Here is a 72,089-nt window from a genome sequence, read left to right as displayed (position 1 = left end):
GATGTAGGTTGCAGTAGGTACTGGGAGATGAAGAAGCTTGCACAGGATAGAGTAGCATGGAGAGCTGCATCAAACCAGTCTCAGGACTGAAGACCACAACAACAACAACAACAACATTATAAGACACTGTAAAGACAATACACGGAATTAATACAAAAATACAACGTTTCTTACGTAGGTTTACATAAATTATTTCCAGAATGAGATTTTCACTCTGCAGCGGAGTGAGCGCTGATATGAAACTCCCTGACTGATTAAAACTGTGTGCCGAACTCGGAACCTTTGCCTTTCGCAGGCAAGTGCTCTACCAACTGAGCTACCCAAGCACGACTCACGCCTGATCCTCACAGCTTTACTTCTGCCAGTACCTCGTCTCCTACCTTCCAAACTTCACAGAAGCTCTCCTGTGAACCTTTCAGAACTAGCACTCCTGAAAGAAAGGATTTTGCGGAGACATGGCTTACCCACAGCTTGGGGGATGTTTCCGGAATGAGATTTCTCTCTGCAGCGGAGTGTGCACTGATATGAAACTCCCTGGCAGATTAAAACTGTGTTCTGGACGGAGACTCGAACTCGGGAAATTTGCCTTTCGCGGGCAAGTGCTCTACCATCTGAGCTACGCAAGCACGACTCACGCCCCGTCCTCACAGCTTCAGGTCCCGTGTTCGAGTCTCGGTCCGGCACACAGTTTTAATCTGCCAGGAAGTTACATAAATTATTTTAGTTTTGGGGCTTACATTTGTTTACACATAAAAAGAAACGTTTCAGCTCCACAGTCCAATCGAGGTTTGTCTTCCTTCTGTTATTTTTAGTTCATTCATTTATTATTGACCTTAACAGAAATTTATAGTTACACCAGTTTGTAATTTCCTCAGATTGTCTGATGATGCCTAGAACAGGTGGATCGCCCCACACGTGAAGATTAAAAAACCTCTTGTGCAGCCAAGGCTATTTTTTCTGTATCTAAAGATCTATCACCAGTGCCACGCGGTAGTTATGGAGTGGAGTGATTTTAATTGTCTGTGAGATATGTTGATTAAAATTCCATCCTTACGCGAGCTTATTTTCAATACAGATTACGCTCTTTCCTGCCAATGAAATATGATCTGATTACATGATGGAGAACAAATTAAAATTTAAAACAGATCTGAACATAAAAAGTTTTTGATGTTGCTGAGTAACAGTCATACACTATGTTGTTAAGGATTCTCGTGTCCGTCGACCGTCGTAATTTAATTTATTATTTACTGGTAATGTTTATTGTTGCCGTCTCACGTGGTGGGCCTTAATCAAAATGATACTTCATGTTGATTTTGATTTACAATTAAACGCTTTTGTGAAGTTCCCCTTTTTTCAACAATATTGAACTTCAGTGGAATTTTCAAATGTCTCTTCCTTATAAATACTGTTTTTTAGGTCTATTCTTATTATTTCGCTGAGGACACTATTGTATCACACCGCCATATGACAGTTTTATTGTTTATTTAAGTACAACTTGGGTTTCGGCCTTTTATGCCATTTCAAGTACTTGTTAAAAGCAAAAACTGCATACGGTAAAACCACGAAAAATTTCAAAATATGTTAAATGTTTTAAATAATGAATGTAAACTGATGTATAATAAAGAATTATGTACTTACATTTTATGTCTTCAGCAGATATTGCAGAACACTTAACATTTTGTCAAGCTCAAAGTTGGCCATAAATTTAAAAATGTTTGGCTCACCATCTCGTAACATCTCGTAACAGAGCAGTAAATAGTTGTGGGAGCAAGGCTTATGTTGGTAAAAAAAAAGGTGAGTACATGTCCTTAAAACGCAATAATAGTGAAATCAAAGTGTTTGAGAAAGTGTTATAAACATATGACTATCAATGTTACGTATCTTCAGAGTATATCTTCGCAATAAACATGTACATCAGATCGCCAACAACTGTAAATGAACTTACATTAAGATGGATGAGGAACTAAAGTCTAAAAGGAACAAAACTAAATAAAACTGATAGTGAATCACATATGAAAACATAGTACGTGTCACTGATAATACAAAATACGAAAGTTAACAATAGGAGTTAAAAACGCGGGGGGCGGGGTAAATGGATGCTGGCTGAAGAGGTATGGCAGAGATACAGGAATATACATCGTTAAATTATGACCTACAAAATTAAGAAAATTAAGCCAGTTAACAGTGTAATTAAGAGACAGAGATGGATTTGAAATCACATAAGGGGGGGGCGAAATGTCAGAAGACAATAGCGAGATGGAAAAGTGGGAAAAGCAATATATGTGGAGGTGAGTATATGTATATGAGTGCATATTCGATTAAATATTGAAGCAGGAAAAATCAAAACAAGAGTGAGGAGGTGGAAGAAAATTAGGGTGGTGGATAGGGGAGTGGGGGGCAAGAAACTTCAACAGCCTACTCATCAGCAAGTGGTTGGAGGCTCAAAGTGGGGAAGGGGTTGGGTGACAAGAAACTATGATAGATAACGACAAACAAAGCACTGTGGAACGGGGAGAGGGCGCGGGTGGGTAGGGGACGGTAGTAATCCATTATGTTACGTTGGTGCAGTAATGCTGGCAGGTCTTACTGCATGTAATTTTGATTTTATCAAATACTTGAAAACGGCATAAAAGGCCGTAATCTGGGTTTACTTAAATAAATAATAAAACAGTGAAAAGGCGGTGTGTTCCTTAAAAAAGATCTAAAAATGGTCATCGCTGACCGAAACCGGTAGTCTACAGACAAAATATTTTTGTTATCGTAAACGGAAATAAACGACACTTATTCTAAATTACTTGAAGGCGGATCGAGACTTCGCATTGCTGCTGACACCTTACCACAGGCAACAGGATCTAAAACCACAGTCAAAGAGAAAAACTGAGTCGTACAGTACGGTTTTCAGTGATGAATATTGTTCTGTCTGTGGCCATCAGAGACGTCAGCGTGTCCGTAGATGACCTGGTGAAAGGTCATAGGAAGTAACCATTCTCTCATACCTCTCCGCAGCTGGAATCAAGGATTGGGATGCTACTGGATATGGCTACAGGGCCGTTCGGAAATTGTTGAAGGTAGGCTGAAATGATCACTAGTATGTGACAAGAATGTTGTTCTCTCCATCAAGATTAGGGTACCAAATTGCATATTCCAGCAAGATAATGTCAGACCTCACATTGCATTCCTCGCCAGAGACGCTTTGAGTAATCTGCAGGTCTTTCGCTGGTGTGCCCGGTCTCCAGATTTTTCAGTCGTAGAGCATGTCTTGAGGGCGATTGGAAGTTAATGTCGTCATAGCAGCCTCCAGTCATAAACCTTCATCAACTGAAAAAAATTTGTGTCTCTGGCACGGCAACAAATTCCTCAAGATAACATTTCGAGGCGGTGGAAAAACAGACGTAAAGACATTCGGCGATGACTACTTCAAGTGTAAAACAAAGATCAGTGGAATCTCTGATATACAATTTCTACTCGTTTCGTTGTACACTACTGGCCATTAAAATTGCTACACCACGATGATGATGTGCTATAGACGCGAAATTTAACTGACAGGAAGAAGATGCTGTGATATGCAAATGATTAGCTTTTCAGAGCATTCACACAAGGTTGGCGCCAGTGGCGACACGTACAACGTGCAGACATGAGGAAAGTTTCCAACCGATTTCTCGTACACAAACAGCAGGTGACCAGCGTTGCTTGGTGAAACGTTGTTGTGATGCCTCGTGTTAGGAGGAGAAATGAGTACCATCACGTTTCCGACTTTGATAAAAGTCGGATTGTAGCCTATCGCGATTGCGGTTTATCGTATCGCGACAGTGCTGCTCGCGTTGGTCGAGATCCAATGACTGTTAGCAGAATATGGAATCGGTGGGTTCAGGAGGGTAATACGGAACGCCGTGCTGGATCCCAACGACCTCGTATCACTAGCAGTCGAGATGACAGGCATCTTATCCGCATGGCTGTAACGGATCGTGCAGCCACGTCTCGATCCCTGAGTCAACAGATGGGGACGTTTGCAAAGCAACAGCCCTCTGCACGGACACTTCGACGACGTTTGCAGCAGCATGGACTATCAGTTCGGAGACCATGGATGCGGTTACCTTTGACGCTCCATCACAGACAGGAGCGCCTGCGATGCTGTACTCAACGACGAACCTGGGTGCACGAATGGCAAAACGTCATTTTTCGGGTGAATCCAGGTCGAATCCGTGTTTGGCGACATCGCGGTGAACGCACATTGGAAACGTGTATTCGTCATCGCCATACTGGCGTATCATCCGGCATGATGGTATGGGGTGCCATTGGTTACACGTCTCGGTCACCTCTTGTTCGCATTGACGGCACTTTGAACAGTGGACGTTACATTTCAGATGTGTTACGACCCGTGGCTCTACCCTTCATTCGATCCATGCGAAACCCTGCATTTCAGCAGGATAATGCCCGACCACATGTTGCAGGTCCTGTACGGGCCTTTCTGGATACAGAAAATGTTCGACTGCTGTCCTGGCCAGCACATTCTCCAGATCTCTCACCAGCTGAAAACGTCTGGTCAATGGTAGCCGAGCAACTGGCTCGTCACAATACGCCAGTCACTACTCTTGATGAACTGTGGTATCGTGTTGAAGCTACATGGGCAGATGTACCTGTACACGCCATCCAAGTTCTGTTTGACACAATGGCCAGGCGTATCAAGGCCGTTATTACGGCCAGAGGTGGTTGCTCTGGGTACTGATTTCTCAGGATATATGCACCCAAACTGCGTGAAAATATAATCACATGTCAGTTATAGTATTATATATTTGTTCATTGAATACCCGTTTATCATCTGTATTTCTTCTTGGTGTAGCAATTTTAATGGACAGTAGTGTAGCTACAATTTTTGAAATGCTATGTAAACGTGCAGTGAATCTGAGAAGATGCGAAATTTAATAACGTATTGTGTTGAGCCAAATTACATTAATTTGATGATGGACGAGAAATTACACGAAATAGTAATTTTTCCGATTAAGTGGATGATCCAACACCCACATTTCTACTTCTTCCAGTCAATAAACAGCTACGTATTACTTTGCGTAATCACCTGGTTCTCACAGAGGCACTGATTTTTGTATATGTTAAATACGGAAGACATAGGGGATCCAGTATTAGAGTCTAACAGGGTTTTAGAAGAATTGAAATCATATAAAGCAGAAGGCTACATAACATTCCTTAGGAAATTCTAAAATCATTGGCACAAGTGGCAGTCAAACAACTGTTTAGATTGGTTTGTACAATCTTTTAGTCTGGAGATATAACACCAGATCTCCAGGAATAATATCATCTATACAATCTAAAAGACAGGAAGGGCAGATAACTTGAAACTATCGCACGACCAGTGTAATTGTTCACGCATCGTACCTGCTGACAAGAAAAATCTACAGAAGAATGGATAAGAAAATTAAGGATACATTAGATGATAATCAGTTTGGCTGTCATCTCGACTGCTAGTGATACGAGGTCGTTGGGATCCAGCACGGCGTTCCGTATTACCCTCCTGAACCCACCGATTCCATATTCTGCTAACAGTCATTGGATCTCGACCAACGCGAGCAGCAATGTCGCGATACGATAAACCGCAATCGCGATAGGCTGAACCAAGGAATGAATAAAAAGTCGCCAGACCAGTTGTTGACCTAGAAAAAATGTTGTGTAAAAAGCAGAAATGAATTAGTGACAAACTAACATCAAAATTGGGGACTACGATGTACAGGAAGTGAAGGAATTCTGCTATCTTGGAAGCACAATAACACATAACGAGCGAAGTAAAGAGAGGATAAAAAACAGAATAATACAAGCAAAGGGGGCACTCCTAGCCAAAAGAAGTCAACTACTATCGAACATAGGACTTAATTCAACGAAAAAAATTCTTAGAATGTAGTCTGGCACTCAGAATTGTATGGTAGTGAATCATGGACAGTGGGAAACAGAAGAGAATCGAAGCGTTTGACATGTGGTGCTGCACAAGGGTGTTGAACATTAAGCGGACTGGTAAGGGATTAGTTTCTCTGCAGAATCGGCGAAGTGAGAAACGTGTGGGAAACATTAACAAGAAGTGACAATTTGGCAGGACATATGTTGAGATATCAAGGATAAACTACCATGGTGCTTCAAAAAGCTCCGAGCGCTTCTAGGCGCTTCAGTCGGGAACCGCGCTGCTGCTACGGTCGCAGGTTCGAATCCTGCCTCGGGCATGGATGTATGTGATGTGGTTAGTTAGTTAGGGGACTGATGACCTCAGATGTTAAGTCCTATAGTGCTTAGAGTCCTTTTTTTTTTTCAAAAATCTGCAGGTGATAAAAACTGTGGTAGAAGACAGAGACTGGAACATAACAACAAAATACTGAGAACGCTGAGGACAAGTGCTGCTCTACGGTGAAGAAGACGGCACAAGAGAGGAATTCGTGACGGGCCGTAAGAAACCAATCAGAGCGGTAATACAATTTTTTGGAACTTTTTCTCAGGAAAACAGCCATCTCTTATACGCTGAAGAGCCAAAGAAACTGGCACACTAGCCTAATATCTTGTAGGGCCCCCGTGAGCACGCAGAAGTGCCGCAACACGACGTAGCGTGGACTCGACTAACATCTGAAGTAGTGGCGGAGGGAACTGACACTATGAATCCTGGAGGGCTGTCCATAAATCCGTAAGAGTACAAATGGGTGGAGATCTCTTCTGAACAGGACGTTGCGAGGCATCCCAGATATGCTCAATAATGTTCATGTCTCGGGAGTTTGGTGGCCAGCGGAAGTGTTTAAACTCAGAGCCACTCTGTAGCATTGTCCTGCTGGAATTGCCCAAATCTGTCGGAATGCACAATGGGCATGAAAGGGGCCAGGTGATCAGACAGGATGTTTACGTACATGTCACCTGTCAGAGTGGTATCTAGACGTATCAGGCGTCCCATATCATTCCAACTGCACATGACCCACACCATTACAGAGCCTCAACAGGGCTTTAACAGTCCCATCCTGAAATGCAGGATCCATGAGGTTGTTTCCATACCCGCAAAAGGTCCATCCGCTCGATACACTTTGAAACGATATTCGTCCTACCAGGCAACATGTTTCCAGTCATCAACAATCCACTGCCAGTGATGACGGGTCGAGGCGAGGCGTAAGCTTTGTGTCATGTAGTCATCAAGGGTACACGAGTGGGCCGGCTCGGAAAGCCCATATCGATGATGTTTCGTTGAATGGTTCGCAAGCTGACACTTTTTGATGGCCCAGCATTGAAATCTGCAGCAATTTGCGGAAGGGTTGCACTTCTGTCGCGTTGAACGATTCTCTTCAGTCGTCATTGGTCCTGTTGTTGCAGGATCTTTTTCCGGCCGCAGCGCTGTTGGAGATCTGATGTTTTACCGGATTCATGATATTCACTGTACACTCGTGAAATGGTCGTACTTGAAAACCGGCATTTCATCGCTACGTCAGAGATGCTGCGTCCCATCGCTCGTGCGCTGGCTATAACACCACGTTGATAACCTGCCATTGTAGCAGCAGTAACCGGTGTAACAAGTGCGCGAGACACTTGTTATCTTATATAGGCGCCGTATTCTGCCTCTTTACGTATCTCTGTATTTGAATATGCATGCCTATACCAGTTTCTTTGACGCTTCAGTGTATTATAACTTATTTAGTAAACTCAGTGGACAAAAAACACGTTAGAAGTTCACTAGTAAGACTTATACGTGTACAATGTTGCGCAATGCTGCAGCTTTAAGAGTAATGGAAGTAGAGTATCTGTTGGTAGTGTGATAACAGAACAGCCGAAGTATTGTAGGGAATCAATTCACTGACGTCAATCCTAATCGCTTTGTGTCTGACATGACACGATTACTCGCATTTTTCAGGAAAATTAGTTTGTGCAGCAACTAGAGGACCATCTGTTCACTACACGGACACTACACGGCTCGTAAAAACGCTACCGAATGATGTGTGACACAGTTCTACATGAAGCGTTTTATTGCACAGAGCGAATTTACAGAGATTTAACGCCGTTACAACGCCAAGAAAGAACTGCTAGTCTCCGCTGTTTATCTCCTAAGATCCTGTCCCTGAGACGTCAGATAGGTTTCGACGTCTTGAAGCTCTCGATGTTCGCACAGAGCCCCCCCACGGGGAGTGTGGGACGTCGACAGCGAGTGATGGGCGAGATCGCCTGATCGCCTGATCGGCTGTGCCGTGGCTGGTGCGTGAGCAAGACGAGGTCCTACCGTTTCGCGTTGGGGCGTGTGTCTGATGGCTGCCGTATTATGGTTCTGAACACGTCTGGGAATCAGCGATCATAAAGCGGTTACAGCAGCGGTAATTTCATCCGTAAATAGAAATATTAAAAAAGGTAGGAAGATTTTTCTGTTTAGCAAAAGTGACAAAAAGCAGATTTCAGAGTACTTGACGGCTCAACACAAAAGTTTTATCTCAAGTACAGATAGTGATGAGGATCAGTGGACAAAGTTCAAAACCATCGTACAACATGCATTAGATGAGTATGTGACAAGCAAGATAGTAAGAGATGGAAAAGAGCCACCTTGGTACAACAACCGAGTTAGAAAACTGCTACGGAAGCAAAGGGAACTTCACAGCAAACATAAACACAGCCAAAGCCTTGCGGACAAACAAAAATTACAAGAAAGGGATAGAGAAACAATTAAAATCGCTCAAAATAGGAAAGGCCGCTGGACCTGATGGGATACTAGTTCGATTTTACACAGAGAACGCGAAATAACTTGCCCCCACCTTCTTGCAGCGGTGTACCGTAGGTCTCTAGCGGAGCGTAGCGTTCCAAAAGATTGGAAAAGGGCACATGTTGTTCCCGTTTTCAAGAAGGGACGTCGAACAGATGTGCAGAACTATAGCCCACATCTCGTGGTCGTGCGGTAGCGTTCTCGCTTCCCACGCCCGGGTTCCCGGGTTCGATTCCCGGCGGGGTCAGGGATTTTCTCTGCCTCGTGATGGCTGGGTGTTGTGTGCTGTCCTTAGGTTAGTTAGGTTTAAGTAGTTCTAAGTTCTAGGGGACTGATGACCATAGATGTTAAGTCCCATAGTGCTCAGAGCCATTTGAACCATTTTTTGCAGAACTATAGACCTAATCTCTAACGTCGATCAGTTGTATAATTTTGCAACACGTATTATGCTCGAGTATAATGACTTTTCTGGAGACTAGAAATCTACTCTGTAGGAATCAGCATGGGTTTCGAAATAGACGATCGTGTGAAACACAGCTCGCGCTATTCGTCCACGAGACTCAGAGGGCCATAGACACGGATTCCCAGGTAGATGCCGTGTTTCTTGACTTCCGCAAGGCGTTCGATACAGTTCCCCACAGTCGTTTAATGAACGAAGTATGAGCATATGGACTATCAGACCAATTGCGTGATTGGATTGAAGACTTCCTAGATAACGCAGCATGTCATTCTCAATGGAGAGAAGTCTTCCGAAGTAAGAGTGATTTCAGGTGTGCCGCAGGGGAGTGTCGTAGGACCGTTGCTAATTCACAATATATATAAATAACCTTGTGGATAGCATCGGAAGTTCACTGAGGCTTTTTGCAGATGATGCTGAGGTTGTAACAATGGAAAATTGTACTGAAATGCAGGAGGATTTGCAACGAATTGACGCATGGTGCAGGGAATGGCAACTGAATCTCAATGTAGGCAAGAGTAATGTACTGCGAATACATAGAAAGAAAGATACTTTATCATTTAGCTACAATATAGCAGGTCAGCAACTGGAAGCAGTTAATTCCACAGGGTAGAGTAGCAGGGAGAGCTGCATCAAACCAGTCTCAGGACTGAAGACAACAACAACAACAAGGCATTAGGAATGATTTAAAATTGAATGACTATATAAAATGAATCGTCGGTACAGCAGATGCCAGACTGAGATTCATTGGAAGAATCGTAAGGAAATGCAGTCCGAAAACAAAGGAAGTAGGTTACAGTACACTTGTTCGCTCACTGCTCGAGTACTGCTCACCGGTGTGGGATCCGTACCAGATAGGGTTAATAGAAGAGATAGAAAAGGTCCAACGGAGAGCAGCGCGCTTCGTCACAGGATCATTTAGTAATCGCGAAAGCGTTACGGAGATGATAGATAAACTCCAGTGGAAGACCCTGCAAGAGAGACGCTCAGTAGCTCGGTACGGTCTTTTGTTGAAGTCTCGAGAACATATTTTCACCGAGGAGTCAAGCAGTATATTGCTTCCTTCTACGTATATCTCGCGAAGAGACCATGAGGATAAAATCAGAGAGATTAGAGCCCACAGAGAGGCATACGGACAGTCTTTCTTTCCACGAACAATACGAGACTGGAATAGAAGGGAGAAACGATAGAGGTACTCAAGGTACCCTTCGCCACACACCGTCTGGCTTGTGAAGTATGGATGTAGATGTAGATGTAGATGAGGGCACCAGCGTACGTCGACATTCGCTGTCCGCCGCGGAAGGACGAGGGGCATATTGGCGAATGGCGTGATATTGCGCCAGTAGCTGAGGCGGTCGTCTGACGCGGTGGTGACGCGATTCAGAGGTAATCTCCGGTGCAGGTGACTGCGACGGTACCTCGGCGTGCGGTTGACAACGTGGTGCCGGCACCAGAGGCGAGGCTCTTGGAATCGGCGTAGTCTCTCCATCTTTGCTGAAATCAGGTGGTCCGATATCCGTGAGGGGCGTAGTGTCGTCGTCCTCCAGAACCCAAACAGGTTTGAGAGTCGCGAGTGGCACTGCTGCTGACATGCTGCACGTTTGTTTACTGTGGGACAGCCCTTTGTGAGTCCCTATGTATTCTGGCTGGAGAACTGGACATATGGTGTCATTACGTATCATTACGAACTCACACTGTTGAAGGTCGTTATGAATTTGGTCTTTTGGTTGCATGTGTCGTGATGGTGACGGCACGTACATGTGCTGGATAAGTGTGTGAACTCGGTCCACTACTGCTGGCAAAGTGAGCTGTGTCGATCGTAGGCAGTGCAACGTCTGTGAGAGCAAGAGTACTTCGCCATATAGGATCTCGGCAAGTGGTACATGGATGCCATCTTTGTGTGCCGACTGAGGAGCACCCATCGCAGTGCCTTGGGCCAGGACACACTGTGGCACGTCAGAGTCGCCTTCATAGTCCTGTGCCACCTCTCGACCAGAAAGTTGACTGTTATAGCCACTATGTATTATTATGCCTCATCCACATAAGGGAAAACCTAGACACCTACAACAAGAGGCATAACATCCATAAACATAATACCTGCAGCAAAGAAGACATAAATCTACCAACCTGCCGACTGTCCAAAACAAGAGTTTTCCAGCTATCACCGTGAGGATGTTCAACAAACTACCTGTTGAATTGCAGACCCTGCCGCTGGACAACTTCAAGAAGCAAATTGCTGAAGGCCTAAAACAATGCCCACTATACTCGGTCCAAGAATTCTTTGTCTGTGAAGAAAGCAAATGGACACAGTGAACATGACATAGTCTACATACATCACCTGTATAAAGTTTAGAAGTTGTTCTGTAATTCATTATATTGTAAATCACTTGACTGTAACTTTGACGCAGTCTGTCCAGCCTTGGCTGGTGAACGACGAAGGCCTGGTATTCATGTCACATCAAGGTCACCAGTGAAGGAAGTCGGATACAGATAGGCACAGAATACACTATACAGAGCCAGTATAAGGAGTAATAACGATTTCACACACGTGTACACAGACCAATTGGACATGACATAGGCACAGTGTGCATTCTACAGTCAGAGTGAGTCCACACAGTCGTTCCCGTTGATGAGCGATGTTGGTGTTCCCAAAGAACTTCTTCCCCCCTCCACCACACCCTCATCCCCCTTCGTGTAGAGCATGGTTGTGAGAGAGACTGCGCTGACGACTCGTCTTTTTCGCACAGATGGGCCCGACCAACCATGCTTCGGTTGGAGTAGAAACTGGACATTGCTAGACCATTTCTCGTAGGTGCGATTCTCTTCTGACCAACAGTGTCTTGCCTGGGACATGAACTGGATGTCGCTGGACTGTTTCTCGCAAGTGTCATTCTCCTCTGACCAACCACGTCATGGCTGGGGTAGGAACCAGGCATGGCTGGACCGTTTCATGTAGGTTTGATTCTTGTAACTTCTGTTGACCATCCACATCGACTATCGTCTTGTGCCCAACTGTGACCACTAAGGAACTTGGCGAACAATTCCATAATGGCAGTTTTCGACAGACATGCTGCCCCAGACACATTCTTCAGTCTCTGATGGATATGTACCAGTGTTTGTCCTTCAGCGGCTAAGAAGAGAATAAAGGCACGTTGGTCTTGTTTGGACGCCCTCAGTAATAAGTCGCCTTAGTCCACGTTCCTGCATTTACTGGACGCATGCCGGAAAGATACGAATGTTGAACTAATCCCTTGCCTACTTGTCGGTGCTTACATTCACACATCGGTGTCGCGCTATATTGCATTATGCAGCAGCAACTGCCTCAAACGGAAATATCTTGATCGCCCCTTATACAGGGTGTTACAAAAAGGTACGGCCAAACTTTCAGGAAACATTCCTCGCACACAAAGAAAGAAAATATGTTATGTGGACATGTATCCGGAAACGCTTACTTTCCATGTTAGAGCTCATTTTATTACTTCTCTTCAAATCACATTAATCATGGAATGGAAACACACAGTAACAGAACGTACCAGCGTGACTTCAAACACTTCGTTACAGGAAATGTTCAAAATGTCCTCCGTTAGCGAGGATACATGCATCCACTCTCCGTCGCATGGAATCCCTTATGCGCTGATGCAGCCCTGGAGAATGGCGTATTGTATCACAGCCGTCCACAATACGAGCACGAAGAGTCTCTACATTTAGTACCGGGGCTGCGTAGACAAGAGCTTTCAAATGCCCCCATAAATGAAAGTCAAGAGGGTTGAGGTCAGGAGAGCGTGGAGGCCATGGAATTGATCCGCCTCTACCAATCCATCGGTCACCGAATCTGTTGTTGAGAAGCGTACGAACACTTCGACTGAAATGTGCAGGAGCTCCATTGTGCATGAACCACATGTTGTGTCGTACTTGTAAAGGCACATATTCTAGCAGCACAGGTAGAGTATCCCGTATGAAATCATGATAACGTGCTCCATTGAGAGTAGGTGGACGAAACTAAAATGAGCTCTAACATGGAAATTAAGCGTTTCCGGACACATGTCCACATAACATCTTTTCTTTATTTGTGTGTGAGAAATGTTTCCTGAAAGTTTGGCCGTACCTTTTTGTAACACCCTGTATATCACAGACGCCATTTTGAATATTATTACGCTATCTGTTGCAGGCAACGGAAATTTTACATATGCATTCGGAAAAGTTCATACAATTCATACCTAATGTTTCATTTTCGTAACATTGTTGTAGGATGACATAAATAAAATGTCAGGCATTACCTTCTGGGCAACCCTCGCGTACTTTACGTTTTTACACATAACCCACTACTCCTTTTTTCGTTACTTGTACTCCATGTCTCTTGGGGTTGACACTTTCAATGTTGCAACGCCATTCAGAACGAACCTGCTTCATTTCAGGGTGCAGTCACATCGTTATCAGGTCGTTCTTTATGATCCTGCTCCATATATTCGGTGGGTGTCCGAGAATTCTTTTGAGAGCTTTTACGCTAAGTGCTGTTCTTGTCATACGGTTTGGTTCACGGCACATGTCACGCCCCTACCAGCGTAAGCGATTCTCTTGCTTTGTGTGCCACCTTAAACGTGTCACTTATGTGATCGTTTCTCACTCTGCCTTTCACGGTCACTTCTCCAGATCAGCGTATAGTCTTTGTCTCTGTAAGCTGTAACTTCTGATTTGGGCATGGCCTAGCTTTCTGAACAGTACATTACAAATGGTCTTACCGCTGGTCTGTGAACCGTAAAATTAATACTGGTTCACCAAAGGCTATAAATCTCAATCAATATACAAAATGTAAAGTGGAAGTAGGTGCCAAGGAATAACTGGTGAAATTCCGCACCATTTTCAATAACACTCTTTATTCAAATTTGGTGCAAGACTTTACGATATTTAAAAAAAAGACCAACAATCATTTAACAAATAAGTCACAATTTACGACAAGAAAGGACTTTTAAATTATTATAAATTAAAATTATTATAAATTATTATAAATTAAATTATTATAAAAAATTTCATGCCAGTAAAAGGCGAGTACAGGCAAGTAATTTAACATACACAAAGCGACGCTGTGTAATATTTCAAGCTCAGCTAAATTACAGGTGAACTTCACTCCGTTCATTAAATGGCGCAGAATCTATCTGCAACATATAAAGACAATCCTGTTTACAAAAGTTCTCAATATAGAAAAACCAAAAAGCTTGAGTCATGCACACGGGGGACACTCACAGTTAATAACATTAACATTTCCAAAATATATAAAATAACAAATTTTACTTATTTCTGCCAGTTAACTTACGGCAAACACACACGTTCGCCAGGTAGGGCTTGCAAACTTTTACAACATTCTCCTTCAAGGCAACAATTTCTACCCGTAAAGAAATAGCAAACTTTTGCATAGCAAGAGAACACATTAATAACCAACTACCGGTATAAAACACATAAGCACGTAGAGTAAAAGCCTAAAAAGGTACTGAATTGGAAAAACACTCAACAGTTTTTGCTGACTACAAACAATATAAAAAAATCCACTGCGGTGTACATTAACAACCTTGCTTGATTATAGCCAAATATACATAAACACAAATTTACGTTAGTTACAGCTTCCAGATGAGCAGGAATTCGTTATGCAATTGACTAGTTCTTACCAAGAGGCAAAATGAATTTTTCTTCTTTCTTAGAGTACCTTTTACGCGTGAGTCTAGTAATACTAATTATTGCAGCGAGAGAATGGATCAGGTGTTAGTGCCTTGCATTGTAAACAGTGCAGTCATTGATGCCTTAGACTTTCACAGACATGGCAGAGGCTAACAGTCGAATAAACCCGTAGGTAAACTGGGAGGGGAAAGAAGCAATACGAACCATAGATTTACTCTGACTGCCCCCCTTTCGTCCTCAAAAGGGGACAAACGGACCACCCTTTCTAATATTACCACCTTCCCGCGGGTGGGCAGACGAGAATGAATGGCGGGAAACCCCCAAAAAATACGGCTGGTATAATTAACAAGAATAATTAAGTTGCATTCAGTTAAACTTCATAAAATCTGTTAACAATCAATACTCAACTTCTGGTGCGTTACGGCTCCCAGCACTGAACCAACGCAGCACCTCCAAATGCTCTGCCGAGCGGCCCGCTGCCAGCCGTTTCAACGGACGCAGGAAGGCGCGCCGATTTTCAGAACCTCCTCGCCGGCCGACAGCATACGGCCGAACTGCAGATTAGGCCCCTTGCGGACCCACGCTCAGGTAGATTCCTTTCGCGACGAGCAGTTAACGCCCCATACCACGGAGCTGCTGCTCGCGTCGCTTACGCTGATACCGCGGCCTGCGTGCTGTCCCTCCAGCACCGGCAGAGAAGTCGCTTCTTGATGCGCCGACTGCCAACTCTTCACGAGAGCCCACACAGCCACTTCTAAAACCCACGCGAACAACCCACTTTTCCCCTTTCCCGCTAGAGGGAGACAAAGGCGCCACCGCCAGAAAACGGAGGGCGACTGCTTCACGTTTACGCGCTGCGGCGCGCTTTTCCAAGCTTACTATGGCTCAACCTCCTCCCCTCAAACTAAAACAGGCGCCCGAACTCGAAGACACTTCAGTAGGACTTAACCTGGCTCAAATGGACTCGGTATTCCCACCCTGTCTGATCATGTCTCGCTAACAGGTTAACCGGCCCCAACACACGGAGCACCGTGCATGGACCTACGTATAAAACGGGGTGTAAACTTCCCTACTCGGCCTCCAACCCTTCCTCGACCCTGAAAATTCTTAATATAGACCTGATCACCCGGTTTTCCTTGATAGGGTCGCCTATTGCGGTTGTATTGCACGGCCTGGCGACCATGAGCAGCCGCTATATTGCGACGTGCCCGATTCCAGTTCCTTCTAATCAACCCCGGGGTTACCCACTCAGGAAGCAAATCTTGGACGTGCCATAAATTAGACAAAGGCGAATAGATAGGATACCAAATAAGAGAGAAGCCGGAGTAGTCTTCAGTGCCTCGTGGACCGCAGTGTTAAACGCAAAATTAATCCAGGGCAAATTAGCATCCCACCTACTCGGTTTAACTTGATGGTACATTATTAGAGCTGATTTTAAATTGCGATTCACGCGTTCAGAAAAGGACCCCTGAGGACAATACGGTGTTGTGTTTATATGCTTAATGCCACTCTCGAAACAAAAAGCTTTAAACTTATTCGACACAAAGGCAGGGGCATTATCACTGACCAAGCTCTTAGGAGGCCCGAAGACAGAAAAGATGTTAGTAAGGTGAGAGATCGTCACGTTGGTAGTAACACTTCTACTGGGAATAAGCCAAGTAAATCGAGAAAAGACATCAATTACCACCAAAATATACATATTTCCTCTACTGGAACGTGGCAACGGACCCACATAATCAATATAAAGACGATCCGTCGCAAAATTTTCACGTTCCGAAGATAATAGACCTTGCTGTAGAGAGCATTGCTAGGTTTCGCGGCCAGACACAAATGACAACCGGCTACTAATTTCTTAATATCACACTCAAGATGAGGCCAGGTCACATACTGCTTAATTTTCTGAATCGTTTTATATGTGCCTAAGTGACTTCCCACCGAAGAGCAATGACAATACTGGAATATTGGCTGGATTAATATTTGTGGCAGACAAATTCGAATGTGGCGCTCTCGACCCACTGCCTTACACAGAATACCTTTCCTCAAGTTGTAACATCCGATTACCTCACCCGACCTAATCCGTTGTTTGATGGAACCCAATTCAACATCCTGTTCCTGGTTTTCTTCAAGATTACTAAATAGTTGCTGGTCGGGTTGGCCGAGCGGTTCTAGGCGCTACAGTCTGGAACCGCGCGACCGCTACGGTCGCAGGTTCGAATCCTGCCTCTGGCATGGATGTGTGTGATGTCCTTAGGTTGATTAGGTTTAAGTAGTTCAAAGTTCTAGGGGACTGATGACCTCAGACGTTAAGTCCCATAATGCTCAGAGCCATTTGAACCATCTGAACTAAACAGTTGGGGTACTTCCCCCAAAACCAAAAGCTGACCCTGAACTGGACCCTGGTGGTGCTACTCCAAACAATCGGATGGTGGGTCAAACATCCGGCTGAGGGCATCAGCGACCACATTCTCGGAACCCTTGATATGCCTAACCTTAAATTTAAAGGCTGAGATTCTCACGGCCCAACAAGCGATCCGATCGGTCTTGCGTGGCCTAGCCAAGACCCAACTCAAGGCTTGGATATCAGTCTCCAGCAGAAAAGGTTTATGTTCAAGGTAAAACCTGAATTTATCTAATGCAAAGAGAACCGCCAAGGCCTCACATTCGTAAACTGAGTATTTCGCCTCAGCGTCATTCAAACGGCGCGAGGCATAGGCCAAAGATTGCCTCTGGCCCTGCCATTCTTGTAACAAAACGGCTGACACTCCCGCACCTGACGCGTCCGTCTGAACCACAACGGGCTTATCAAAATTGGGCACCCCAAGCACCGGTGGATTAGCAATCGCCGTTTTGATCTGTTCGAAACCCGCCTGTTGAGTGGGACCCCAAGTAAACTTAACCCCCTTTTTAAAAGAGTTGATTCAAAGCGGCAGCTAAGGCCGCAAAATTCGGAACGAACCGCCTAAAATAATTCACCATTCCAATGACCTTAGCGACTCCCCGCTTATCAGTCGGGGGTGGAAGCGCGCGCAAGGCTTTAGTACGATCTTGATCGATCCGAACTGCATCGCCTGAAACAATATGGCCTAAGAAGGAAATCTGGGGCCTCGCAAGTGTGACCTTAGAGAGTTTAACGGTTAAACCAGCCTGCTGAAGCTCAGAAAATACTTGGTGCAAATGACTCAAATGCTCTTCAAACGATTTATTGTATACCACAAGGTCATTCAGATAATTACAGACAAAGCGTAGTTTAAATTCACCCAGAATACTATCTAGTAAACGAGTCGAAACAGCAGCTCCGGTGGCCAGGCCAAAGGGCACCCGGTTGAATTCAAATAGATTCCAATTGGTGCAAAACGCTGTGATATTTTTACACTCCTCTGTCAACGGGATCATGTAATAAGCCTGATTTAAGTCAAGACCCGTGAACCAAGACGCGCCTGAAAACCAATTGTGTAGATCATGCAATGGGACTGATACCAAAATCACCTTTTCATTTAAACGACGGTAATATACCACCGCCCTAAAATCACTACCTTGACCCTTCGGCACCAAGAATATCGGAGAGGCATACGGAGAAGTCGAGGGACAGATAACCTCTTGATCTAACGTCTTCTGTACCTCTTCCCGCAATATTTTCATCTTAGGTGGTGAGAGACGATATGGGGACTGTCTAACCGAATATCATATTGTAATTTATTCGTTACCCCAAGTTTATCACAAAATAGGCAAGGAGACGCATCCAACAACTCATGGACCTGTTGGCCCTGCCGCAGAGAAAGATGATAGAGATCAATATCATTAACAAGAGTGATTGACAAGGAAGGAGGCGTGGATGTTAACGCCGCTCGAAGTTCACAAAATCCAAACTTCTGATTTGGTGCAGACTTAAAAGAAAACGAGCTGAGTTTTAGAAATGAAATCACAACCCAGCACTATATTTACCGGCAAGCTAGCAACGAGAGCAAAGGTCACTGGCCACGAAAACTGCCCTACGGTAACACTACCCTTAACCTACCCCGCCAGAGGCAACACCTGACCATTGGCCACATGACATCTCCGAAGCGGGATTTTTTCAGGTTTCAGTTTGGTAAGATTGCCAAATTCCAGAAACCAAACCTCATTAAACAAGGAATATGTGCTACCAGTAACTAATAAAGCGCACAGAAGTTCCGGATTCAAGTTAAGACAAATATAAGGTAGTCGTAACCGGGAATCGGCAACTACGGCGCGCCCCTCACTAAACAATAAGTTACTACCGGAAACGTGCCGTCTGCCCTTATGTCATTTACCATTTCTTGCCCCACGTGAAACCGGACAACCCTTAACTAAATGCGTAATAGCACCACATCGAAAACATTTCCTAGGTATGCGCTGATAACTTCTGCTTGGATTGTGTCTTTCCACTTCAAAATTTTCCTTTTCTCGCCCCAACACATTAACACTCTTTAAGTCCTCACTCAACTTTAATGCAGAAGCAGAAGTAACAGTAACAGAGAGTTCTTCCCGTGTCTTCGGGGTAATTTAAAAATAAAATTTATTTTGTCAGCAGCTGCCATCCCTTCAAGGATGACTGTAATTAATAAATTGCAGTAATGGCAGCGCCATCTAGCGGGCCAACCATAGCGCCATCTGGTTTCCCCCTTCAAGCTAGACAAGTTTCGTTCTTTGTAGTTTTTTCGTTTGACGCTTATTTCCTGAGATACTTGGCACAGCCACGATCAATGGACCACCATATATATATATATATATATATATATATATATATATATATATATATATATATATATATATATATATATGAGGGAGACGAAGATATATATATATATATATATATACATATATAAGAGGGAGACGAAGGATTTTGTGGTGTAAGAGAGATAAAGAGTGTATACACACCCTTTTGTGTGCGATTTGTATGTGTGTGTGTGTGTGTGTGTGTGTGTGTGTGTGTGTTGTTCAGGGCGAATTGTAGAATGTTGACTATGGATATGTTAGCTGTCAGAGGGTGGTTGAAGGTTTTGGTTCAGCTGATTTGCGTTTTGTTCTAGATGTTTTGTGGAGGGGTTCATGGACAAGGAGTCGAAAGGGGGTTGGTGGTGTTATTACTATTATTACTCTTTGTTGGACTGTTACTCTAATATTTTATCTATTACTCTAAGCAATGAGTTGTTTATCATATGTACTTGACCATTCAATTTTCTTTCCTGCTTTGGTTTTCTGTATGTAGTAGTTTCCTTGCAGAGTTAGGAGGTGTTTTTTGTTGTTGATTCTAATCATTTTCATGCCTTTTTCCCTAGAGGTTAGTTTGTGGTTGTGTTCTGTTAGGCGTTCTGCAAATGCCGAGTGATTTGTCCCATGCCTCCAGCATGTGTGTACTCTTCGTATCTAACATCTAATGTTCTTCCAATTTGTCCTATATATCTGCCATCACAAGTGTTACTCTGTAATTGATATATGCCTGCCTTCTGGTGCCTGTCTGTATCTTTTGTTAGATTTGAAGCGTATTTTTGGACAGAACTGTCGTGTACGCTATGTTTATGTCCTGTCTTTGAAAATGTTGTTGATTTTATGCGTGAGTTCGTGTTTGTATGGCATTAGAAACCATCTTGCGTTTTCTCTTAAAACTTGTGTACATCGTAGGTAATTGGCCGGTCGCGGTGGCCGAACGGTTCTAGGCACTGCAGTCCGGAACCACGCGGCTGCTACGGTCGCAGGTTCGAATCCTGCCTCGGGCATGGATGTCCTTAGGTTAGTTAGGGGTTAGTTTAGGGGACTGATGACCTCACCTGTTAAGTCCCATAGTGCTTAGATCCATTTGAACCCATCGTAGGTAAATTTGAACATAGCTCGTCCGAGAGTGAACCCTGAGCTTTCTGGAAATTTGGTGTTGCCATTATGCAGCACAACCAGCCACAATATTGCGCAACACTGCGTCAATCGAAGGAAAAAAATAGAGCAGTTGGCAGGTAAGTTCTGAGCGCAATAGGAGCACTAAAAGTAGTAGTAAAAGCAGTACGACCTGTCCTAGTAAGGGTGTAGACCTACTCGCGATTTGTCGATATCGTTCAAACAGGTCTCAGGAACCTAGTTTGCTTTCGTTACTTTGCGTAATAACGTGCGCAAGCGAGGAGTGCGAGATCCTGGTGGAACAGGGGCACTATGTGAGGTGTCAGGGGGCTTAGCGCTTCCACGGCGCTGCTTTCCGGCGTTGCTGGAGGGTAGGGCTGAGTGCGCGGGCGTCCGTTAAGCACATGAGTCCCGACCGCATGGCCAGCCTTGCGCGCGTGTGACCTTGAGATAGTGTCAGCTCATCCTGTGCAAGGCCGCGCCGCGCGGATATATCAGCTGTGCGATCGCTGGGCGCTTCATTCCCACAGACACTGCAGTACCGATAGCACCTTACTCACCGACATCCAGTGTGCCGGCGTCCGTAACAGGTTGGTTTTACTCACACTGATATTCCGCTTTGTTGTTGTTGCAGTCTTCTACTTCTACATCTATGGTCTGCAAAGCACCGTGACGTGCATGGCAGAGGCTACATTCAACCGTAGCAGTTATTTAGAGATGGGTCGAACTCGTTCATTCCCGTGAACTACTTCATTCATTTCCGTGAAGCGTTCAAATGAAGCAGTTCATTCATGAAGTACGGAAGCCTGGCGAAGTTGCCCAGTTCGCCGCTCAGCTGCGGGTACGCTCGCTTCGCCTCGCTCGTACAATAAAGCTTCGTAATACTTCCTAATTTTACCAACAGATGGCCGAACTATGCAGTAACGTGCACGCAACGTTTTGCGCTCTTATAGCGTTTGAGTTAAATATAGCATGGTCAAAGGGGACAAAGGAAAGATAAACAGAGAAGCCTGTCACATATAAAGAAAGTATTACATTTAATTTTGCTCGACATTTTCTCAGGAAGCGCCCAAGAAAGTCTCTATCTGCCAAATGAAACATTATTTGTTGTATTCATGGACTGAAAACTAGGACTACCAACGAAATGCAGTCCAATTTTATGTTCCTTTTAAAATTTAATCCAAAATAGAATGAGTATGTTTACCACTGTCATAAAGTCTATATACCTACGTTAAGTAATTATTCAGAAGTTTTCCTGTAGATTTTATTTTGGTTGAGAATAATAACCCTCCAGATTCAAAACGTAAACTGTCACCTGTAGTCATTGGTACGATTTCAGGTAAAATCCCTCTTTCAGTGTTATTAACAAACAGCCAGCCTCTTCGTTTGTATCTTTAATATTCATTTGTCTGATAGCGCTGCCAACGGTAGGCTACCCGTAGACGCGCCGATGTAGTGGGAGAGGGAGAGGGAGAGGGGAAGAGAGTGAGTGAACTAGAAAAAAGTGAGGAGTGTGCTACCTGTGAAGAGTTTGAAGTACCAGTTCATTGAAAATGAGTGGTTAGTTCACACTTCACTGGAATGAAGCGTTCATTTGAACGACTCACTCACGAGCTCCCCATCACTACTTCATTCCCACAGATACTGCAGTACCGATAGCACCTTACTCACCGACATCCAGTGTGCCGGCGTCCGTAACAGGTTGGATTCACTCATATTGATATTCCGCTTTGTTGTTGTTGCAGTCTTCTACTTCTACATCTATGGTCTGCAAAGCACCGTGACGTGCATGGCAGAGGGTACATTCAACTGTAGCAGTTAGGTTTTCTTCCTGTCCCATTCACTTATGGAGGGCGGGAATAATGATAGTGTGGTGTCACCGCCAGACACCACACTTGCTAGGTGGTAGCCTTTAAATCGACAGCGGTCCGTTAGTATACGTCGGACCCGCATGTCGCCACTATCAGTGATTGCAGGCCGAGCGCCGCCACACGGTAGGTCTAGTCTAGAGAGACTTCCTAGCACTCGCCCCAGTTGTACAGCCGACTTTGCTAGCGATGGTTCACTGTCTACATATGCTCTCATTTGCCGAGACGACAGTTTAGCATAGCCTTCAGCTACGTCATTTGCTACGACCTAGCAAGGCGCCATATTCAGTTACTATTCTGAACATATAATATTGTGAATCATGTACCATCAAGAGCGACGTTCATCATTAATGGATTCAAGTTAAGTATGAAACTAATTACGTCCGCTTTCTGAATTCTCATTCCTTGTCATGTTCCAGACCTCACGTCAGTATAGTTCTTCCCTCCTCACGCCAGCCTGCGTGAGCTAAAACGCGTGCATTTCGGCCTCCTCTAGTAACACGGTGTTGGCTCTTCTGCCAACACTACAGATGGTTTGCATGCCTCTGTGCTGCATGAGCGATGTGTAGAGGATTGCAGTACGTCCCGAGAGTAATCATTTAAAGCCAATTCTTGAAACTTAGGGCAGACTTTGGTTCAAATGGCTCTGAGCACTATGCGACTTAACTTCTGAGGTCATCAGTCGCCTAGAACTTAGAACTAATTAAACCTAACTAATCTAAGGACACCACACACATCCATGCCCGAGGCAGGATTCGAACCTGCGACCGTAGCGGTCACGCGGTTCCAGACTGAAGCGCCTAGAACCGCACGGCCACACTCCGGCTAGGGCAGACTTTCTCAGGGTGGTTTACATCTGTCTTCGAGGGTCTGCCAGTTCAGTTCCTTCATCTACATCTACGTGATTAGTCTGCTGTTCACAATAAAGTGCCTGGCGTTTCAATGAACCACCTTGAAGCTGTCTCTCTACCGTTCCACTCTCGAATGGCACGCGGGGAAAACGAGCACTTAATTTTTTCTGTGCGAGCCCTGATTTCTCTTGGTTTATCGTGATGATCATTTCTCCCTATGTAGGTGGGTGCCAACAGAATGTTTTCGCAATCGGAGGAGAAAACTGGTGATTGAAATTTCATGATAAGATCCCGTCGCAACGAAAAACGCCTTTGTTTTAATGATTGCCATTCCAATTCACTTATCACGTCTGTGACATTATCTCCCCTATTTCGCGATAATACAAAACGAACTTCCCTTCTTTGTACTTTTTCGATGTCATCCGTCAGTCCCAGCTGATGTGGATCCCACACTGCACAGCAATACTCCAGAATAGGGCGGACAAGCGTGGTGTATGCAGTCTCTTTAGTAGACCTGTTGCACCTTCTAAGTGTTCTACCAATGAATCGCAGTCTTTGGTTTGCTCTACCCAGAATATTATTTATGTGATCGTTCCAGGTTCGAATCCTGCCTCGGGCATGGATGTGTGTGATGTCCTTAGGTTAGTTAGGTTTAAGTAGTTCTAAGTTCTAGAGGACTGATGACTTCAGATGTTAAGTCCCATGGTGCTCAGAGACATTTGAACCATTTTTTGATCGTTCCAATTTAGGTTATTTGTAATTGTAATCCCTAAGTATTTAGTTCAATTTACATCCTTCAGATTTGTGTGACTTGTCGCATAATCGAAGTTTAGCTGATTTCTTTTAGTACTCATGTGAATAACTTCACACTTTTCCTTATTCAGAGTCAATTCCCACTTTTCGCACCATACAGGTATCTTATCTAAACCATTTTGCAAGTCGTTTTGATCATTTGATGACTTTACAAGACGGTAAATGACAGCATCATCTGCAAACAACCTAAGACGGCTACTGAGATTGTCTCCTATGTCGTTAATGTAGATCAGGAACAATAGAGGGCCTATAACACTTCCTTGGGGAACGCCGGATTTTACTACTGTTTTACTCGATGACTTTCCGTCTATTACTACGAACTGTGACCTTTCTGACAGGAAATCAAGAATCCAGTCACACAACTTCAGTGTCTCTGTGACAGTTTCCCACGAATGAAACAAATCTGTAACCATTCGTGCTGCCCTTCTCTGTATACGTTCAATGTCTGCTGTTAATCCTATCTGGTACAGGTCCCACAAACTTAATTTGTGAGCAATCCCTTTTGTAGAATGATTGCACTTCGCCAGTATTCTACCAACAAACCTAACTTTACCACCTGCTTTACCCACGACTGTACCTATGTGACCATTCCATTTCATATCGCTTCAGAGTACTGCACCCAGTATTTGTACGAGTTGGCCGATTCCAACAGTGTCTCATTGACATTATAGTCATAGGAGACTACGTTTTCTCATTTTGTGAAGTGCAAAATTTTACATTTCTGAACATTTAAAGCAAATTTCCAATCTCTGCACCACGTTGAAATCTTATTAACATCTGACTGAATATTCAAGCAGCTTCTCTCAGACAATACTTCGTTATAAACAACTGCATCATCTGCAAAAAGCGTGATTTCATTATTAATATTGTCTGCAAGATCATTAATATACTACGTGAACAGCAAGGGTGCCAACACCCTTCCCTGGGGCACACCCGAAATTACTTCTACATCTGACGGGTCTTCAGTCCAACCGTTGGTTTGAAGCGGCTCTGTATCCAGTGCAAGTTCCTTCATTTCTACACAGCTTCTGCAACTTACATCCGCACGAACCCGCTTACGGATGTCTGCATCCATTTCCTTTCATTGCCAAACTAACTATTCATTGGTGCCTAAGTACGCGTCGTATTACCAGTACCTACTTTACGTTGTTTTGTGCCACATATCCCTTTCTCATCAGCTGGATTCAGTACTTGAGCTAACCAACCACTTTTAGCATTCTTCCGTTACAACAGACTTCCAAAAGCTTTTATTTCCCTCTGGCCAATGCGGTTCATCGCACGCATTTCTCTTCCATACGAGGCAACACTTCACACACATATTTTCAAAAACACTTCCTAATATTTAAATTTATATTAGACTACAGACCCCCCTCCTCTCAGCTTCGCACGGATACCTCTACATATCTACGATAGAATGATTTGTCTGGCGTAGCGGTAATTACATTATCATAACATTACCTCGTGAACACGAAAACTGAACTATCGGCTTTTTAATTTTAATTATACACGGAGACCAATGAAACTTATATAATTTGAAAGGCACTTTGCCATAGACGTGCACAAGGAAAAGGTATGTACGTAGCTGCTAAGAGTGGTATAGAAGCAGATCCTTTCACATTCATAATTCAGATGACACCTTCCCTACCGCGTATGAAAGTCTCCAGTACGTGAACATCGAAAATTGAAGTGCTAGCAATTTCCACCCTGTGTACTGACCAGGTGCAACGGTAGGGATAATGCATGAAGGTAAACAATGTTTCGTGAAAATGCATTCTACGGATTCTCATGTATAAATGTTACAGTTATTTCACTTGCAGTAACACAAGCTTACCGGGCATCTACAGTGCTACGTTGCTGAAGTTGTGAGCAGTGGAAAGCGAAACGTAGTAACCAAGCGGTCGGGGGCAACAAACGTTGTTTATTATCGTTGTTTTCTCACTTCTGTCTGAGAGTAAATGGGGCTAACTTTGTATTCGTTAGTCGTTGTCACCACAAACTTTGAAGTGTTCCTAATTTTCAATTTCTTCATTTTGATGGCTAGGACTTCTCTTATTATTCGGAGAATGTATTTGTTTTAAGTTATGCCTTGAAGAAGAACACTAACGGGTTGGGCTGAAAGACGAAGAGCTAGAGACACAATTTTTGCACAGGCACAATAATAGGAGTAACGTTCACATTTACAATGATAATTCTGTTGTCGTTTTGAAGGATACATTTAAATGTGATTCTAAATAATTTTAACAGTTATAATTGCAGTTTCATGAATATACAGTGCATATTTCATAATGCAAATTATTTCAAATCAGAGACTACTGTACCGCAATACAACGGCATTCTCACTGTGTTGTCATAAAGGGAAAGATAATGTGCCGCTGTTAACACAAAATTTACTCTTCAACGCACTGTATCAAAGACTCACTTCAAATGATCGAACAATTAAAGCGAAATCAAAGAATTGTTTCAAGAATACTCATAGCTACTATGCAGCACTTGTTATGGGTCAGTTCTCAGACTAAAATTTCAGCAACAGTTTTACGTGGAGATTATCACTTTAAGATACATGGCACTTTTTACCCAAGATTGGGTCCACTAACACAGTTGGTCGAAGTTCGACCACAAGCGATACTAGTACAGCTAAATCCCCGAACTCTGATTCTTTAAAGAATCGAACTGCCATGTATAAAACGCCTTCAAACGTGTGATTCCTTTACAAATGAGTCTATGTGTTAAAGCAACAATATATCAATTGTTGTAAATGGCTATACTCCTTTATCCGTATTTAACATTTGTTGATATTCATCATATAACCTTTCTTCAAGACACAATCCATTCTTTAAAAGGAACGTCAGCGTTGGCCATAATATTGATCACTATGTGATCGAAAATCGATTCTGCTATCAATAAAACATCAATATTAGGGCCAACGCTGACCTTCCTTTTAACTTAACATATATGGTCGTTTTGCACACAGCACTCCATGGAGTCGCCAATCAACAATCCATTCTGTTCATCTGATCTCCCAAGTCCTTTGCTGTCCGTAATAGAATCTCAGCGTCCTCGAAAAGACTGAACACTAATTACCTTTACAAATTTCTTTTGTGTTTCCTTTACTCCTTGCTTCATGTACACCCCGATTGGCATGAGGGATAGGTTAAAACCCTGATCCACAACCTTCCCAACTTCACATTCGTTTCAGGTTCTTTGCCTCTTACAACTGCTGTCTTATTTCTGTACAAGTTATAAATTAACTCCGACTCTATGTAATTCATCCCCCACAATTTCAGCATTACGCAGATCATATCACATTTAGCAGTGTTTCGGTGTGGGTTTGTCATTCAACCTGAGTATTAACAAGTGGAGGCCATGACATTGAGATCACGGACTTACTTCACGCTTTGTACGCGTTTAGTAGGCTTTTAAAACAATATAATGTGCAACTAATAACGTGCACAACTCTATCAAATCCGAGAAAATCTCAAGAAAAGTTTTACGCTTCTATTATAGACTGAAGAGCCAAAGAAACTGGTACACCTGCCTAATATCGTGTAGGGCCCTCGCGAGCACGATGATGTACCGCAGCACGACGTGGCGTGGACTCGACTAATGTCTGAAGGAGTGCTGGAGGGAACTGACACCATGAATCCTGCAGGTTTGTCCATAAATCCGTAAGAGTACGAAGGGGTGGATATCTCTTCTTAACATCACGTTGCAAGGCACCCCAGATATGCTCCATAATGTTCATGTCGAGGGAGTTTGGTGGCCAGCGGAAGTGTTATTAAACTCAGAAGAGTGTGCCTGGAGCCAATCTGTAGGAACTCTGGTCATGTGGGGTGTCGCATTGTCCTGTTGGAATTGCCCAAGTCCGTCGGAATGTACAATGGACATGAATGGATGCAGGTGATCAGATAGATTGCTTACGTACGTATCACCTGTCGGAGTCGTATCTACACGTATCAGGGGTCCAAATCACTCCAAGTGGACACGCCCCAAACCATTACAGAGCCTCCACCAGCATGAAGTGTCCCCTACTGACATGCAGGGTTCATGGATTCGTGGGGTTGTCTCCATACCCGTACACGTCCATCCGCTCGATACAATTTGAAACGAGATTCGTTCGACCAGGGAACATGTCTTCAGTCATCAACAGTACAATGTCGGAGTTCACGAGTCCAGGCGAGACGTCAAGCTTTGTGTTGTGCAGTCATCAAAGGTACACGAGTGGGTCTTCGGCTCCGAAAGCACATGTCGATGATGTTTCGTCGAATAGTTTGCGCGCTGACACTCGTTGATGGCCTGGCATTGAGATCTGTAGCAGTTTGCTGAAGAGTTGCACTTCTGTTACGTTGAACGATTCGCTTCAGTCGTCGTTAATCCCGTCTTTGCAAGATCTTTTTCCGGCAGCAGCGATATTGGAGATGTGATGTTTTACCAGATTCCTGATATTCACGGTACACTCGTGAAATGGTCCTGCGGGGTAATCCCCTCTTGATCGCTACCTTGGAGATGCTGTGACCCATCCTTCGTGCACCAACTATAACACGGCATTTAAACTCTCTGAAATCTTAACAACCTGCCATTGTACCAGCAGTAAGCGATCTAACAACTACGCGGGACACTTGTTGTCTTATACTTGCGTTGCCGACCGCAGCGCCGTATTCTGCCTCCGTATTCGAATATGAATGTCTGTACCAGTTGCTTTGGCGCTTTAGTGTACCACTGATGTACTTTACGCGGGTACTGGCCATAAGGAGTCATTGTGGTTATGTGATTAACGTTCGCGCTTTGGGAGGGAGCTGTGGACGAGGCAAAGGTTTTTAATCGATATTTTTTTCACCACTGGTCATTATTAAATGTACATGACTTTTGAGAGGTAATATAATAGAACACACGTGCATTTTCATGAAGTTGTAGTGAATATTATACGTTACTTGACTATTTACTATGTGTAATTTAATTTTCGAGGACGAGGGACAGGCTAGGAAAGTCCAAGTCAAACGTCGATAAATAATGACACCCCTGACGTTATTCACAGTCAGTAATATAATAAGTCAGAGTGTGCCAGACCACAAGAGTAACGTACAGTTACTCGTCGAATGTGCTGCCGACATCACACATTGCAGGATGTTATTTTGTCATGCAACATGGAAAACATATATTGAAACCTCATGCAAACAAACGTGGGTTTTTGCATTCTGTTATCTCTCAAATGTCATATCAATTAAACATTATAACCAGTGATGAAAAAAAATGACTTTTTTTAAATCTCTTTTTGTTCGTTAATGTTCATTAAATTTGTTCGCGCTGAACGTCCGTTGACACTCGTTAAAGTTCATCACTCAGTTCTTTTACCACACAGAGCAGCTACCCCTCTGGCCGAACTCGCTGAGCTACAGTGCCTGTCCCACTTGACCACCATGAATTCTAATGTGCCGCACTTAGGCACTGATACTTGAGCCACAAAACTGACGCGTGGAACTTCTCTGGAGATTTTCTCTTAATTTAGAGAGTATTGCACCCTACTGGTTGCATATTATGTTATTTTTATGGCCTACTAAAGGTGTACAAAGTTTGAAGTACGCCTGTGATCCCATCGTCGTGTCCTCCCCTCGTTGTATTATTCGAAAGTTCTGTGCTGTCTCACGTGTACTGTCCCCTACATTTCTCCTGAACCCAAACTCATCATCCCCTACGTCGCCTCCTACCAATCATTCCCTGTTTAGGCCAATCGTGTGTATATTTGCCTTATTAAAACGTCCGCAGCTCGTGGTCTTCCGGCAGCGTTCTCGCTTCCCGAGCACGGGGTCCGGGGTTCGATTCCCGGCGGGGTCAGGGATTTTCACTTACTTGTCTCGAGATGACTGGGTGTTATTGTGTCGTGTTCATCATCATCATTCATCCACACTACGATCGGAGGAAGGCAATGGCATACCACCTCCACTAGGACCTTGCCACCACGGCGGTGCGGGTCTCCTGCATCGTCCCCTACGCTCTGTTACGGAGTATGGGACTTCATCATCATCATCTTATTAAAACACTGATTTTTCGCGACATATGCCTTCCTCGAAATCAGACCGTTTCATGGAATTAAATTTCAACACTGCTTGGGAGACAGGAATAGAGAAAAGGTATACCAGCTCTTAGTCTCATCAAGTAAACTATTCAGTCGTGTTATACATTTCAAGCTGCAGCCTGTCAGTGACAGAGTTTATCCTATATTACGAACATGTAAAGCTGATTTCCCAGACACTTAGATTGAGCGTGGCACTCAATTCTTGCGAAATCATCCTTGTACAAATGCACTTGGTATTGAAATCACTTTACATTTTAGTGGAAACTCAATCTTTCACAGATTTGTATCATGTCTGCCATCAAGAGATGGCTGACTGCCCGGATCAATGTGTGACGCTCATAGAACAGCTGGGAAGAATTCCGTCCTCACCACTTTAGCACACAGTGGCCACTGAGTTTTAGTAGTCTGCAATACGTAATCAAAATTAAAACAATTGTTTATGTTCATCTCCATTTTATCACGCGTAACTGATGCCTGTAGCCTGTCTATTGCTCATGACCAGGCATCCTTGCAGATTCTGCTAATAGTTCATTGGAATCTACATAGAACATAAGTTAAAAACAATAACAATAATAATAATACAAATAATTGCAATGTGGACATAGATATTACATTACTTTTACTACTATTAATATAGTGGAATGTTTACAGTATTCCTTTCTAGTGCACTTTTGATACAGTAGCAGAAAAGCACTGCGTCAAATACAAGGAATCAAGTCTGCCGAAGAAGTCAATATGGCAGAGCAAGAAAGATAAACAGTAAGGGGAATTTTGAGGAACGAAAAATAATAGCATAAAGTTATAAGAACGAAATAATAGGATAAAGTTAGAAGAACGAGAGGTAATAGGACAAAACCGAGAGAAACAGTGATTAGAAAAACTGGGGTAGTATTGGCGATGTGAGAGAAAGGACAGAGGTCAGGTAACTTGGATAAGCTGATAAAGAAGCTACGCTACTGATAACAGGAAATGCAGTTGTGAAACTTACATCTCTGATAACATGAGAACATTTGGTTTCGTCTTCTGTGCATCGTGGTATTGGATCTGAAGCAGTTAGGTCGTCGGTGTGTTGTGCTACACACGCAGAGCAGAAATAGAGAATGAGGTGCAAAATGATTTAGCGTCATGAATGGGTACCTCAAATTCTGTTACAGAATGACGACAGTCATTTGATGTGCAAAGCGAAACACTGCATTGGCAGACTGGTTATACGGTATTGTCTTGTAATAATGCTTGCACGTACGTACCGCAACCAGATTTTGACTAATTTTTCTCGAAGCATTTCGACCCATTAGTGTTCATCCTCGGATTTCAAGACGTAGATGTAACTTGGAAATTATAAACTATTAATTAGATCCTCATTAGTCTATTGAGATACAAGAGTCTTGACAAGATTATAGCATCTCACTTTCCAAAAAGCTACATTTATTGCGACACTTATCTTTTATAATCTCCAAGATGTTCCATGTAGCTTAAAATGAATCAGCACTCATCTCTTAAGCTTACTTCATTATTCTGTAGCAGCGTTATTTACAACTAATTAAGCTTGTGACAGAATTTAGTGGAAAGTGAGGCAGATAACAAAATTTAATTCTAACTACCTATCTCCAGCGATTGCGGCTCGTAGTTCAGTTGTGGATACAGCCGTGATGTTGATGTCTACGAGTTCCCCAAGTTTTAATTGTTGTAAATAAAATTCTGATTGTAATTTCATTATTTATTCACAATCTGTTCACATTTTCTAGGAAACACACTTCACACTTTCATTTTAACAAATAACACAGTACAAAAAAAAGAGATGAAGACAAAAGACATACAGCTGTTGCGTCTGAAATTTGAACAAGAAATGGCCTGCTTTTCGTACGTATTAAAGCAACGGATCAACTGACTTACACCTGGCGCTTAGTCAACTCTGCTTTGGCGTGAGAACGATCGAAAAAATAGCTTACTCAAATGTTGACAAATCATAAAACATATGTTAATCAAAAGTGCTTATGTATACTTTATAAATTTACAGTTTCAATGCAACAAAATAGTAATATGTATTATGCAATTTAACATCGTTTTGTTTCCGAAATTTCTAGAATACAAAACCTATGCATCTTTGTTTGCATTAATATTTTGAAGAACATTTCTTTAAATAAATTATTTCCAATAAATTTACCCACTTTTTTCCAGTCAGCAAGATGAATAATAAATTAAAATATTTAATCTTTGAAATAAAACTTTCACTATAATTACGAATTTCTCAATTCTTACGTGGAAGGGAGCATAAAAGAAAAATTATTACTACTTCCACAAAAGCTACAATTCTTCCATGTTTGAATGTTTATTTGTTCCAAATGAGATAATAGCAAGACGAACTTTGTATGAGAAATCTTACGTTTAAGTATCGTGCAAGGTAGTAACAAATGACTATCGACATTAAGTGCTGTCGGGAACAGATGTAACATATCTATATTAGCCTAAATCGTAGTTCAGCTGTAAACATGCATCCCAAACTGTGATACCGATCTCATGATATTGTTAATTTAGTTTGTCCCCTACTGAGTTACCTGGTCGATATCGCATCGATCTCTACAAGAAATGGAAAGAATAACACATGTACAGTATAAATATTACATATGCTGATGTGTTAGTCTACAACATAATGTCGGCAGAAAGCATTTACACATCACAACCTATCAAATGTGCTACATCTTAGCATTTGGAAATATGTATCATTTTATCATTATCTACTTTAAATGGTAGAATCCTAATGAGGAAACCATTTAAAACTTTTGATGAACGATGTAAAGTAGAAGAAATTGAAACTTTGTCAGTGACATTGTTGTGCTGTCAGAAACGCTAAAGACTTGGCGACAATAATCACAAATACTGACGACACTTCAAACCTAATCGGCAAGGTATCAAAAAATTTAAAATGCTCCATCGATTAACAGAAACTACGAAATCAATTTTTTGGGGTAACTAGGGACGTACTGCTGCCCGCCAGGTTAGCCGAGAGCGCTAAAACGCTGCTTCCTGGACTCGGATAGGCGCGCCGGCCCCAGATCGAATCCGCCCGCCGGATTAACGACGAGGGCCGGTGTGCTGGCCAGCCTGGATGTGGTATTTAGGCGGTTTCCACATCCCTCTAGGTGAATAGCGGGTTGGTCCCCACGTCCCGCCTCAGTTCCACGACTCACAGACATTTGAAACACATCCGCACTTTTCCATGATTCACGCTAGATGCAGACAGCTGCGGTACTCTGAATCCATCCCGGGGTGGTACAGGGTGGCGGCAGGAAGGGCATCTGGCCACCCCTTCCCATTAACATGCCAAATCCGATTTAACCACGCCAACCCCATACACAATGCGGGACAAAGGCGCAAGCGATAGCGATAGCGATAGGGATGTACTGCTATTACGAAAAATATAAGACACTATAATGTATTTTCTGAAGTGAAGCAAAATTTTTGCAATGTGGAAAAGAAACCACACAACTATTTAGAAGTAGTTAATTACATATTTAGTACTAAAAATGTTCGCAAAACTACAAAGCCAATTGATATCATAAACATCTGTAAATCTTATTTCTGGGCTTCGTTTTTCTATATTTCAGTTTCTGGGGCACTATTACATCTTTGTGACTGGTTCATCTACATTGCAGAATTTGACACACACAAGTGAATGGTGTAGGTGACATGTGCATTTCTAGATAACAGGACACTCAAAATTTGCATCTTCCACTGCAACCATGATACAAAATCACAATGAAGACCAAAAGCTATTGCAAGTTAACATTAAACTTAATTATGGTTTTAGAATATTTGAGCAGCTTACACACAGGAAGAGTAGCATCCAATATGTAAGACATAAAAATAAATGTCAACCCACCAGGGTAACTGAGAGTTCTAATGCGCTGCTTCCTGGACTCGGTCGCAGGTTTGCTATGGTCGCAGGTTCGCATCCTGCCTCGGGCATGGATGGGTGTGATGTCCTTAGGTTAGTTAGGTTTAAGAAGTCCTAAGTTCTAGGGGACTGATGACCTCAGAAGTTAAGTCGCATAGTGCTCAGAGCCATCTGACCCATCCTGGACTCGGGTAGGCGCGCCGACAGCCAGTGTGCCGGCCAGCCTGGATGTGATTTTTAGGCGGTTTTCCACATTCCTCTAGGTGAAAACCTGGCTGGTCCCCACGTCCCGCCTCCGTTACACGACTCGCAGACATTTGAAACACATTCACGCTATTTCACGATTTACACTAGACGCAGACAGCTAGGGTACACTACTTCCATCCTGGGGGTTATGGGGTTATGGCAGTAAGGGCATCCGACCACCCCTTTAAATTAAGCTTGCCAATTCCGTCTTAACTCTGCCGACCCTGCGCACAATGCGGGATAAAGGCAGTAGCAAAAGAAAGATACATAAATAAATATCAGTCAAAAATTAAACCGTGCCCGCCAACCATGTGGAGCACGTATTGGTCTCACCGTGGACTTTAAGTCACACACAATTGATATCATCAAAATGTATGGGCCTGAAGATGGCGTTGACGCAACGTCGAAACTAGTAGCCAAATAAATATGAAATCTTAAGTACAGCAGGATGAGTTTCATTTTAATAAAAATTGTACCAGTTCATGTCCCACCATCATCCAATTTAAATATGGATGTATGAAGAACCTCAGTGTTGACAATAGCTCTACTCTCTACATGCATGTGCCATTTGTTGATGACCCTAATGCAATGTCATGATTTCAGGATGGAGATGACCCACATCTCGGTAGCTGCACTGATGCTGGTGCTGGTGTCACTCACGGAGCCGTGCGAGTCGGCTAAGATCCTGGGTCTGATGAGCACGGCGTCGCCCAGCCACTACCACTTCAACCGCGCCCTCATGCTCGAGCTGGCCCGCAGGGGCCACCAGGTGACCGTCTTCACCCCAGACGTGGAGAAGAGCACGGTCCCCAACTACCGGCTCATCCTCTCCGAGAAGGGCTACGAGGGCCTGCGGGAGGGGGAGGAAGAGCAGTTCGAGGACCTGGCAGAACGCAGCCACTGGTACCTGGCCAAACAGCTGTTCGACTGGGGCGAGATGTGCTGCGACCACGCCATCAACTCCGAAGGCGGTCGCCGGTTGATGGAGCTCACCAAAAACGAAACCTTCGACTTGATCATAGCCGAAGTGATGATACAGGAGTGCCTCCTGGGATTCGTACACGAGTTCGGAAATCCCCCTCTCATCGGGATCATAGCCTACGGGAGCCCTCCGTGGGCCAACGAGCTGGTGGGGAACTTCCAGAACCCGGCCTACGTGAACACCTACACCTTGCAGCATACGGACCACATGACGTTCCTGCAGAGGGTCCACAACTTCGTGTTCGACACAGCTGTCGGCCTCTACCGCAAATACCACTACTTGCCAGTGCAGGACGAGATCGCTCGGAAGTTCTTTGGCGACTCTGTGCCTCCGCCCAGTGAAATAGAGAAGAATTTTCAGTTTGTGATGGTGAACTCGCACTTCAGCTTCGACTACCCGAAGCCTCTGGTGCCGGCCATTATAGAGATTGGTGGATTGCAAGTGGAACCACCGAAGCCACTGCCTAAGGTAAAGAAAAACCTAAGATATTTTACTTAAATATTTCGAATGCGGCTGCGCTTCAGCAACGGCTAGAGATCAGTAAACGAATGAAAAGCAGCCCACCTGTTGCAATGAAAGTTGGTTTTATTCAACCTTTTACCATGGTCTCGACGGAAGTAAACCAGTCTTCTTCAGAAAAACGTGTAGGCCGAAGACAATGCAACAGCAATAACTCGGAAACATACCGGGTGACAACTGTTGAATTACATGAAATAAAACCTCATAAAACTGCATGGATCGTCGCGTGGCATTGGGAATTAGTACGCGCTGTATGGTTTGGTTTAGCGCCGAAGCCCATTTTGATTCGGATGGGTTCGTCAATAAGCAAAATCGTAAAGTTTTGAATAATACTTTGTGTTTCAGAATAAATATCTAATTCGTAAAATCAGAGGATTCAGTGTAAGAAACTGGGAAACTAGAATTTTTTAACGTGCCTTACATAAAATATCGATTTTCAGTGTATTCTACATCTACATGTATACTCTGCAAATCACACTTAAATGCTTGACAGAGGGTTCATCGAGCCACCTTCACAATATCTGTTACGATAGGTTGTCTTGAGCTGACTGCGATCTGATTACAAAGCATTATTTACAAAGCATATTCTGTGGTTACTGGTGTTTCTTTACATAATCAGCTCCTTCCCCTCTTGCTAGCAGTCGACAGGTTCCACTTCACACCTGCACTTGGCAGTTTTTGGCATTCCGCGTTATTTATTGTGCTGCATTATTTAAAATTGATTACTTAACTGTTTATAAATTCTTCCAATCCATATGTGGCATATGGCAAACCAGTGCTTAACAGTATTGGTTAAAAACAGTCTTGGTTGCAATTTTAGTTTTTTATTTTTCAACGACGCGTTTTGCCTTATTTGGGCATCTTCAGGTTATCGCGTCCATCTAGAAAAGATAACCTGAAGATACCTAAGTAAGGCGAAACGCGTCGTTGAAAAATAAAAAACTAAAATTGCAACCAAGACTGTTTTTAACCAATACTCTTAACTGCTTTTCATTTTTCACTGCCACAGATAAACACTGTGGCAATGAAGGATGAAAAACAATTAAGAACGTCCCTATAAAGGTTACGTCCAAATATTTCCTGATCCGGAGGGGGAAGTTGGTGACTGAAATTACGTGAGAAAATTCCACCGCAATGGAAAACGCCAACCCAAATCCAATATCATCTCAGTGACAGTTTCTCCGCTATTTCGCGATAGTACAAAACGTGCTGCTCTTCTTCGTACGTTCTCAATATACTCCGTTAATCCTATCTGGTAAGGATCCCAGACCGCACAGCAGTACAGTACTCACGTATATATCTGCCACTATATTGCGATTTCTGAGGTCGTGTGCGTCATTTCTCCGTTTCGGGGTTACTGTGACCATTGGCCATTGTTACCCCAGGATTACAGATACACAATTTATAAACATCGTTGATGTAAGGACAGTATGGATCTAAGGTATACAAAAATTAACCATCGGTATACAAACAACCAAGTCTCATTTGTAATTCTTAATCTGCCCACAACTAAGAAAAACAAACGCCATTCATGTATTGCTCAAATTGCAAGTTGTAATTCAGGCAGTGATTCAGGTACAACATATAATGCCGAATATCTCCGGAAACATGGAATGGAGTTTGTTTGGCCACAAGTGCCAGATATTGTCTCGATGAGTGAAGAAGAGACAGCATTATTCTAGCTCCATTGGATGTTCTGAAACGAGGATTTAGGTCTAAGATGAAAGAAATTGAAGGTATTATGCTCAGCTAAATTTGGAGCTATGTGTGTGGTATTCCATCTTAGTATATTTCATTGTATTTATATACCGTACTAGACCTTCTCTTTTATGAGAATCAATAAAACACTTAAGAAAACTTTAGATCGAAGTATTTATTTCTGGGTGGTCAAAGTTTCATTGCGTTCTTTTCAGTGCAAATGGAACGGTAGCTGACAGTAGTGGTGGAAGAAAAGGGCGGTCACTGTATCCCCAAATCCATGCTAATTTTGACCACATACATTTTTTTCCATTTCTTCCTCCGCATTTTAGAAAATCTATTGTCCTAATAAGTATGTAATCCTTTCACTCAAGCCCCTATGTTCACTAAGATAAATACCATAGAAGCTAAAAAACTGACCGATTTTCACATTTAAATGTGATAATCATGACTAAGTATACCTTAATTCTCCGTGTAAAACTAGTGTATCCCTCACGTAGTATGTTTACAGGTATAGTTGTAATAACACAAAAATACAAGTAATGAATCACATGTATGCAAAATTTGGTTGAAATTGTTCGGTTCATCAGTGACTCGCGCTTCTACGTCGCCAGCCCCTATGAGAGGTTGGTGGTTCTTATCCAAATGATGCTTCTTTCCAGGCGTTTAAGTGATAAACGTACCAACCAAGTATTCCTGAAATCGATCCAATGGAAAATCGTAAGGCGAAGAAATGTAGTTACTGCTGTTGCAAGCCCGATACCAACAGACAAACACAATCCCGGCTTGTGGCGGATTTTTCTCATCATTTTCTCTCTCTTTGCCCTTTCCTCTTTTGCTAGTGTTAGAGGTGTTTAAAACGGACACTATGTGATCAAAAGTATCCGGACACCCCCAAAAACATACATTTTTCATATTAGGTGCATTGTGCTGCCACCTGCTGTCAGGAACTCCATATCAGCGACCTCAGTAGTCATTAGACATTGTGAGAGAGCAGAATGGGGCGCTTCGCGGAACTCACGGAGTTCGAACGTGGTAAGGCGATTGGGTGTCACTTCCACACTCCTACACATCCCTAGGTCCACAGTTTCCGATGTGATAGTGAAGTGGAAACGTGCAGGGACACGTACAGCACAAAAGCGTACAGCCCGACCACGTCTGTTGACTGACAGAGACCGCCGACAGCTGAAGAGGCTCGTAACGTGTAATAGGCAGACATCTATCCAGACCATCACACAGGAATTCCAAACTGCATTAGGATCCACTGCAAGTACTACGACAGTTAGGCGGGCGGTGAGAAAACTTGGATTTCATGGTCGAGCGGCTGCTCATAAGCCACACATCAGGCCGGTAAATGCCAGACGCCTCGCTTGGTGTAAGGAGCGGTTGAACAGTGGAAAAACGTTGTGTGGAGTGGCAAATCACGGTACACAATGTGGCGATGCGATGGCAGGGTGTGGGTACGGCGAATGCCCGGTGAATGTCACATGCCAGCGTGTGTAGTGCCAACAGTAAAATTCGGAGGCGGTGGTGTTACGGTGTGGTGGTGTTTTTCATAGATGGGGCTTGCATCCCTTGTTGTTTTGCGTGGCACGATCATGCACAGGCGTACATTGATGTTTAAAGCACCTTCTTGCTTCCCACTGTTGAAGAGCAATTCGGGGATGGCGATTGCTTCTTTCAACACGATCGAGCGCCTGTTAATAATTCACAGCCTGTGGCGGAGTGGTTACATGGAATAACATCACTGTAATGGACTGGCCTGCACAGAGCCTTGGGCTGAATCCTATAGAACACCTTTGGGATGTTTTGGAACGCCGACTTCGTGCCAGGCCTTACCGACCGACATCGATACCTCTCCTCAGTGCAGCACTCCGTGAAGAATGGGCTGCCATTCCCCAAGAAAAACTTCAAGCACCTGATTGAATGTATGCCTGCGAGAGGGGAAGGTGTCATCAAGGCTAAGAGTGGGCCAACACCTCGTTGAATTCCAGCATTACCGATGGAGGGCGCCACGAACTTGTAAGTCATTTTCAGCCAGGTGACCGGATACTTTTGATTACATAGTGTAAGACTTCCAAGCGTGTCTAGCAAGAGTTCAAGCCTTCATCTGGCCATCCAGAATAAATTTGTTGTGGTTTCTGTATATCGCTTACCGCAATCACTGGTATGACTGCTCTACAAAGGACATCGCCAAATTTTTCCCGCCCCCTGCCCTTCCCATTCTTGTGCTCCGTCAATGACAATGTCGTCGTTGAATCGTTAAGCTCCGCCTTCATTCCATTTCTGTTTTTTCAATTGCGTTGCATTGTGGCGACTAAAGTATTTACTCTTTTTCGTAACATTTATTTTGTCACATTATTAACAGACATTAAATTGTGGGCTGCCTGTAACGGTAACTTCTAGGTTACGGGTTTATATTTTAATAATAGAATTCCGTCCCCAGTCATAATATTTTTATTTTTTAAATACCGTCCAACGCGTTTCGGAGTTGGACCTCCATTTTCAAGGACTGTATTGGCGTAAAGGGCGTTACGCCTCCTTCAGCTTTTTAACCTAACAGTAACAGAACGACACAGTTGCCACATTTAACGAGAAAATTGTGTCAGGTGCGATTAATGAGAGAAGTGCTAGAGAAATGAAAGTGCTAAAGTCTAGTAACATATTACCTACGTTACGCTACTTCGTCTTTTGCTTTGGTAAAATACTTCTACATTTTGAACGAATTAGCATATTTATGACAGAACTACATGATAAAAATTATGCATACTTCATCTATTGTCCAGTTCTGTTATGGAGCATTGAATTTCTTTTTATTTCCGGTTACGCAGAGTGACAAAAGAAAATAAAAAATTAAAATATTAGTTTGGAGGAGCGACATTTAACTATTTTAGTTTTACATTATTACGTATTCAACACGAGATTTGACATGCTTACTAACATACAGAGTGGCTCAAAATAGTCTTTACAGTTTACTGGTTCTAGTGTCAAGTGTGTAATTTATATTTGTTACTCTCGTAAGATAGGAATAACGTCATACTATTCTAGTAATCCAAACAAATTACGCGTACAGATGAATTGAAACCGCCTGCAAAGTGACTGTGGGAGCGAGAGAGAGGGTGGAAGGATGTAAAGAGAGAGAGAGAGAGAGAGAGAGAGAGAGAGACAGAGACAGAGAGACAGAGACAGAGACAGAGTTAGAGAGGGAAAGGAAAGAGAGAAAGAGACCAGGGTAGTTGGAATGCCATGTGGTCACCAAACACATGTATCACGTTACAATACTTGATTTCACCTATTTCTCTACCATTTCTCTCATTAGTACCGAGTGAGAATGTCTTTTCGTTAAGTCTAATAACTCTGTCGTTCTGCTCCTGATAAATGGAAAACTAAAGGACATGTAACTCCCATTGTGTTTGTACAGTCCTTGAAACTGGAGTTGTGGATCTGAAACGCGTTGGACAATAATCAGAAAGTAAGAATACTGTGACTGAAGACCGAATTTACCCAATAAAATAATTTTGTGTGGTTCGTTAAGCTGGGTGCACATTTGGAGGAATAACTTGCTTAGCAGTGAAAGTAACCGAACGTCCTTGCGACTCTTTTGAAGGAGATAAAGCAGTTCCTCGACGCGGCGACGGAAGGCGTCATCTACATGAACCTGGGCACCAACATCCGCAGCGACATGCTCAAGGACTACCAGCGGAGGGCCTTCCTCGAAGCCTTTGCAGAGCTGCCCTACAAGGTCCTCTGGAAGTTCGAGGCTGAAGATTTGCCGGGGAAGCCGGCAAACGTCAAGATCATGAAGTGGATTCCGCAGAACGATGTCCTGGGTAAGTTAACAATTTAAAATTTTGATTTTTTTTCCTTGAGGAAGTAATGTCAATATATGAGGGTAAGCCACTTATTACACTACTGGCCATTAAAATTGCTACACCACGAAGATGACGTGCTACAGACGCGAATTCAACAGACAGGAAGAAGATGCTGTGATATGCAAATGATTAACTTTTCAGAGCATTCACACAAGGTTGGCACCGGTGGCGACACCTACAACGTGATGACATGAGGAAAGTTTCCAACCGATTTCTCATACACAAACAGCAGTTGCCCGGCGTTGCCTGGTCAAACGTTGTTGTGATGCCTCGTGTAAGGAAGAGAAATGCGTACCATCACGTTTCCGACTTTCATAAAGATCGGATTGTAGCCTATCGCGATTGCGGTTTATCGTATCGCGACATTGCTGCTCGCGTTGGTCGAGATCCAATGACTGTTAGCAGAATACGGAATCGGTGAGTTCTGGAGGGTAATACGGAACGCCGTGCTGGATCCCAACGGCCTCGTATCACTAGCAGTCGAGATGACAGGCATCTTATCCGCATGGCTGTAACGGATCGTGCAGCCATGTCTCGTTCCCTCAATCAACAGATTGGGTCGTTTGCAAGACAACAACCATCATCTGCACGAACAGTTAGACGACGTTTGCAGCAGCATGGACTACCACCTCGGAGAGAATGGCTGCGGTTACCCTTGACGCTGCATCACAGACAGGAGCGCTTGCGATGGTGTACTCAACGACGATCCTGGGTGCACGAATAGCAAAACGTCATTTTTTCGGATGAATCCAAGTTCTGTTTACAGCCTCATGATTGTCGCATGCGTGTTTGGCGACATCGCGGTGAACGCACATTGGAAGCGTGTATTCGTCATCGCCATACTGGCGTATCACCCGGCGTGATGGTATGGGGTGCCACTGGTTACACGTCTCGGTCACCTCTTGTTCGCATTGACGTCACTTTGAACAGTGGACGTTACATTTCAGATGTGTTACGACCCGTGGCTCTACCCTTCATTCGATCCCTGCGAAACCCTACATTTCAGCAGGATAATGCACGACCGCATGTTGCAGGTCCTGTACAGGCCTTTCTGGATACAGAAAATGTTCGACTGCTGTCCTGGCCAGTACATTCTCCAGATCTCTCACCAATTGAAAACGTCTGGTCAATGGTGGCCGAGCAACTGGCTCGTCACAATACGCGAGTCACTACTCCTGATGAACTGTGGTGTCGTGTTGAAGCTGCATGGGCAGCTGTACCTGTTCCCGCCATCCATGACAAGGCGTATCAAGGCTGTTATTACATCCAGAGGTGGTTGTTCTGTGTACTGATTTCTCAGGATCTATGCACCCAAATTGCGTGAAAATGTAATCACATGTCAGTTCTAGTATAGTATATTTGTCCAATGAATATCCGTTTATCATCTGCATTTCTTCTTGGTGTACCAATTTTAATGACCAGTAGTTATACAATTTTATTGTAATGAAATAGGAAACTTACAAGAGCATCAGTTTTCGACATAGTCTCCTTGCGTTTCAACGCACTTGGTCCATCGTTGTACAAGCTTCCTGATGCCCTCATAAAGGAAGTTTCTCCGTTGAGCTGTGAGCCAGGAATGCACCGTTTCTTTCACTGCTTCGTCCGAGGCAAATCGACGGCCCTCTTAATGCCTGTTTGAGTGGACCAAACAAGTGATAGTCAGAAGGGGCAAGACTGGGACTATATGGAAGATAGTCCAGTACTTGAAATTTGAGTTTCTGGAGCGTTTAAGCAGTGTGGGCAGCAGTATACGGATGCGCATTGTCGTTCAACAACACAACATCTTTTGAAAGCAATCCTTGGCTTTTGCTTCGAATTGCAGGCTATAACCTCGCAGTAAGCATCTCACTGTAACGTACACTGTTTATTGTTTCGCCCCCTTCCCCATAATGTTCCAGTACTGCACCTTGTGCGTCCCAAAAAACCGTAAGGATCAGTTTTCCTGCGGACGGTTGGGTCTTGAACTTTTTCTTGCACGGCGAATTTGGATTTTTCCATTCCATACTCTGCCGTTTGCTCTCCGTCTCGTAATGATGGCTCCATGTTTCGTCACCAGTAATTACCCTGTCTAAGAAGTTGTCCCCTTCGTTACCATAGCGATCCAAACGTTTTTTACAGATGTCCAGGCGCGATTGTTTATGCAACTGTGTGAGTTGCTTTGGGACCCATCTTGCACACCCTTTATGACACCCAAGTCTGTTGTGGATGCTTTCGTAGGCAGAACCGTGACTAATTTGCAGACGATGTGCCACTTCGTCAATAGTTAATCGTCTGTTTAAGAGAGTCATTTCACGAGAACGCTCAATAGTTTCTTCATTTGTGACGGTAAACGGTCGTCCGGTTCCTTCATCGTGCGTTACACTTGTGCGACCATTTCGGAATTTTTCAATCCATTCCTAGACACTCCGTTGAGGCAAAAGACTGTTCCCGTGCTGTACCGAAAGTCTTCGATGAATTTCGGCCCCTGATACGCCTTCCGAAAAAAAAAAAAATGGATCACTGAACGTTGCTCTCCTTTGGTGCAAATAGACAGCGGAGCAGCCATGATTAAGAGCACGGCAGCGATCACGAAACTAACCTAGCAGCTTGAAAATTGCAAAGATATAACAACAAATATACAAAGCATGCGTCATCAACGTAAAACGACAGTACTACCAACATGAACAAAAATCTAACTAAATTGCGCATACTAATTGACTTACCATCGAATACCGCGAGTGCCTCTCCGAGGAGTCTTCACGCAGATTTTCTCTGTTGATATTTGCAGATTTTTTGGTTGTAACGTGAAGACAGAGTCAGCACTAAAAGTGTACTAATCAACACGTATTTCATGGGGCCACCAGTGGAAATGTACACATGACGAAAGACACGTGATACATCCTAATATCGTGTCTAACCTCACTGCAACTCGACGTGACATGGACTCAACAAGCCGTTGGAAGACTCCAGCAGAAATAGTGAGCCATGCTGCCCCTACAACCGTCCGTTATTTCGGAAGTGTCGCCAGTGTAGGGTTTTGTGCGCGAATTGACCTCTACATCTAGATCTACATTTATACTCCGGAAGCCACCCAACGGTGTGTGGCGGACGGCACTTTACGTGTCACTGTCATTACCTCCCTTTCCCGTTCCAGTCGCGTATGGTTCGCGGGAAGAACGACTGCCGGAAAGCCTCCGTGCGCGCTCGAATCTCTCTAATTTTACATTCGTGATCTCCTCAGGAGGTATAAGTAGAGGGAAGCAATATATTCGATACCTCATCCAGAAACGCACCCTCTCGAAACCTGGACAGCAAGCTATACCGCGATGCAGAGGGCCTCTCTTGCAGAGTCTGCCACTTGAGTTTGCTAAACATCTCCGTAACGCTATCACGCTTACCGAATAACCCTATGACGAAACGCGCCGCTCTTCTTTGGATCTTCTCTATTTCCTCTGTCAACCTGAGCTGGTACGGATCCCACACTGAAGAGCAATACTCAAGTACAGGGTTATTACAAATGATTGAAGCGATTTCACAGCTCTACAATAACTTTATTATTTGAGATATTTTCACAATGCTTTGCACACACATACAAAAACTCAAAAAGTTTTTTTAGGCATTCACAAATGTTCGATATGTGCCCCTTTAGTGATTCGGCAGACATCAAGCCGATAATCAAGTTCCTCCCACACTCGGCGCAGCATGTCCTCATCAATGAGTTCGAAAGCATCGTTGATGCAAGCTCGCAGTTCTGGCACGTTTCTTGGTAGAGGAGGTTTAAACACTGAATCTTTCACATAACCCCACAGCAAGAAATCGCATGGGGTTAAGTCGGGAAAGCGTGGAGGCCATGACACGAATTGCTGATCATGATCTCCACCACGACCGATCCATCGGTTTTCCAATCTCCTGTTTAAGAAATGCCGAACATCATGATGGAAGTGCGGTGGAGCACCATCCTGTTGACAGGTGAAGTCGGCGCTGTCGGTCTCCAGTTCTGGCATGAGCCAATTTTCCGCGGGCTACGCGTGAACCTTGCCTGCACGCGTTCAATCGTTTCTTCGCTCAATGCAGGCCGACCCGTTGATTTCCCCTTACAGAGGCGTCCAGAAGCTTTAAACTGCGCATACCATCGCCGAATGGAGTTAGCAGTTGGTGGATCTTTGTTGAACTTCGTCCTGAAGTGTCGTTGCACTGTTATGACTGACTGATGTGAGTGCATTTCAAGCACGACATACGCTTTCTCGGCTCCTGTCGCCATTTTGTCTCTGCGCTCTCGAGCGCTCTGACGGCAGAAACCTGAAGTGCGGCTTCAGCCGAACAAAACTTTATGAGTTTTTCTACGTATCTGTTGTGTGTCGTGACCATATGTCAATCAATGGAGCTACAGTGAATTTATGAAATCGCTTCAGTCATTTGTAATAGCCCTGTATAGGTCGAACGAGTGTTTTGTAAGCCACCTCCTTTGTTGATGGACTACATTTTCTAAGGACTCTCCCAATGAATCTCAACCTGGTACCCTCCTTACCAACAATTAATTTTATATTATCATTCCAATTCAAATCGTTCCATACGCATACTCCCAGATATTTTACAGAAGTAACTGCTACCAGTGTTTGCTCCGCCATCATATAATCGTACAATGAAGGATCCTTCTTTCTATGTATTCGCAACACATGTCTATGTTAAGGGTCAGTTGCCACTCCCTGCACGAAGTGCCTATCCGCTGCAGATCTTCTTGCATTTCGCTGCAATTTCCTAATGCTGCAACTTCTCTGTATACTACAGCATATCCTCTCGGATATGTCCCATAGACGTTCGACTGGATTCATGTTGGGCGATAAGGACAGCAATAACATAAGCTCGAATTGTTCAGAATGTTCTTCAAACCAGTCATGAACAGTTGTGACCTGGAGACATGGCGCATTGTCATCCGTAAAAATTCCATCGTGGTTTGCGAACAGGAAGTGCAACAATGACTGCAAATGGTCTCCAAGTAGCCGAACATAATCACTTGCAGTTCGACCAGAGGACCCAGTCTGTTCCATGTAAACACAGCCCACACTATTATGGAGCCACCAGCAGCCTGACAGTGACTTGTTGACATACCTGATCAATGGCTTCATGGGGTCTGCACCATAATCGAAGCCTACCATCAGCTCTTACCAAGTGAAATCGGTACTCATTTGACCAGACCATGGTTTTCCAGTCGTCTAGGGACAAACTGAAAAGGTTACAAGCCCAGAAGAGGTGCTGGAGGCGATTTCGTGCTGTTAGCGAAAGCACTTGTTTTGATCGTCTGTTACCATAGCTCATTAACGGCACATTTTGCAGCGCTGTCCTAACGGCTACGTTCATCGTACGTGCCACGTTAATTGCTGCGGTTATTTCATGCAGCGTTGCTTGTCTATTAGCACTGACAACTTACGCAAATGCCACAACCCTCGGTCGTTTAGGGAAGGCCGTCGGCAGGTTGAAAAAGAGATGAACTATCGACTAGATATATTGGGACTAAGTGAAGTAAGGTGGCCAGAATCTGGGAAATTCCAAACACACAATGGTGAAGTGTTGCTGTATGCGGGTCAGACAGGTGAGGACGCAATGCATAGGAACGGTGTAGGGCTCCTACTATCTAAAAGCAGCAAGAAGAGCTTACTGGAGTGGAAACCAGTCTCAGAACGGATAATAACCGCACGCTTTAAAACAAATGTGCGATATGTCACTGTAATTCAATGCTATGCACCTACTGAAATAGCTAAAGGAGAATTAAAAGATGCATTTTATACAGAGCTTAACGGAGTCCTTAGACAAACAAATTCTAGGGACATAAAAATTTTAATGGGTGACTTGAACGCAAAAGTTGGTTCAAAAAATGATGGGCTTGAACATATCATGGGCGTGCATGGAATGGGGATCAGGAATGTAAATGGTGAAATGTTGATAGATACATGCGCTGAACATGACCTAGTCATTGGAGGCATATTGTTACCACATCGTAACTGCCATAAGATAATGTGGGTTTCTCCAGACCACGTTACCGAAAATCAAATAGACCACATAGTCACAAGCCGCAAGTTCCGACACTCTCTGTTAGACGTCAGAAATAGAAGAGGGGCAGACGTTGGAAGTGACCACCACCTAGTTTTGGCGGAATTCAGACTGAAGATAGTGGCAAATAGAACCAAGCTCAATCACAGGTGCAAGAAAATAGGTGTGGCAAGATTAAGAGACCAACAGATCAAAGAAACATTTGCCCTTGAAGTACAAAACAGATTCCAGGTCCTCTCTGAAGAAAACTTTATGGAAGAGGGAATTGGCAAAAAATCAAAGACAGTTATTTAGATGTGGGAGAAAAAATCTTAGGATTTAAGGCACATCAAAGGAAGGTGGATCTCCGATGCTACATGGAATGAAATCAGCCACAGGAAAGAACTAAAACTTAAGTTAAATTTTTGTAATAGCGCAGAAGAGCGAAGCGCATAAAGAATACATGGAGGCGAACAAAAAAGTGAAAACATTGCTACGTCGAGATAAATGGAAATGGATAGATGAGCAAGCAAAATTAGCAGAAGAGGCAGTAAGACAAGGAAATATGAAAGAGCTCTACAGTATTACCAAACAGTTGTCAATGAAGAACTTCAGACATGAAGGACCAATTAAGAACAAGGATGGGGTGATTCTTGCAACTCAACAGGCACAGCTAGAGAGATGGCAGGAGCACTTCAGGGAACTGTTAAATTGTGAAGACAACCAAGAGGAACAAGTAAGAGATGTTCCAGAGGAAGTCGAAGAAGATCAAGATATAAATTTGCAGTGCCCCTCAATGGACGAAATTAGGATTGCCTTGAAAACACTAAAAAATACAAAGGCTCCAGGCCTAGACAACATAGCACCGGAGCTCTTAAAAGCTGATATGGAAAGTACTGTTAAAATGCTCCATCCTTTGCTGAAGCATATTTGGCTTGAAGAGAAATCTCCAAAGGAGTGGAAAAATGGTTTGGTGGTAAAGCTCCCAAAAAAGGGAAATTTGTCAGACTGTAACAACTGGCGTGGTATTACATTGTTGTCAGTGCCCAGTATAAGGTCCTCGCCAGAATTATTTTAAACAGAATTAAAGAATCCCTTGAAAAGCGACTGCGTAAAGAACAGGCCGGTTTTAGGGCACAACGCAGTTGTGTTGATCTTATTAACACTCTTAGGATCATTTTAGAGCAAAGCAAAGAATTCCAAGCAACCATGTACCTGTCATTCATTGATTTTCAAAAGGCCTTAGATTCAGTGAAACATAAAGTGCTCTGGCAGGTATTGCGGAAGTATGGCATACCACAGAAGATCTTAAACATCATCAAAGATCTATATGATGGCTACAAATGCTGCATACTCCACAAGGGAAATATGACAGAGCCCATAAAAGTAACAACTGGAGTCCGGCAGGGTTGCATTTTGTCACCAACACTTTTTCTAATCGTTCTAGACTCTGTTATGAGAAGAGTCACAGCAGGCAGGAGACGAGGAATCCAGTGGGGGATCCACGAACGTCTGGAGGATTTGGATTTAGCAGACGACATAGTTTTACTAGCTCCAAGGCTGACTGATATGCAAGCTAAATTAAACTTGCTGAAAGAAGAAGCAGAGACTGCTAGCCTCAAGATAAATACGGGCAAAACAAAGGAAATGAGAGTAAATTCAGGGAACATGCAGGTACCATTGTTAATAGGTGAGCAGCGGGTGGAGACTGTCAACTCATTCCTGTATCTGGGTAGTATAGTGGCGGAAGATGGTGGAGCTGGAGAAGACGTGAAAAACCGCATTAAAAAGACAAATGCTGCCTTCATACAATTGTATCCAATATGGAAAAATAGAAATATCACGTACAAAACAAAAATCCGTATTTTTAATACAAATGTGAAGGCTGTCCTTCTGTACGCCAGTGAAAGCTGGAAAATGGATACAAAGATAACATCCCAGTTACAAAGCTTCATAAATAGATGTCTTCGACGCATTATGAATATCTGGTGGCCAGAAAAAATAGGTAATGAGGAGCTCTGGCGAATAACAAACCAGATACCAATAGAAGACCAGATACGAGAGAGAAAGTGGGGGTGGTTGGAGCACACCTTAAGAAAACCAGATGGAGCCATCGAGAAAAAAGCATTGGAATGGAATCCCCAGGGAACAAGGAAGAGAGGAAGACCAAGGGGCACATGGAAGAGGACATTGGAAGGGGAATCAAAAAGAATTGGCAAGACCTGGGCAGAAGACAGAGACGGATGGCGAGCTCTCCTGGATGCCCTATGCCCCCATAAGGGCCAAAGGAATTAAGTCAAGTAAGTCGGTCACCGCGTTTTTCATCGTGAGAGGTAATGCCTAAGATCAGGTATTCTCGTCACACTCTCGACGCTGTGGATCTCGGAATAATGATTTCCGTAACAATTTCCGAAATGGAATGTCCCGTACGTCTCGGTCCAACCACCAGTCCGCGTCCTGAGTTTGTTAATTTCCGTCGTACGGTCATAATCACGTCGGACACCTTTCCAAATGAATCACCTGAGTACAAATGGCTGTTCCACCAATGCACTGTCCTTTTATACGTTGTGTACATTGTACTACCGCCATCTGTATATGTGCATGTCGCTGTCCCATCACTTTTTATCTCGTCAGTGTAAAGCATAGCTATGTTCCTGTTCTCAAGAAAAATGTTATTCTTTCGCTTTCATTGCCTTTATGGTCTTAGTTTCAATTAGATTAGATTTACTTTAATTCCAATTGATCCGTAGTGAAGAGGTCCTCCAGGATGTATAACATGACACAAAAACAACAATACATGACAAATATTTACAACTCAAACAAATAAGCTAATGTACCATTCCACAGGTCCCAAGTGGCATGGTCGTCATTTTTTAATGAACGCTATATGAAAGAATCATTTTACAAATATTAATGCTCTGAATTTGAAATAAAAAAGTTTTTATTTATTTATAAGGTAATAAACGTGTAATACAACTACTAAATACTTATTTACAATGAACACATTACTGCACTGAAATTGTGCAGAAGTACAATATATATATGCACCAGTTCACTGCAGTAATGTGTTCATTGTAAATAAGCATTTAGTAGTTGTATTACACATTTATTACATTACAAATAAATAAAAAACTTTATTATATATATATATATATATATATATATATATATATATATATATATATACAGGGTGAGTCACCTAACATTACCGCTGGATACATTTCGTAAACCACATCAAATACTGACCAATCGATTCCACAGACCGAACGTGAGGAGAGGGGCTAGTGTAATTGGTTAATACAAACCATAAAAAAATGCACGGAAGTATGTTTTTTAACACAAACCTACGTTTTTTTAAATGGAACCCCTTTAGTTTTGTTAGCACATCTGACCATATAAACAAATACGTAATCAGTGCCGTTTGTTGCATTGTAAAATGTTAATTACATCCGAAGATATTGTAACCTAAAGTTGACGCTTGAGTACCACTCCTCCGCTGTTCGATCGTGTGTATCGGAGAGCACCGAATTACGTTGAGATCCAAAGGGAACGGTGATGGACCTTAGGTACAGAAGAGACTGGAACAGCACATTACGTCCACATGCTAATACCTTTTTATTGGTCTTTTTCACTGACGCACATGTACATTACCATGAGGGGTGAGGTATACGTTCGACGGGCGTTTCATAGGACGTGGAGAACGCATAAATTGGCCAGCCCGTTCTCCTGATCTTACACCTCTGGACTTCTTTCTGTGGGGTATGTTAAAGGAGAATGTGTACCGTGATGTGCCTACAACCCCAGAGGATATGAAACAACGTATTGTGGCAGCCTGCGGCGACATTACACCAGATGTACTGCGGCGTGTACGACATTCATTACGCCAGAGATTGCAATTGTGTGCAACTAATGATGGCCACCACATTGAACATCTATTGTCCTGACATGTCAGGATACACTCTATTCCACTCCGTAATTGAAAACGGAAACCACGTGTGTATGTGTACCTCACCCCTCACGATACTGCATGCAGACGGCTGACGATTGATGTCTGCGGTGATAAGAACTTCTCTGCCAACTGCCGACAGTGTCTTCGGAGGAAGGATGAGCCGGCAGAGGTTCCATAGCATCGTATTGCCCTTGAGGTGAGAAATCACTCCTAAAACCAACTGGATTTGGTCAACTGCACTAAGATGTACAAACCAGCGATAAACCACTGCATTATTATCCCTTGTGGAGCAATCATGCAATCTTCTCCATTTGAGCATTGGTATTGAAAGTATAAGAGTACAACGATGCTATCACTCAAGAAAGTTCAATGTAGACTAGCAGGACTACTGTCCTCACTTACTAGGCCTTCATAACAGCTTCTGAGGGGCGGGCACATGAGAATCAAAACTATGGAAGTATTCATCAAAACATTTGTCTACAGTGCTGTGAAATGTTGGTCCTAATGGAAGCAATGGAAATGCTGTGCGCAGAAGTATGTTGAAAATAAGTTGCACAGAGAAAAAGTCGAACGAGTGGGACCTCAAGCAGGTGGATGAACCAGCTGAATTGATCACAGCCATCTGATATGATCACTGCCATGATAAAGAGAAAAGCAAATTTCATCCGCCACACGATATGTCACAACGAATTCTTGACAGCTGTACTGGAAGGAAAGGTTTTAGGGAAGAAGACGAGGAAGACCGCAAAAATATGATCTGGCTTCTGTGCTGGATGGGCTTAAATTGAAGCAGTACGTTGACCTGAAATGTTCAGCAAAAGAGAGAAAAATTAGGTTTCCACTCAAAGGCCTAGTCTTTAGATGATGATAATGATGATGGAATTCACTACGGGCACGTTGACACAAATTACTTATTTTTCCAGCCTATGTTTCGGGGGCAACGGCCTTGCCGCAGCGGATCCACAGGTTCCCGTCAGATCACCGAAGTTAAGCGCAGTCGGGCGTGGCCAGCGCTTGGATGGGTGACCATCCGGGCCGCCATGCGCTGTTGCCATCTTTCGGGGTGCACTCAGCCTCGTGATGCAAATTGAGGAGCTACTCGACCGAATAGTACCGCCTCCGGTCAAAGAAAACCATCGTGACGACCGGGAGAGCGGTGTGCTGACCACACGCCCCTCCTATCCGCATCCTCATCTGAGGATGACACGGCGGTCAGATGGTCCCGATGGGCCACTAGTGCCCTGCTGACGGAGTGCTTTTTAAGATTTCGGGGCATAAGCTGTTTAAATATCATGTACACTGACAAAAACATCGCAACATTGAGGAATAATTAATATAGAGTAATGAAATTTCGGGAATACATTTGTCTAGATAACATACGTAAATAGTCTACACAAGATCACAATTTAATGAAAGCGAGCGATAACCCATTGCAAATGTGGAACTGATACATCAGTAACTGGTGTAGCCGCCAGGGTGTTGACTTCAAGCATGAAAACCTTGCCGAATGTCAGGTTGTGGGATGAAGTTCCATAACTGTTGCACTTAGTCTGTCAACATATGATGGTTAATGCTGTTTGTGGTGGCGCTAGAGTTGTCGTCCGATGACGTCCCATATGTGCTCGGCTGGAGACACATCTGGTGATTGAGCACGCCAAGGCAACATCTAATCACTCTGTAGCTCATGCTGGGTTACAACAGCGGTAATTGGGCCAGCGTTATCCTGCTGGAAAATATTTCCTGGAACGCTATTCATGAATGACAGCACAGCAGATCGAGTCACCAGATCGACGTACAAATTTGCGATCAGCACGCTTGGGATAACCACAGAGTGCTCCTGCTCGCATACGAATTCGCGCCCCAGGCGAAAACTCCAAATGTACGTTCACAATGTGTAGAACACAGGTTGGATTCAGGCCCTCGGCTGGCCTCCTTCTAACCAATACGCGGCCATCACTGGCACCGAGGCAGAACCAGCTTTCATCAGAAAACACAACAGTTCTCCACCCTGCCCTCCAATGATCTCTCACTTGACACCACTGCTGTCCCAAATGGCGGTGGTTTGGGTTCAGTGGAATGTACGCTACAGGGCGTCTGGCTCGGACCTGTCCTTGAAGTAACCGATTTGCAACAGTTCGTTGTGTCACTGTGGTGCCGACTGCTCCTCAAATTGCTGCTGCATATGCAGTACGGTGCACCAGCGCCATACGCCGACCACGATGGTCTTCTCTCTTGATAGTGCCACGTGGCCGTCTGGAGCCCGATCTTCTTGGGACTGTCCATTCTCGTGACCATAACCGCTATTAATCAAGCACAGTAGCTACATTCCTGCCAAGTCTTTTTCCAGTATCGCTGAAGAAACATCCAGTTTCTCGTAGCCCTGTTACACGACCTTGTTCAAACTCAGTAGGTGTTGATAATGGCGTCTTTGTCGCATTAAAGGCATTCTTGACTAACATCAGCTCCTAAGAGGCCCGGGTTCGATTCCAGGCTGGGTCGGGGATTTTCTCCGCTCAGGGGACTGGGTGTTGTGTTGTCTTCATCATCATTTCATCGCCATCCGGCGCACAGATCGCCCAATGTGGCGTCGAATGTGAATAAGACCTGCACCTAGGTGGCCGGACCTGCCCCGTAAGGGGCCTCCCAGCCGATGACGCCAAACGCTCATTTTACCACGTCCAATACGGGTAAATATGCTCACGACCATAACAGCTTTTATTTAAAACAAATCTCCTTTGCATCCGCGTGTTGGCGCTGCTAGCGCCACACTTATACGACTGGTGCGAAATTGGAAAAGACATCATCTTTCAGATATAGAAACACGCCTACCAACTTTCGTTTACGTCGTACAACTCTTTCTTGGTGCTGTGAATTTTTCCATCAGTGTAGATTCTTTTCTGTGTAATGGAACAAACATAACCAGCACAAAACTGACATTTATCAAAGAAATTACTTCTTAATGCTAAAAACACAATGTGTATCCAATAATAAACACAAAATAATTTATTCGCAATCATAGAAAACTAAATCAAATAAGTATGCGGCAAATAGCTTTAGCAAAAATGGTCTGGGTAATCAGTGAAGACTGGTAGTAACAAGAATGGAGTCTAGGCTGTCTGGTCATTCGGTAGCTATCCTGGATGGTTGCTGCAGTGTTTTCTGATCTTCCAGTACCTTAAGCAGTGATGCATTCTGCCCGGTACACCCAGAGTGCAGAACAGAAACTCCGCATCTAGTACTTTTACTGATAAAAAGGTGAGAAAAAGCAAGAGCCTTAAGATAGAACCTTGTGGCATAATGATAATACAAGACCATTTCCCATTGACACCTTTTGTTTCGTGTCAGATATATATGATTTGAACCAGTTTACGCCATTTTCTGTTACGTCACGGTATCTCAAAATACTTAGATGCATGTTGTGATTTACACAGTCAAACGCTTCTGACTGCTTACGGGATATATCAGTTGCTTCTACAACATTTGCTAATGAATTAAGTGTATTACTACTATACCTATGAACTAGCTTAACGCCCATTGCTTCGCTCGCATGGACTACATGGTCTGCACAGATTTCTTCTATTTTTATTTAATTAAAGTTCACAAATTGCAATACTTTTAAACATTCCACGCTAATTAAGGCCATAGAAGCATGGTCTTTTTCGAATGTACTTCTGACCAAAAAGCGATTCTGGTAGTTTCTGTGCAAGGTTTTAGTTAATTATGCCTTTTGCCTCCTTGTAGTGACATTTCCATAGAAACTTTCATCGCCTAACATGTATTTCTTCATATCTAACCAAGAAGTGAAACACCACTTTCGTAGATTTAGGTTTAAAAGCTTTGTAATACAACGAAATATTTTCTTAAAAATTTTCAACCACTGTTTCACTCCCTTAGGCGTTGAGTTTCCAAAAACAGTGAAACACGTATTTTTTTAGTTCTAACAGAGAAGCCAAATACAAAATTCATACATTTAGCTTCTAAAATGCATTCATAATCAAATAATTTCATAAAACGTTTCATCTATTTCACTCCTTTAGGAGGTTGAATTCCCAAAATCATCGAAATTTTTATTTATATTTCCAACCGAGAAGTCAAACACCAGTTTTCATAGATACAGCTTTAAAATGCTTTAGTAGTTATTTAATAATGATTTATTTTCAAGATTCGAAAGAAGGCCTTTTGGTCGATATCTTACTTTTCATTAGTCTTTTTATTGTGCCTATCTTCGAATCGACATCTCCGCTATATACTGACCAGCAATCTGCTCTTTTCACAATATTGTCAGTATTCCATCCTGGATTCTCCACTCTTGTGTATTTTTTTATTTCTTACTGAGAAACCAATACCAATTTTCGTAGTTCTAGCTTCAAAATCACCTTAGTTGCAACATGTTTTTAAAACGCCTTTCATCCCCTATTTCATCCTCTTAGGAGTGGAATTTCTAACAATCCTTCTTAAACGATGCCTACAGTATAAGATCCACACTCTCTCCTAATTTCAAGTTTGTATTCTTAGCGTCTTGGACTCGATGATGAATCAGTCTTGCCCTAATTTACCCTCTTAGGTATGGTACTGAATTTCCAAATCAGTGAAACACATATTTTTTCATTTCCAAATGAGTAGCCAAATACTAATTTTCACAGATTTAGCTTTAAAAATACTTTCACAATGAGATATGTTCATAAAACATTTCACTGCTTTAGGGTCTGAATTCCCAGACACAGTAACACACGTATTTTTTTTTATTTCCAACCGAATACCCAAATTCAAATTTTCATAGATTTAGGTTTAAAAATGGTTTCATGACGAAATATTTCCTAAAACATTGGTTGAATTTCCAAAAACACTGCAACATGTATTCTTTCCCTTCTAACTGAGAAGTCAGATTCCAATTTTCATAGACGTAGCTTTAAAAATACTTAAGTATTTCTTTAATAATTATTTATTTAAAAATAACTGTCACCCACTACTTTACCCACATAAGGGCTAGATTTTCAAAAATGATGAAATACGCACTTCTTGATTTCGACTGAGAAACCAAATACCTATTTTCGTGGGTCTACCTTCAGATTAGCACACTGGACTCGCATTTGGGAGGACGATGGTTCAATCCATCATCAGGCCATCCGCGTTTAGGTTTTCCTTGACTTCCCTAAATCACTTCAGGCCAATGCCAAGGTGGGTCCTTTGAATGGGCACGGCTGACTTCCTTCCTTAATCCGATGAGACCGATGACCTCGCTGTTTGGTCTCCTCCCCCAAATCAACCCAACCCTTTACCTTCAGAATTACTTCAATAGTGACATATTTTCAAAAAACCTTTCATCGCCTCTTTCGCCCGCCTAGGGATGGAATTTCCAAAACTCCCTTCTTAGACGACGCCTACAGTCTAAATTGGCGCCACCTGCAAATTGCAAGTTTCTATCCTTAAAGGTTTGGGCTTGACGATGATGAGTCACTGGGTGAGTCGGTCAGTCAGTCCGAACACGACTTTTTATATGCAGCGATCACGTTCTCAATAAACAATCGTTTCCGTGAAGATGTTGTGTATAGAGCTACCCAGAGCCTGGTTAGCACGCCTCTGTCCACTGCCCGCAGCCCACCCCAACGTGAGGGTGTTCCTGGCGCACGGCGGCCTGCTGGGGACCTTCGAGACGCTGTACCACGGGGTGCCGGCAGTAGTGGTGCCGTACATGCTGGACCAGGCGCTCAACATGCACAAGCTGGTCGCCCACGGCGTCGCTGTGGAGCTGGACCCTCTGACCCTGACCAAGGAGAAGGTCTTGGACGCTCTCAACAAGGTCCTCAAGGATCCCAGGTATGTCGAGACCATCTCCTCTACACAAAGCGTCCCAAGATTCTGCAGACGGCAGGCGATCCTACAGGGATTGCTTCGAGAGCAGGTGATAACACAGGTTTTCATGCTTTAATGGCTGAAGGTAAAATCTTCTGAATTGTTAGGTAACGTCATTTCCATCTCCAAACTTCTCCAACACTGGGCGTTTCGATCTGTCTACAGGGATTTGCTTCATGAACCTTCTTCAGAAATAGAATGGTATCACTGGGTGGCTGAATAAAACCTGGGGATATTATAAGAGACCAAAACAGAGGAGTTGATGCGTTCAGTATTGCAGAAGTTTGAAGAGACATATGACACCACCTAACAACTCAAGACTACATATCGAAGAAACAATACAGCCGAGACGGCAAAGAGCAAAAATGGTCGTTTAGGAGAAATAAATCGTATAGTTGCAAATTTTGCACAGTGCTATGAAGGAGTTTCGTGTACAACATAATAAAAATCCTGACTGGTGAGGTGTGAGCGTTGGGGTGGGGGAGTGTTAAAGGATCACTTCATAAAGATATTCTTGAGTACCTTGAAAACCGCGGATTCTAGCAAAAATGTCTCCCAGCACTAAATTAAACTACATCAAATTTTCCTGCCAAAAAAAAGTGTTAATAATTTTTTTCCTCTACGACTAATAGTTTGCACACTGAATATTGTGCTGTCTGTATACAGTTAATGTTTATCTTCAAATGAAGTGCGTTAGGAAAAAATATTAAATGTGTGTACCACATCTACGTGCAGTAGAGCCATAATAGAGGATAAATTGTGTTCCAGAGGTGTAACTGTGTGGAGGGGGTAGATATGTGGTGTAGAAGCACAAGGAAAGGTACGTCGCCAGATTGTGTTCGTACACCTATCCTCACTCAAGAACTCCAAAGGTCGAACAACTGATTACCCACGCTTGTTTCTCACTGCGTCACAAGAAGCAGCTACAGGGTGTTTCACAAAGTTATACGGATACTCCACAAGGCACCTTATGAACCACTGGTGCAGACATGCCTGCTGAGTGTTTATTTTCCGCAAGGTGCGTTAACGCTAGATGGAAAGTAGACATGATTTACTAACAGCACTAACGCAAGTAATGCATATGTACAGAATCTACGTAATTTTATACACTGTATTGTATTGTATTGTACTGTATGTTAATCGGGGGCCTAGAAAGGATGGAGAGGCTCCGTCCCCGCCGCAGCTGCAGTGGCCCACAAACCCCACGACGACTACCGTAGTCCACTTCGCCCCTCCGCCGCCCCACACCGAACCCAGGGTTATTGTGCGGTTCGGCCCCCGGTGAACCTCTCCAGGGAACGTCTCACACTAGACGAGTGTAACCCCTATGTTTGCGTGGTAGAGTAATGGTGGTGTACGCGTACGTGGAGAACTTGTTTGTGCAGAAATCGCCGACATAGTGTAGCTGATGCGGAATAAGGAGAACCGGCCCGCATTCGCCGAGGCAGATGGAAAACCACCTAAAAACCATCCACAGACTGGCCGGCTCACCGGACCTCGACACAAATCCGCCGAGCGGATACGTGCCGGGGACAAGGCGCTCCTTCCCAATTCGGAAAGCCATGCGGTAGACCACACGGCTAACCAGGCGGGAATTCTATACATACTATTCTACACTACCAGAGGGGAAATTTACGCTTAGCCGTCCTGTATGGCAGCTGTAGTGTTGTTCTGGAACAGATGACTTCCTCCACAAAGAACGCTGCTCGATTCTCAGTTAATAGACTGTATCCCCCACCGATTTTTGCCCAGTTCTCTTATTTGCTGTTTTAAAGTGGGTTTTTATGTAAAATACGTTCCCGTGTGTTGAATTTCTAAGTGTGATGTACCCCTCACACTGTTAAAATTATTCCAGATGAAATCAACGAGGTTTGCCCAGAAAGTAATGCAGCACATTTTTTTCTTCAGCAATTCTTTATTGAACATAATGAGAATTGCACACAGGAAAGAATGGTGTTTTATCTACAGACCCTATTTTTCCACGTAATCTCCATCCCGTTCTATGGCCTTCCTGCAGCGCGAAACAAGGGCGTGTATGCCCGTCGGTACCAGGCCTTATCCTGGTGTCGGAGCCAGTGCTTCACTGTGTCAATCATCTCCTCATCGTCCTCAAGATGTCTTCCACGAATGGCATCCTTTAATGGCCCAGAGAAATGGAAGTTCGAGGCGGCTAGGTCAGGTGTGTCAGGTGAGACAGTCGTGGATGGTCTCCCCAATCGCTGCAAATCGTGGAGCTCCGCCGAATCGTGTTCTGATGACCTCACCCTCCGTGCTCAGCGTCTAACTGTACTTCTGTCGACAGCAGATGCGCCACACTTTGCACAAGTGTTTGTGAATATTCCCCACAGTTTCTTTCTCTGCAGTGAAAAATTCAATGATGGTACGTTGCTTGTAACGTACACTACTTACACCATTAAGGTGCAACTACACTATCCGTTGGAAGTGCGGAAACTTGGCGTGCTCACTTAGGAGGCTTCAGATAATACATACGTAACGTTTCGCATTCGTCGCATTGTTTTCGTCTGAGAAAAAAAATTCGGTGCATTATTTTCTGGATAACCCTAGTACATCGTCGGGTACATGTTGACACCGTTCTGCACTCAGAGAGCCGGCCGTGATGGCCGAGCGATTGTAGGCGCGAAGTCCGGAACCGCGCGACTGCTACGGTCGCAGGTTCGAATCCTGCCTCGGGCATGGATGTGTGTGATGTCCTTAGGTTAGTTAGGTTTAAGTAGTTCTAAGTTCTAGGGGACTGATGACATCAGATGTTAAGTCCCACAGCGCTCAGAGCCCATTGAACCATTTTTGCACTCGGAAAGGGCTCTTCAGTGTGGTAGACACTTGACACAACCAGCTGTTGAGCTTTTTCACCCAACAACTGACTTAACAATAATAATTGTTAGCAAGCTGAATATAACTCCACTGTATAAACGTGAGCTCTGTGGAGTTATTTTGTCTATTCGCAAAAGAAAACTGGACAGTAAAGGTTTGGAAGGTGAGGTCTGTCTGTAAACTGAAAACCGAACAGCACTGACGAAGAGGGAACTTCCCTTTCCCGGAAGAATCCTACAGCTTCCGCACAGGATGACAAATGATCAGTTTCCCCTCTAGCAGTGTAGAACAGCGTGCAGTGTGCAGCGCTGAGATTTACATATATTCTGTGAACGTGCATTACTTGCGTTAGTGTTACTAGGAACTCGTACCTTCGTTCCATGTATTACTAACACATTTTGTGCAAATTAACATTCCCCGGGCGTGTCTGCATATGCGCCGCCAGGGATCCATAAGGCACGCTGTTGAGGTCCATATAACTTTGTCAAACAACCTGTAGTTGGTTCTTGTGACGTAGTGAGGTAGACAGAGGGGGAATCACGTGCTCGACACTCAGTTTTCAGATCTGTGAAGGAGGACTGGTGAAGGAACTCAATCAGACGACATGCCATCAGTCCCGTGTCTGCGCCAGACACCTCTGCAGTCCACACTGTTACTCTCCCAGGACACAGTCTGTTTCTTAATACGGTTCCACTGCACTTAGATGTGGTACACACATTTAATATTTGTTTTTTAACCCACTTAATTTACAGATAAACATTCATTTCATAGCGTTAGAGCAGTATTTCTATTCGCGATGCTTCCATCCCCCGCACTACGGAAACTACTAACCGCGGAGCAAAAGTGAATAGGACTTTTTTTGGTAGGAAATTTAATTTGGTTCAATTTAGTACCGAAAAAATTTTTCTCTTGGACTCGCAGTTTTCGAGTTATTCGAGAAAACCTTTCAAAACCGATGTCCGAATGCTCCCCTATCCCAGCGCTCACACCCCACCGATCAGGATGTTTAGTATCTTGTCCATGACACTCCATCCTAGCACTGTGCAGTAATTTACTACTAAATAACTTTTCCCCTAATTCTCCTTCGCTGACTCGACTAATACTTGGAAACATATTTTCTTACATCAGTAACCTACAAATTACAGCGACCTGTCCAAATTGCAGTTCACCAGTGACAATGCATGCTTTACTACGTTATCTACCCACACAACTAAATTCTGGAATCCAAATTATTTGGCTTCACAGCTGACGCACGTGGTTTGTGGTAGGGACGTATAAGATGGTCAAGCAATACTATCCAAAGTGTTCTTAGAAGTGCGTATTTCGTGGGAGAGTTGACGGGTGCTTACGAGGCAAACCTTTCACCACACGATCCACCACCATCTACTCAAATTCCGCTGTGTGGCAACTCTTTGATAAGAATCTAAGCCAGCTCCCTGTGTCGTGAAGGATCCAATTTATCGCTACTACACACCTGCGGCGACAAGTATCTACCAAATCCGAAATCTTCTATGCAAATTTTTTCGACCTTCCGGGGACTACAGTGTTGGACAGTCCGCCCCCGGTAGCTGGGTGGTCAGCGCGACGGAATGTTAATCCTATGGGCTCGGGTTCGATTCCCGGCTGGGTCGGAGATTTTCTCCACTCAGGAACTGGGTGTTGTGTTGTTCTAATAATCATCATTTCATCCCCATCGACACGCGAGTCGCTGAAGTGGCGTCAAATCGAAAGACTTGCACCAGGCGAACGGTCTACCCGACGGGAGGCCCTACGCACACGACATTTACATTTAGAGTCTAATGTGGTGTCAGAAACCAATTGTGTTCGTAACACCTTCCGATCATCTCGGAATAGATAAGTACAGGTTCAAAAATGGTTCAAATGGCTCTGAGCACTATGGGACTTAACAGCTGTGGTCATCAGTCCCCTAGAACTTAGAACTACTTAAACCTAACTAACCTAAGGACATCACACACATCCATGCCCGAGGCAGGATTCGAACCTGCGACCGTAGCAGTCGCGCGGTTCCGGACTGCGCGCCTAGAACCGCGAGACCACCGCGGCCGGCAGATAAGTACAGGTCCTGTGTGGTTTTTAAGGTACTGTTATGTTATTCTTCTTGAAAAACAGTGGCAGATTAAGATAATTATAATGAAGGTGGATAGAAATCGCACATCCATGTTTTCACAGTAGATCACAAAGACTGAATAATATTGAGCTCTGGTGACAGTGGAGGCCAGACGAGATACGACAATTCATGCTCGTGCGCGCAAAACCAGTCCTGCGCGATGAAAGCTCTGTGAACATGGACCCTGTCGTCTCGGAATATAGTATCATCTTTGGGATGCAAACATTTTACTACTGGAGGGACCTGATCAGCGAAAATGGTCACATAATCCTTGGCAGTACTGCCACCTTGCACAGTAACCATTACTCCCATGGAGTAGCACGATATGGCTGCCCAAATAATCGCCGAACCCCCATCATTTTCCATTCTTGGATTATAAACTCGGCCAGAAGTTAGAAAGAATGTGAAACTAAACTCATCTGAAGAAACAACTTTCTTCCATTGTTCCTATAGCTAATGGTAGCTACAATGCAGGACGATTGGCAGCGGAGATGGGAGCGGAGGCCAATGAAGAACTGTCGAGATCAACACTTTATTTTACTTGTACCTTCGTGCTATGTCGGTGTGGGGTAGCGACCACGACCCCACTAAACAGAGGGGACAGCCAGGTGAGCAGCTAGACCACAACCAGGCTCCAGCCAATTGGCTGCAATACACGTCCCCAGCTTTGCATGTAACCCTTTGCATGAGTCGCGTCAGTGGCGAATGAAGATGATAGGGAATCTTGCTTCAGCAGCCAGCTGTGCGGTGAACGACCGCAACCTAGAAGGCCTTGGCGTGCGGCACCCACACCTTGAGGTTGGAATTCGGTTGCTGTGCACAGTGTATGACCCGCTGTCCCTCGGCAGGTGTTCGGCTTGTTGGTGGAATGGGCATGGGATGACACACTGCACCAAGGCACCACGTCTGGGAGGTGGGCTCAGTGCAAGACGCTGATACCATGACGAAGACGTGAACTTGAGGCTGCTGCAGATTGCTCCATGTGGTCTACTCGTCCGGCAAAGACCCCCAAGTCCTGGGAGACAACCGTTTATACGAGACAGCAACGCACCTGTAATGCCAATGAGCCACTTCCAGTCGCGTTCTTGGTAACTCCAATAGAAGCCATTGTCCGCCCCAATAGCTGAGTGGTCAGCGTGACGGATTGCCGTCCTACGGGCCCGGGTTCGACTCCCGGCTGGGTCGGGGATTTACTCCACTCAGGCACTGGGTGTTCTGCTGTCTTCATCATCATTTCATCCCCATCCGACACGCGGGTCGTCCAATGTGGCGTCAAATGGATTAAGACCGGCACCAAGGCGGCCAGACCTGCCCCACAAGGGTCCTCCCGGCCAATGACGCCAAACGCTAATTTCCATAGAAGCCATTGATGGAAAAATCCTCTTGCTCGTACTGCAGAACTGTACACTGCACTAGTACCAGAGAGAAGTGTGATAGGACCGTTGCTGTTTACAATATATATAAATGATCTGGTAGAAAGCGTCTTTAAGGCTATTTGTAGATGATGCAGTTGTCTATACTAAAGTAGCAACGCCAGAAGATAGTAAGAATTTGCAGAACGACTTGAAGAGAATTGATAATTGGTGCAGGCTCTGCCAGTTGACCGTGAACGTAAATAAGTGTAACATGTTGCGCATACACAGGAAAAGAAATCCTCTACTGTACAGCTACACTATTGATGACAAACAGCTGGAGACAAGCGTCTGTCGTAAAATATAAAGGCGTAGCTGCGAATGTTCAGCGCCACCTTAAGTGGAATGACCATATAAAACAGATGGTGGGAAAAGCAGACACCAGACTCAGATTCATCGGAAGTATCTTAAGGAAATGTAACTCATCTACGAAAGAAGTGGCTTATAAGGCGCTTGTTCGCCCGATTCTTCAGTATTGTTCATCCATCTGTGATCCCTATTAGGTAGGACTGATAGAGGAGATGGAGAAGATCCAACGAAGAGTGACGCGTTTCGTCGCGGGATCGTTTAGCTGGCCAAAGAGCGTTACGGAGATGCTAAACAAACTCCACTGGCAGACGTTACAAGAGAGGCGTTGTGCATCAAGGAGAGATTTACTATTGAAATTTTGGGGTACATCTTTTCAGGAGAAGTCGGACAACATATTACTTCCCCCCACATACATCTCGCGTATTGACCACGAGGAGAAAATTCGAGAAATTAGAGCCAATACAGTGGCTTACCGACAATCATTTTTCCCATGCACTATTCGCGAGTGGAACAGGGTTGGAGGGTTCAGATAGTGGTACCGAAAGTACCTTCCGCCACAAACCATTAGGTGGCTTGCAGAGTATGAAGTAGATGTAGATATCTACTTTTATGCTGTTATAAATCCAAGTTACAATATTTCACATTGTTATATTTTCTGAACAGTCTCATGTAATTTCCACAGGAAACTACAAGTTATCTGAAGTATGTCGCCGACGATCGAGACCAGTAACTCATTAATGAAATTATACGTGACACTGCAGCAAATATACAGCTTTAAAAAGCATTTCGACAATCACTGACGTTTCAATCACGATCAAAATGCTATTTTCAAAACCTGCATTCACGTAATTAATAGATTTAGTCATAACTTACGGCATTATTGAGTTGAATTCGTTGTATGAATCGCTGTAATTACCAGAGAAAGGATAGAGCCAGTGAAAGGTGATCTAAAACTTTACGGAAATCAGACTGTAGCTGAAAAAAATCGACAAACATTAAAGGGTAACAGTATTTGAGAACCGGCCGGTGTAGCCGAGCGGTTCTAGGCGCTTCAGTCTGGAACCGCGCGACCGCTACGGTCGCAGGTTCGAATCCTGCCACGGGCATGGATGTGTGTGATGTCCTTAGGCTAGTTAGGTTTAAGTAGTTCTAAGTTCTAGGGGACTGATGACCTCAGATGTTAAGTCCCACAGTGCTCAGAGTCTTTTGAACCATTTGAACTATTTGAGAAGGAACCGAGACAATTTTGTATGGTGGTTTAGAAGACGTATTAAACTGTACGTTCAGGAAAATGCGATCTCATTTAAACACCTCACTTAAATGATCATTCAGCCTCCAAAACATCCATCTGACACAGCCTATTATGAACAGCATGTTGCATCACCTCCTAAACCTTTTTTCCTAACTAAAATTGATACAAATTTTGTTTAAATTGGCTTGCTCACGTTAGGTTTAAATAGATCTGTTACGTAATAAAAATGTCTTATTTAAAAAAAAGAAAAATATAGCTCGTTGCCGTAACCGTCTGAAAGTAATGAAATACTCTATATTCATAGCTCCTCAGAAAAAATATTTCTTACGTTTTCTATCTACATAAATATTCCTTTCAATTACTATTTGTAAGTTACAGAGTGTAAATCACGCAGTAAACAAAACCAGGGATTAATTTGGAAAGCAAATTAAAGTACAGAGGGAAAAAAGTTAATGTTTGCTGACAACATTGTAATTCTAATAGTGACGGCGAAGGACTAGAAAGAACAATTGAAAGAAATGGTGATAGTCCTGAGAAGAGGTTTAAAGATGAACTTCATAACAATAGAAACTGAATGATTGAGGTATTTCAATTTAGCCATGTAACGGAAATATACCTGATAAGTGTATATGCCCAAAAGTAATATGATGGATAAAACTGTCATGCAATAAGATAATTCCATTGAGGTGTCAAAGTCATGGGATAGTTCCAAATATCGTGCTGGACCTCCTTTTGCCCGGCGTAGCGCAGCAGTTGGACGTGGCATATACTCAACAAGTCGTTGGAAGCCCCTGCAGAAATATTGAGCCATGTTGCCTCTATAGACGTCCATAAATGCAAAAGTGTTGCCAGCGCATGATTTTGAGTGCGAACTGATCTCTCGATTATACCCATAAATGTTCGATGGAATTCATGGTGGGCGCGAATGTTCTTCAAACCAATCATGAACAGTAGTAACCTGGTGGCGAGGGGCATTGTCATCCATAAAAATTCCATCGTTGTTTGGCAACATGAAGCCCATGAATTGTTCCAAATGGGTTGGGGTTGTTTTGGGGGATGAGACCAGACAGCGAGGTCAACGGTCTCATCGGATTAGGGAGGGACTGGGAAGAAAGTCGACCTTGCCCTTTCAAAGGAACCATCTCAGCGTTTTCCTGGAGCGATTTAGGGAAATCACAGAAAACCTAAATCAGGATGGTCGGATGCGGCATTGAACTGTCGTCCTCCCGAATGTTGCAAATGATCTCCAGGTAGCCGAACATAGCCATTTCCAGTCAATGATAGGTTCAGTTGGATGAGAGGACCCAGTCCATCCCATGTAAACACAGCCCACACCATTATGCAGCTACCACTGTCATAACGCCGCACTCTCATAACGCATACGTTCGTCGTTCGCCCTGCATTGATTTCTGCGGTTATTTCACGGAGTGTTGCTTGTCTATTAGCACTGACAACTGTACACAAAGGCCGCTGCTCTCGGTCGTTAAGTCCGTTGCCCACTGCGTTCTCTGTGGTAAGAGGTAATGCCTGAAATTTGGTTTTCTAGGCATTCTCTTGACAATGTCGATCTCACAATAGTGGATTCCCCCAAGATTTCGAAAATGGGATGTCCCCTGTGTCCAACCACCATACCGCATTCAGAGTCTGTTAATTCCTGTCGTGGGGCCATAATGAAGTCGGAAACCATGTCGCACGCATTACCTGAGTAGTAATCCGTCAATTCATTGCTCTTTTATGCCCTATGTATACTACACTACTGGCATCTGCATGTGTGCAATATCGTTACCCTATAACTTTTCTCACCTCAGTTTATATGCACGCTATTGGCAGTCATCTTTGTCATGTGCTAAGAAAACAGCATGTAGGATTGGCATTTCCGTAATAGTAGTCTGGCAAGAAATAAATGACAGTAACTCTACCTGAATTCGGCAGTTTACGTCAATATATATATGTGTGTGTGTGAGGCTGGATGGGTGTGTGTGTGTGTGTGTGTGTGTGTGTGTGTGTGTGTGTGAGAGAGAGAGAGAGAGGGAGGCTGTGTGTGTGTGTGTGTGTGTGTGTGTGTGTGTTTGTGTGTGGGAGGCTGGATGGGTGGGTGTGTGTATTTGCAAGGTACAGAGCACGAGTTGCTCGAGATATACCGCCAGGTAATGAGGGACAGGAAATGAGACGCTTGTCGAACTAAACCATGTGACGCTGAGAAATTTTGATTAGGAAATCTCTTACTAAAAATAATAGACGAGTAGTGTTATTTTTTAAGCAAACTAACTCATAATGCCAGAAGTAAAGAGGACATGCGAGTACAATGCAAACTGGATTTTCTGGAAAGGATGAATGCATCGAATTCTAACACAGATGCCAATGACAGGAAGATTTTACTGAAATTATTTGTCTGGAGGGAACCTTTAAATGGAAGCAAAGTGTTGGTGATAAACAGGATGCACAATTAGAGTACAGAAGCTTTTGAAATATGCTGCTACAGTAGAAGCCCCTAGGTAGGTGGGTAGTTTCAATAACTAATGAAGAGGTACTGAAACGAGTAAACTGAGGTACAACAAGTCTAAGATGAGGGATGACTGATAGCGCACATTCTAAGGCATCAGTGAATAGATGATAATGGAAGAAAGTGGAAGAAGGGGAAATTGTTGAGGTTCCAGAGGATGTAAATTACAGTAGTCATGCAAAGATGAAGAAACATACAACATGGATGGCTGGTACCCATAGTCTGGTGCACGATTTTCATCCATCAAGAAGTTTAAACAGTTGTGTTATTTGAAAGCAGTGGTAATGATTCCACTGTTGTTCTGACGGATTAGTCCATTGTGAATAGCAAACTGTTACTTTTTTGGAAGATCACGTCTTCATGTCTTGTTTTTGTCTTCAGTTACAGGGAAAACATGAAGCAGCTGTCAGCCATATATCGGGACAAGCCGCAGACGGCCCTGGAGACGGCCGTCTGGTGGACAGAGTATGCTCTGAGGCACCGGGGTGCGCCACACATGCGCTCCGCCTCCCTGGACCTCTACTGGTACCAGAGGTGGTTGCTGGACATCATCGCCTTCGTCCTCCTGGTCGCTGTCTCAGGCTGTGCTGCGGTCTACCTTCTAGTCAAGAAGCTCATCTCTTCACTCCGGCCCAACAGTGGGAAAGTCAAGACCCACTGACAGGGATATGGGCAAATAGGGCTCATCAAAACTTGTGGAGGATGCTGTATCTCTGTCTGTCTCGTAGTGAAGAAGCTCGTAACTTCACTCTGAGCCAACTGCAGAAACGTCAACACCTGACATATGAGAAGCTCAAGACCAACTGATACGCATGTGACCAGATGGGATTGTAATCAGTGCATGTGGTGGATGATATTGACAGTGCACAGTGCTCTCAAAGAGCAGCATCTTTAGACTGTGATCTCTCACATGGTTTACGTTTTCTAGTCAGTCTATTGCTTCTAGTAATTCCATGCAGATTAAAAAGCAAACTGTGAAAGACTATAAGCCTGAGAATAATGAACTGTAACGTGTGTCGTGGTGGTTCCTAGATTGGGAAACCTTCCCTGTTTTGGTAGCACATTCTTCTTAGATTTATGGTCCACAGTTCCAGGCTGGAGGATTATAAAGGAAACATACTGAGGACAGGAGAGCCATTATATCTGAACTGAACATTAGTTTTGAGATATACGAGATGACAAGAATGGGTCCTTTGTTTCCTACCCACCGTTTGTTTTCCTGTTAGGTCAGGACGATTATTGTATTCTATCTAGACGTGAGCAAGAATGTTCCTGTAATTTGTGCCGTTAATAAATAAACGTCATATTGATGTATTTTTCCAAATTAATAAATGATTACTTTATAATTAGTGTTGTTGATCACAAATATCATTTTATAAACTCTACACCACTCCCACTTACCACGGCCTTAAAGTAATGGCTTGACTTGTGTGCCTAAACGATACAGATTTATCCAGAGGCCATATTAACTTATCGTTCCCAAAAGATAAGCTGCAACCTTATCAGTAGCAGCAGAGGCAACAGTTTGATTGATTGATGTGGCCTTCTAACATTAGCCGACATGGCCTTGCTAGTTTGGTGCTACAAACAGCTGGAAGCAAGGGGAACTAAAGCCGCTATATTTCCTATAAACATCCAACTCTGCTGTATGGCTTAATAATGACGGCATCCTCTTGGGTAAACTATTCCAAAGACAAAATATTCCCCCATTCGGATCTCTGAGTGAAGACTCTTGCTGGCCGGGGTGGCCGAGCGCTTATAGGCGCTACAGTCTGGAACCCCGCGACCGCTACGGTTGCAGGTTGGAATCCTGCCTCGGGCATGTATGTGTGTGATGTCCTTAGGTTAGTTAGGTTTAATTAGTTCTAAGTTCTAGGCGACTGATGACCTCAGAAGTTAAGTCGCATAGTGCTCAGAGCCATTTGAACCATTTTGAAGACTCTTCTGGAGGATCTAATAAACAAAAACAAATAAAACTGATGTTTATGGGTCGGAGCGTGTAATTTTACATCCCTTAATTGGGTAGGCAAGCTATAGAATTTTGGAAGAGAAATGGATAAGTTATAGCGGGAATGTGGGAATTATGGTGTTAAGTGATCCTGGGATTAGCAACCGAAATACAAAATGGCATAACGCAGTATTATGTCAGTAGGATAATAAAGAGAGTTCAGACACATTCCATTCTTATCACTGATAAGTGTGGTATCAGGTTACACATCCCGTGTCAAGCTACCCTCTTGGCCGACTTATATTCAAAGTCTCCCCAACACACACTCCCCTGAGGAGCCACTGAGAATTGCTCAATGGCACCCAGGAGAATCACCACAAACCTAAGGCGATTGTGCAACTTATATTCTCTGTCATGAAGTAACTCAATGCCGTTCATGTGGTCCTATCCACAAACGTTATGCATGTCGACTCGATACTACTCATGTCATACAAAAATGTATGGACCAACGAGAAACGAGCACCCCTTCCCCACCCCCTCTCCATCTTCATCTGGGACACTCTGGAACTGGGCATCATAAGGAGAGGTGTCTCTTTGTTAATAACAAATTATGTTCAGTCATGTCAGTTGAGGTCTAGGCTATGGCCGTTTGTAAACAACAATACAATATTTCATCATTAGAGGCACCAGCAGAGGTCCTTCCCATGCATATATGAAAGTACTCTCATTCTGCCCAAATTTTTCGTATTTTTGTATTTTTTCCGTTTATCCACAATTTTACGGATTTTACCTAGTTACGTGAGTTCCAACCCACTGCTCTCGACGTCACGTCAGCATCTCGTAACACCACATAATGACGTCTCGTCGAGACATCGTATCGCAGCATCGCATCACATCTCGGCATGCCACGTTGCATGATGTTGACGTCATGATGATCTCAAGCCAAGCACAATGCAGCATGGTCCCGATTTATGTTTAACTGTTAAGCCATCACTACATTACTATATGCACAACATTAAAGTTTGTGTGTTAGAAATGAACATTACAGAAATAATGACATCATATCATACTGATGATGTAAAATCAAATTCTATAACCACTACCGGTTTCTAACCAAACATAGGGTATGTACAACAAATACCACAGTGCAATAGTTAAATCAATCCACGACTATAGTATTACACTACGTGATGTCAAAGTAAGATTCTGATGCTACCAACAAAAAATGCTGTATGTGTAGAACAGAACTACAAAACGCGCCTCCCAGAGAGCTGAACAATATCTGCAACACCCAATCAAAAACACATTGCCTGCAGGATAGTCCACCAGTTGGACTCTGATGTGTAGGGTATAGCCACGAACACATTAGTAATGGCCGAGGAGACATATACTCTTCTCTGGTCTAGTGGCTGACACAAAAGACGCAGATGCCATATCAGTTCTGGCTGTGGGATCTCAAGTCTGCAGTAACAACAGCAATCAGATCCCAACACATTTGTGGAAATATCAATCACTGTTACACGCATACACCTAGACTATGGGGAACTCCCCCAGTATTTATATGATCAAGCGAGCCAAGAGAGATGCTGCAGGTATGGAAAACCTCAAGCAGCTGTGACTGCCACAAAGCCCTTAGCATGAACGAGAGAGCTCCACATGACTGCCAATGCTAGTCAGACCGTCTCCCCACTTACGGTAGAGAAAATTGCGCTGCTTAAGCAATAGGTACACTATGTGATCAAAAGTGTTTAGACACACCCAAAAACATACTTTTTTCATATTAGGTGCACTTTGCAGCCGTCTACTCCCAGGTACTCCATACAGCGATCTCAGTAGTCATTAGACATCGTGAGAGAGCAGAATGGTGCGCTCTGCAGAACTCACGGACTTCGAACGTGGTCAGGTGATTTGGGTGTCACTTGTGTCATACGTCTGGATGCGATTTTCACACTTCTAATCATCCCTAGGTCCACTGTTTCCGATGTGATAGTGAAGTGGAAACGTGAAGGGACACGTACAGCAAGAAAGTGCACAGGCCGACTTCGTCTGTTGACTGACAGAGACTGCCGACAGTTGAAGAGGGTCATAATGTGTAACAGGCAGACATCTATCCAGACCATCACACAGTAATTCCAAACTGCATCAGGATCCACTGCAAGTACAATGACAATTAGGCGGGAGGTGAGAAAACTTGGATTTCATGGTCGAGGGGCTGCCCATAAGCCACACATCATGCCGGTAAATGACAAACGACGTCTCGCTTGGTGTAAGGAGTGTAAATATTGGACGACTGAACAGTGGAAAAACGTGTGGAGTGACGAATCACGGTACACAATGTGGCGATCCGATGGCAAGGTGTGGCTATGGCGAATGCCTGGTGAACATCATTTGCC

At 43.7% G+C, this 72,089-nt stretch overlaps 1 protein-coding gene and 1 pseudogene across 1 annotated transcript; both read left to right on the top strand.

Annotated features, from left to right (window-relative positions):
• Positions 1-21,223: 21,223 nt before the first annotated feature.
• On the top strand, positions 21,224-69,068 carry LOC126106410 (UDP-glucosyltransferase 2-like). Its single transcript, XM_049912687.1, has 5 exons — positions 21,224-21,280; positions 35,037-35,883; positions 41,240-41,462; positions 57,057-57,276; positions 68,130-69,068. The coding sequence occupies exons 2-5, from the start codon at positions 35,038-35,040 to the stop codon at positions 68,407-68,409; spliced, it is 1,569 nt and encodes a 522-aa protein (XP_049768644.1). The 5' UTR covers positions 21,224-21,280; position 35,037; the 3' UTR covers positions 68,410-69,068.
• On the top strand, positions 52,396-52,513 carry LOC126106992 (5S ribosomal RNA; annotated as a pseudogene).
• Positions 69,069-72,089: the final 3,021 nt, after the last annotated feature.

Source organism: Schistocerca cancellata, chromosome 10 (assembly GCF_023864275.1).
Source record: "Schistocerca cancellata isolate TAMUIC-IGC-003103 chromosome 10, iqSchCanc2.1, whole genome shotgun sequence".
Lineage (NCBI taxonomy): Eukaryota > Metazoa > Arthropoda > Insecta > Orthoptera > Acrididae > Schistocerca > Schistocerca cancellata.
Note: the sequence above shows the minus strand (reverse complement) of the source record. Positions and strands in the feature narration are given on the sequence as shown.

What these genes read in the sequence shown, in the direction of transcription:
- LOC126106410 (XM_049912687.1), top strand. Translation starts at nt 35,038, where the DNA reads ATGGAGATGACCCACATCTCGGTAGCTGCACTGATGCTGGTGCTGGTG. An exon ending in CACCGAAGCCACTGCCTAAG is followed by an intron (nt 35,884 to 41,239) that starts GTAAAGAAAAAC and finishes ACTCTTTTGAAG; the next exon opens with GAGATAAAGCAGTTCCTCGA. An exon ending in TCCGCAGAACGATGTCCTGG is followed by an intron (nt 41,463 to 57,056) that starts GTAAGTTAACAA and finishes CACTGCCCGCAG; the next exon opens with CCCACCCCAACGTGAGGGTG.